Source organism: Mangifera indica, chromosome 12 (assembly GCF_011075055.1).
Source record: "Mangifera indica cultivar Alphonso chromosome 12, CATAS_Mindica_2.1, whole genome shotgun sequence".
Taxonomy (NCBI): domain Eukaryota; kingdom Viridiplantae; phylum Streptophyta; class Magnoliopsida; order Sapindales; family Anacardiaceae; genus Mangifera; species Mangifera indica.
The window spans coordinates 12,826,361-12,882,734 of record NC_058148.1 but is presented as its reverse complement, the minus strand read 5'-3'; the positions used below and the strand labels follow the sequence as shown (position 1 = coordinate 12,882,734).

Here is a 56,374-nt window from a genome sequence, read left to right as displayed (position 1 = left end):
ACGGTTGTCATATTTGGATGATAGTTATCATCCTCTAGATGAGTCTGTATTATTCCTCTGTTGTTATTCAATCGTTCATTGGAGAAAGTGATTGGATTTCAACAAGAAAAAATAAATTTTTCAAAACTTAATTTAACAAAAAAAATATTAGTTTTTCAAACTAAAAAAAGAAAATGAGATATAATTTTAATTATTTTAATATTTTGATAAAGTAATGAATTTATTCTTTAACCCTAACAGAAATTTATGAATATATTCTAATAAATTAAAACTTAGATAGATATTTAAATTTTTTATCTGTTAGGTGTATATACATCATGTCAACAAAACTTGGTGGGGAATTGTTATTTTCCCTTAACAATATTAATCTGTTAAGACATCCTCAACCGCTAATGGTATAGCTTCATTCCTGAGTAGGGATTCCAAACACCAATGACCAAACAGACCAATTACACATTCCATGAATGCAGTGTCGAGAACTTCTTGCACAATCTCTAACCTCACATAACGAGAGAGAAGAGAAGAAATGGGGAGAATCACGTTAATAATTATTCCAGTTCTTCTCTTCTTGTTGTTTACCCTGCAAGACCCTTCCGTTCAGGTACTTAACTGCGCTGTATTTTATATGACAAGTCATCAATTTCTTCAGGTTTGCTTTCGATATCATATTCATTTTTGTTGAATTTTATGTTGCAGGGTCTTGAAGAATCAGCTGTCAGGTGATTCTGCCTTCTTAAATTTTCAATTGAAATATGAAATTTACGCCTTCATACTCGATTGGCTAGATTGACTACTGAAATTATTAACTGGGGTTAATTAGCCGGTAGTAAATCGAATAGTTATTTGTTTTGTGTAGAAATCTTAACCTAGAATCGGGGCAGGTTCTTGAAGTTCATTGTTCAAGAGAACGAAGCAGGGCAGCCTGGGACATTATAGAGGAGGTAATGTTTGTAGGCCTATGAAATTTTTCGTTGAATTCAAATTATTGGTGTGACTAATGACTTTCTTCTTGAATAGTATTTGATGCCGTTTGTAGAGCAAGAAAGGTTTCAAATTTCGAATAAGTGTAGGCTTCATCAGGACAATGATATGTTTAGGGATCAAGAGCAGCACAAGATTCATGTGGATATAAACGAATGGCGGTGTGGATATTGTAGGAAAAGTTTCCGTGCTGAAAAGTTTCTTGATCAACATTTTGACAACAGACACCGCAATCTTCTTAATGTCGTATGTGCTGCTTTTTCCTTGACTTTTGACCAGTGCTAGATTTATTTTGCTGCGACATGGTGGTTTCATTTTGGTTCATTTGATCAAGCCCTAATTATTACTTCGTGCTTATGCTTATGTATTTCTGCAAGACATGTTTTTAAGTAAATTGAACTGCATTATAAGTTTAGATTAATTGAGTAGATAATAGACGCGATTTACAATTGTATTTTAGTTCTAAATATTATTTTAAAAAAATTCTTCATAAGTAGATTAAGTCAGAATATGATTGTCAAATGGAAAATTAAACTAGACTGTAATGTAATTTGGATCTTCTCAATTTTCAAAAAACCTGATTTATTACATACATTGTTGATCATGCTGCAAAATGTCTGTATGTTAAGAGTGCAATTCCTTTATGCTATGTTTTGTGATTTCAGATTAATGAAATTCTGAAAGCAGAATTGTCTGTCCAATGATTCTCAAACATGTTTCCTTTTAAATGATCTAAAAGATGTTGTTGCATAATTGAGTGTAACAGCATCTTAGTGTGATTTCTTTTGGCATAGTAAAATGAAATTTATTATATTAACCTGACAATTTTAAATGAATTCAGAGTCAGAGTAACTGCTTGGCTGATCTATGTGGAGCATTGCATTGTGATTTCGTGTTGAATTCCAAGTCTTCCAAATCCAAGTGCAATCCTGCAGCTGTTGCCAGGAATCGCCACCTTTGTGAGGTTGTGTCTACTACCATAATTCCTTTCATTTTTTATTGCAGTATTTTGTATTCTTTCATTTTAACTTTTTTTTTTTTTTAAATGTAGAGTATTGCCAACAACTGTTTTCCTATTAATCTGGGTCCTTCAGCAAGCCGTCTTCATGGTATTATTGTTTTGTATGGTCTAGAAGATATTTTATGCCCTCTCTATCATTTTACTGACAGCAACAATCTAATTGTGTTACGCTGGATCTTTCACTTATTTAAACAATATGTGTGTTCCTTGGACAGTTACTAATTTATCTTGGTGATTTTCTCATGTACTTGTAGAATTGTTTTTGCATCAATTTTGTGATGCCCACGTTTGCCCAGCAAAAATAAAACCATTTCCTAAAGGAGGCAAGGTAAGATTTCAAAATTTATTGTCTACAGTAGAGCTATGATTTCCAGTAAGAATTAACACTGGTTTTGATACCGTAAATATATTTTAAGACCATAGTACATTTATACATTTGGGTTTTTCCAAAGAAACTACGGGTAAATTCTAATGTTAGTTTGACCTGTGAATTTAAAATTTCTGGCTAATGCTTTCCACATGGGATTTGGTCTGCCTCAAAGAAACTTTAATATTCCATTTAGTTTATCTTGCATGAAAATTAAATTTATGCTTCATTATTAACATTTATCATTCCTTTGTTTCATTTCTTCAGAAGCAAACAAGTATATTCTACCTGGCTATTTCCATTTTGACTTTGATGCTGCTACCCATATTCTATCTTATTGTTTACTTATATCAAAGGTATGAGCTCTGGTTTATATATTTCTCATCCTGGTCAAACCTTTTGTAATAAATTCCACAATTTTTATTTTTTGCCTGCATTGCAGAGAAATAAGGAGGGGAACCCAAGAGCTCAGGCGAATCTCTAAAGTTGGCCGGAAAACAAAACCCTTATAATTGGTACTTTTTCCTTCATATGCGAGGTTGTGTATGGACTCTGATATTGAAATACAATATAGTAGTCCAAGCCACTGTAGCAAAGAGTTTTTTTATACTTTTTCCTTCTACTGAAATGATTTTATTGTTATCATCATCATCATCATCATTATTATTTAATTGAAATGATACATAACACTCATTCCATTTGAAGAAAGTTGGACATTTTAGAGGATAAAAAATGTTAATGGTGGATTACAATGAAAGCAAATTACTCTGTATGGTTAACAATGCTATATATTTCTGCCCTTATATTATGTTCATGATATGTTTTAATGTTACCCATTATAGTGGTACAATAGCCTTTTTGAGGTAGATTGTTATGCTTGAAATTTTAATCCTTTAAATGTATGTTGATATTGGATCTGGATTTTTGTTTATACTTGGCTGCATTAGAGCTTGTGTCAGAACATCATTTATGCCGAATATTTTTTGGTTCCATTTTTCTGATGTTGACGGTATTGTTTGGCTCCATGTTTCTAATGGGTGGTACTCTTGGAATCTATAATTAGGTGAAGAATAGAAAATTGTATCAAGATGTACAATTATGAAGATCTGTGTGTCAACTTGATTCCCATCTATAGATTACCCACAACAACCGCTTGTTATCTGAATGTTCAAAGGAGTATAATTTTTTAGAATTCCAATTGTGAAATTTCCTTCGAATTCTTGGTTTAAACTTTCCTCAATGTTGTAGTAGTTCAGCTTTATAACAAAAAGATGTATACAAAATTATTGTTCTCTTGATCATTTATGACTCTTTCTTTGGCAAATTCCTAGCATGTTTGCATTGTAACAATTATAGAAGTGCTGAATTGAGTTTTGAATACATGATGCACAAGCTGTTCAATTAACTCTTTTCTTTTATTTTCTTCTTTGAGGTATATGTTGTGTTGGGAGAATTGACATTACAGATGCTGGTTGCTTAGTCATTCACATGCCTGTCCTATAACAGATATAGTTACATACAGATATTGTAATAATATATGGCCAATGCCTGGTGCTGGATATCCTTGTACTTTTTATTTAGTTAAACAGAAAATAACTGTCAGATTTATATGTTAAAGATCTCAGTTCAAGCAGAGGCTTACACTGGCCTTTCCTAAGCTCAGATTTAATGGCAACGCTAGCCATGAAATGTTTCCTCATAACATGCTTTTATGAGTTTGTGGCTTGGATTATATGGTTGACCAAATTTATTCTAGGCTTCATTTTATATATAAATCCATCATTGTATTCTAACACCTCTTATGTGCATGTCGCAGGCCCTGGTCGGTGGGTTCTGTACTATTTTTGTCTCGGTTCCTCATGCTCGTCTTGGTTTTCTCTGATATTTGAAGGTCTTGGTCAACCCCCTTCAATCTCCCCCGCTGAACAAAAAAACTTGCCCTCTGAGTCATTATTATACAATACACTTCAAACATATAGAAGGATCAAACCAAAGTTTGAATGTTACCATGAAAATTTTGTTTTTAAAGATGATAGTCTTTTTATATTGATTGACGACTTTTTTGTAATCGTCTTTAAGAATTGTCACTTCTGTGTCTTCATGAGTAAGGGTAGGGCTAATTTTCATTTGTGAAACTTTGTAATCAATTTTGGAGATGTTATTATAAAAAGTATGTCTATTAAGGAAAATATATGTCGGAAAAAACTCCTTTGTCTGCCACTTTATATTGGTTTGAGTGAAGCGAGGATTACCTTGACAAATGTAGAGATCGTCCTCCTCATCAGTTTTGTTGATTTCATAACTCTCTTGAAGAAAATGAACATTTTGTTGACCTGGACTCTTTCTCTCATATTTCTAGCTTCTTCATAACCTTAAGTGGCTCTTCCTTCTTTGGCGCAACCTTCTATTTGAGACAATGATTATCTAGAGTCATTAAAATGGTGATAACTGATAAGAATCGTATCTTTTTCTTCCTTAACTCCCTTTAAGCGAAATGTGTTTGTATAAATTTGGCCTTTACCAGTTAAAAATCTTTATTCTGCAGGGAAATAAATACACAAATACAAGCTGAAAAGGCTAAAGGAAAAGGTGAGGATAATGATTAACAGTGGAAAAACCGTTGGATCAACTGGAACTGGTTGACACCTTGCAAAGACTTTGATAGGCGTATCACTTTGAAACTGAGATAAACAATAAACTGCACAGCATCCATAACTGTATCGATGATATATGGAAGAACGAAAATCTGTATGCAGCCTCTCTTGAATTTAGACTACTCAGACAACACGGTTATTATATGTCTCAACAAGCAGCAGCTGGAAAAGCTAATGAAGGCAAGAGAATAAAAAACTTGGTGAACTGAACTATGAAAGAGAAACAAACCATAACGGACACCACCTTGTCCACCGTGGAAGTCTCTTCGCCATTAACGTCGACCTCAAGATCACTACACGTTTCCATTGCTAATCCAAAGAAATTTAAGAACCCACTTCAGGTTCAACTTGATTTTTGCAGCCAAACAGGTTGAGTGTCTTTAATTTATGCAGCTCAAATAGTTGGGTGTCCGAAAGCGATGAAAAACTTTTACAGAAGAACACAAAAAGGAGAACAAAAATGAAGGGATATAGTATGAGACTGGAAAAGATGATGAAGAGTGGAAAATGACATGTTTAGAAGTCTGAAGCCAGTGTTAACTATTTTTTATTGGATAACTTTTTTCTAATATTATAATTTTTTGTATTGAAAGAACTCACCATTCAATTGCATAAGTTTATCCAATGTGATCTGATTTTGTCAATGCAAATCATCTGGTGCCTGCGTTAAAATAATCGATGCATTCCTTACACAGAAATCAAGTTTTTGCATATATTATTTCTTAATCATGGGGTAATTTTTCACTTGACAAAATTCCCTTAGCTTTTTCTGTTACTAACGGCACCAATTTATGCAGTAGCAAGCTTGACTTCAGAAAAGCTTCTTATAGTGGACGCTAGATCCCGCAACCCGCGTCCAAACTATCTACCAACTTCATCAATAATTTCCTCAAACATTCAGTAATTGCAGTTTAAGGTTGACCTTTCAATAGGAGATCAAATAAATTTCAACATAATTTTAACCATTATGGCAAAGAATGCAGAACATCAGTCAAATACCACTCCACTGTATCAAGAAAGCATAACGGTATGCTACAATGATCTTGATTTTTCAATTTCAGGCATACTTTCTCCTTATAAAGACGAGAAACTAGAGAAGTTATTGATAATTAAAATGGAAAAGTAAAAAGGAAAATGTGGTTCTAAAGAGATGACATACTTCTCCTTAGATGATAGAAATGATCTGACTGGTACTAATCATCCAAGAAAGTAGGAAAATTTTTGGTGTAAACACTCATATCGGTTGAAGGGCAGCAAGACATAATCACAGCTTCCACTTAGTAGAAATCTATTATTGCTCAGAGAATATTAGCACTCGTAAAGCCTATCTTCTTATCATCAAGTGGTGCACAATTAACCATCAAACCATATAGATTTAGTAGCCATTAATCTGAGTCCTTTGGGTTGGACCCATCAGCCGAGAAAAAGGCATTTGAGTTCGGCCAGTAAGGCCCCTTTGCCCAGAATATCGATCATCTAATTTTGGATCTGAGAATGATCTTGAAAATGCTTGAGCAAGCTCTACAGCTGAAGCTACTTTTCCATAGCGCACACCAACTATATCGGTAGATGATGATGGCTTGGGCTGCTCCACTGGTTTGCGCCATGTTTCTGGTGAAGAATGTCTCTCATGCTGTTGCTCTCTTTCAACCCCCCTGTTGTTCCTTCGATTCTCATTTCGCCAATTACGCTTCCGCATATCAACTCTGTCAACATCTATCCGAGGATCCTTTCTCTCAAATTTCCTACCCATCCTCTGATCAAGAGGATTATTTTCAGCTCTTTCACTTTGGTGAATAGGATTAGCAAGCTCAGGAGCTTGTTCAAACTTGGCAATATTATGTTTGCCCCTAGAACATAACAATTAAATAACTTCGTAAGAAATGATTCAATTTTTCAACAGAAGTAATTCAAGTTTTTAGATTGGCCTTTAGATTTAAAATATGGTAGTATAATTGTCCTAACACATTGTTCGTAGAGGATGTAAATACCTATCAGATTGTTGACCCAAATCATGATTGTTGACGGCAAGATTCTCAAGCCCTCGCTCCTTCAGAACCTAAGAAAGTAATTAACAAAGTAATTAAACAAGATTAGTGGCAGAAAAGAATTGAACATGGTAATATTCTGTTAGAGCTCATGTCTGGCAGATTAATGAGAATAACAGATGGCAAACTCACTGCAAAAGACCATGGGACAACCAAGCTGCAAAGTGAAGATATGCAGCAGCAAAGAGGGCTGGACCACCAGGATATTTAAGGAGGGGCATAGCAAGCTGAGAATGTAGAGACATTATGCAAAGAGAAATATGTAGGAGCTGAGGAGAGGGCTGGAGGTTCCTTAGGCAGAAAATAGAAATTAGGTGGGGGAAAAGGAGAGAACCAGCCTCTCAAATACTGGATAAAAGGGAGAACAATATGGTACCGTTCTATTGGGTAGAAGAATGATTTTGAGAAGCAATTTGCATTGAACTTGTCTTAAATATATACTAAAACACTAAAAGATAAGATTTAGGGTTTAGCATCAAATCTGGTTAAGTTGTCATCAGTCAAGGAAGAGAAGAGATTGATAATTCCTATTGTAATTCTAAAGGTTAACTCATTAGGAATAAATTTTCCCTTTTAAAGGAGAATGAAGCAAAAATAATGAGGCTCATCTAGAAAAACATTTAGGAAATCATATTTTAGGAATAAGGTATATCTTGACTAAGCTTACCAGAGGATTTCAAGTTGTATTGGATTACTTCATATTTATCTTCTCATGTATTAACAGACATTATGTTAATGATAACTCCATTTTCACCCAATCACTATTATGTTCTCTAATATTCTCTAATCTCTACTTTTTCTGCTCTATTTTGTATTTTTCTTCTCTTTGTTCTTTCCCTTTCTCATTTTCTTTCTTTCTCATTCCTATCTTACATCAATATCAACAAAGAAATTCAACATTGCAAAGAATCACCTACAGGTTTTATAATTAGTGTACAAATATGTCCACTCACCAGTTCACGAGGACGAGCAGCACCAAACAATGCATTTCTGCATCAAAAACAGATTTATAAGTAGTTGTTCCCAAATATATCCAATTAACTGAGGCAACATAAAGAAACCATTCCAGGGCATATTTTAGCAAATATTAAACAGGAAGCACCATAAAAATCTTTCAAGAAATTCTTGCGGAAAAGTGATTTATAGAAACCAGATCTTAAAAGGACAGAGAGGGGGAGGAGAGGAACAATCTCTATATTAAAGGAAATCAAACATAGAAAAAACAAATTATATACAAAATCATATCAGGGAAACATATATCAGAGGAAATTAAAGTCCATGCTAAAGATTGATATTATCCAAAAGAATTTGGCAGATCAAAACAATAAATAAAAAAATAATTAATGAAACTGTTCACAATACTTTTATAAATTCTAAGCTAAAAATATTATTATCCATGGCACTGTTGCACATCACTTCAATAAAAAAAATGAGCGCCAACATTTACTCTGCATATTTCAGAGAATTTATAAAAAAGTTTAATAAATTTCTATCATCAACTGTAGACAATTTATTTACTCATAAGATGTTTGAATTTGGCAATATCAATCACAGGAAGTATAATCAAGCTTGAACCTGCTGAAATAGGACAAGACTTCGAAGCACTGATTAAACCTATTAAACAGTACACAAAGAACCATCTCAGTCAAAACTATAACATTCTCCTTAACAATTAAGTTTTCCCCAACATTTTCCATGAAGTATATCCGCTCTACTGGCAAAAGTTTCACCCTATATCCTTCAAGAAACCTAACATCATCTATTTTCATTATTCAACCAAGACCATTGGACAGAAAGAGAGAACTAAAGATGTGCAATTTGATTCCTATAAGGTCTTTAAGGACTGTTGAATATGTTTCCAAATTATTTTTTTTATATTATCTATGAAAAGTTTCAAACTCTAAACATCTAGAGCACCAGAAAGGATTTGACTATAAATGAAAATATTCAATCCCCCCACCCCCACCCCCACCCACACACCAGGTTGCTAAAAGTGCACATTAATGTAAGAAATGCAACAGAATCTAAAAAAATTTACCAAGAATCTAAAAGCACAAAAGAAAATCTAACTTCACAGATCTTGAGGGATAAAGACTCTATATACAGTCTTTATTCCTCAAAATCAATACAGTTGGATTTTTAGCTTTCTGGGATGAGAATTCTCTCTCTCCTCTCTCTGTGTATACATATATAGCAGCTCCTTTAGAAGTTCTTGGTAGAAATGAAAAAATGGGCATCATATATGCATAACTGGTAAATTATCCATGGTATATTATTATCCAATATTTACATACATCCATAAATAAACTAAGAAGGAATTAAAAATAAAAACAACAATCACCATCATTTTTTATATAAATGGCACAACTAAGCATTTTCTACTATAAAATACAAAGTATAAATAAGCACATTCCACTGAAAAGTACAAAATTTAAAAAGAAGTTCAGATAATGCAAAAAAGAAACTGTAATAGCCACTGCTAAAGTATATTACAGCAAAGTAAATACAGTTTTAACAAAACAAAAGTGCCAAACAAAAGGGAAAGAACTAGATGTACGGTCTTAGCCCTACATTAAAGCAAATATTCCACTACGAAATACAAGATAACTATTGCAAAAGCAGTAAATGTCAGGAAAGTAATAGACACAATCAGTGTTCAGTTTGTGATACAGTAACCTTTCTCAGCCATCAACTATATGAAGCATACACATGTAACAGAAGCGGGTAAGGAGGGAGAGAGATTAGAAATCCGGATAAAGTCTAGGTGATTCATATCCGAGTACAAATTTTTATTCAAAATTATTATACCCAGGAAAAAATTAAAAATTTATTTTTAAGATTTCTCTCTCTTCACCGTCTTATAACAAAAAATAGATAATGAAAGTAGATTAAAAAAATTTAGAAAACATTACTGACCTTCCCCTTTCACTGCTCTCTTCTAGTTGCGACCGTGGCTTTAAACTTAACTTCGGCCGCTCCACTGCATGGCTCCAAACATCACTACCAGCTAAATCAGGTTTTGTAGGATTCAGGTTTCCATGCGTGCCATTAACAGTTTCATGATGACCATGACCAGATTCACTCAAACAAGGATAGACCTGCAGTCAATGTGACAATATATGTCAAGTAAAGCGAACATAATACAAACCTCATACAAATAAGAAAAGAACCTCATATGATATTTAAAATAAGACCTCCTTAGGACTGGCTACATGTGGTTCTGAATGCTCCAACGGCCTTGTTCTTGGAAGTAACTTCAACTTAGGCCGTTCCGATGCATCTGAATGCAGCACAGGAAGTGATTCAGACCCAACAAATCTGCTATCAGAACGATTGGATTGAACTCTGTCAGTATCCTGCTTATATTTCCTCTCTTTTGCTTCCAAATAAGTAGAAGCACAAGTCCTCACAGAATCCAATTCTTCCTTTCGACCACCCTGTACAGCTGAATCTTCAATATTCAAACCTCTGTCCATTTGCCTGGCCAATGTTGCATCTGAGAATGCCCTCCCACCCACAACATTCACCCTGGTGTAGGCATTATCATCTTGATGCTTAGGATGTAATCCACTATTTGTTTCTGAAAACTTAATAACCTGAACATCTGCTTGATACTGAATCGACTGCTTTGACTGCCATCTACCTGAAGAAACCTTTTCAAGTGCACTTGCCTGAGCCAACTTTAAAACTGCACTTTGCCCAGAACACTCAGATTGCAAGGGTTCAGTAACACCCACTGCCACCTCCTTCCTTGCAGCCCAAGCATTTGGATACACACCAGAAACCAGCTGCTCACTATTGCCTCTTGAATTTGGTGAATTCACACCAACTTGAGTTTGCTCAACTGCTCGACCTGCATAAGAATGCATTGCCCCATTTGAAGCCTGTGACCCCAACCCCAGTCCAGCCCAACCTGACACCCTTCCAGTAGACACAGACTCAAGCTTATGCCCTACACAACGAGGTGGCACACGAAAATTCTCATCACTAACCGTTCTACGTGGAGCTGAAACTCCATCTAATGGTTTTCTCTCATCTTCATCAAAATTACGACCGATATGCACGGCATTAGCAAGAAAGGGAGATTTATCATCAAAACGCCTAGTTGCCGGAGAAGAACTGGGGCGGAGGCGATGATCAGGCCTAACCATAGGGTTACCCCATGATGTGGGTCGATCATAACCAGAACGATCCATAGGCCTAACAATACTGTGTAATAAAATAAATAAATATATAAAAAAAATGAACTAGGGTTTTCTAAGTGAGCAGCAGCAGATCTGGAATGAAACTTATAATGAATTCAATACAGATACGATGTAAAGGTAATAAAATGAAAGAAATAAAAAGAAAATAAGAAAAGGGAATTGGAACTTACACACCAGGAGCCGAAGGGAGAGGAAGATCAGAGGGAATGGAGCCTCCATGAAAGTCTTTGAGAGTCATAGTGTTTCCAGTGAATGCCTTCTTCTTCGACATTTTTTTTTCTCTCTTATGTATAAATTATGTCACGTATGTAATGATAAATTTGTGTGATTGATTTATTATCAAGAATTTAAAAGCAAATTGAATAAAGAGCAGAGAGCGATTGAAAAAGAGAGATAAACAACCCCCAAAAAAAAAAAAAGAAGAAGGGTGGGAGATTGAAGAGATGGATTGGAAAATATGGGGTTGCCGCTTCACCCTCGCTCACCAACAATCTTCTTCTATATTTCTAATACCGTAACTCCAAACACAAGTACATGGTTTAACCTTCTTTATTATTAAAAAAAAAAAAAATCTTTTACCAGATTTTTACATGTATTTATTAAAAATATTTAAGAAATTTAACATTAATTCTTAAGAAATTTAACTTTTTTTTTTTAAATACCAAGTATGATATAATTTAGATATTTATATAAAATTTTTTGTCATAGTAATATAATGAAGACTTTATACCATAGTTTTACTTAGAAAATTTATTCAAAGCCATTCCATTAATTAAATAGAAAAGATTTTTCTTAACTATAATTATAAATTTATATTTAATTTATGTATTACATAAACTCGGATTTGTTTCTTTATAAAATATTTAAAAAAAACATTATCATGGGCAATTTAAATGTCTCCGTAATTGTAACAATACATGTTTTGGCATTGGATTGATTGAGCCTAATTTATTGCAATAGTCATCCCATGTAAATAAGTTTACTGGTAGTGTCTGTAAATGTTATTATTGTTTCTTATTTAGACAATAGATAAGAGAAACTTTGATATATATATATATATATATATCCAATGATAAAACGTCTATATGTGAAAGCAAATACTTAATCAGTACCGAAATATGTAAGTAATATAAGTGAAAATCGGATAAAGACTTGAAAGAAGACCATGAAACAAGCTACTCTTTATTTACCATAGGACTGAGTAAAGAATTTTGGCAAATTACTTGCATATTTCCACAAAGCAAGGCAGAACAGACTTAGGATTTAGTATGTATAATTCCTCAAAATTGCCGGATGAATCCGATGAATCAAACCCTGACTCATAAACTTGCTCATCCTTTAGACTTCCCGCAATGTTATGGATCCTCCCGGCAATCACTCTGCATAATATCACAGCCTTTCTAACAGTTTCGTTTCTTTCTTCAAGTTCAATAGACTCCGTGGCCTTTTCACAAGTTGAAGTGGTAAAAACACCCATTACACCATCATGGGTTTCCATCTTTATAGAGAAGCCATGTTTCAGAATTTGACAAACTCCACATTTGTAAAATGTGCAGAGTCTTGAAGAGCTATTCATGCCGATGGAGCATGCAGCAGTTGTGCCATAGAACCTTAAGAGTTCATTTCCATCTGCTAAGCAACGTGGATGTATCTCCAATGACTTACTCCCTCTGACCTTCACAGTTTCTCTATACTCATTTGGTCTATTGGAACCTTCAGGACCATCTATATGCCCACAAAAATTTCCTCAGGTTTTGTACTAGTTCCGCAAATTGACTCCACCACGTCTGGACTCTCTCTCCATCAACAAGTTCAGTCACTGCACATCATATCGTACATTTTAGGGTTTCATTTAATTTTTGAGGACAAAAAAAAATAACCATCTGACGTCAAAAATAATAAAATTATGTAAATTCAAAAGTATGTATGTATAAGATTCTCCCATGAAAAATCAGTATTTATTTAGGACACAGCTACATTACCAGCGGGCTTGGAAACGTTAAGCGCCTCGACAGCCTCCAACTTTCCCAAACTCTCATGGCATTTTTGGCTTACCGAAGTTGAAGAAGCCCGAAACTCGCCAAGAGTTTGGTTCTCTACACGTTGCTAGCTTCCGTCTTTCAGATTTTTGATAGATCTAGAACCACCAGAATTGCGGTGATTATTTTCGTGAAGGGAGCTAAATTTTGTTTTATTGATTTTGAAATCAGCAACACTCGGCAATGATTTGCACTCGAATCCTCTCTTTACAGAACTCCAAGCTTCATACATTTTAGTTGGCGGCTTCAAGTTCAGAATACCAAACACTTTTGAAACCTAAATAGCCGGCAGATTCAAGGAGAGCCAGTTTTATTCTTATATTTTGTTTCCTCTTTTGTGCACTAGTCATTATGTCTTGGGATTTTTTTCCTTGTTTTGACAAGGTGAAGGAAATTCATGCAATCTCGCTCTCTATCTCTGTGTCAAACTTGGTGGTAAATTAAGGAGATCCTCAAGTAATACTGAAACTAACACCCTCAATTAATTTGTAAATTAAGGAGATGCTCAAGCAAAATCAAGCCAATTTATAATACCAACTTATGGTACCTCCTCTTTGTCATTCATCATCCAAAGGCACGGCCAAAACGTTATTCTGTTATGGAACACTTACCATTCATTGAACAAAATTATTCAATGAGATCTTAATACTATTATTTATCATCAAATGTTATGGAAAAGCAACTTGGAACAAAAGGAATTCAAATGTGATTCTATTTCTTTGTATTTTTGGCTAAGCATCCTCACTCGACACTAAATCTATTCCATTTCCATCCTTCAGCCTATGGCAAATTAAGAACTGAGGATGATTCAGCCTGACTTGGATGCAAAATAATATTTGAGAAATGCTTCATTCCAGTTGCAGCAAATTCAAGCATGCATCACTGTTTTTTATGTTTATGGTGAACAAATGATACAGAATTTTACACACGTTACAAAGTTTAAACAGCAAACATAACCAGCTTTAACAAGATATGCATGTAGCTAAAATTAAAAACCACTCAGAAAGGAAAATATGATGAACCTAAAACAGATGCATGATTTTTACCCAAGTTACGTCCCCTAAGGCACTCCAGATCCATTACTTGAGAATGATCTACAAAAAGGTTAACCTGATATACAGCAGCAACAACGATGTTATCCACACACTAAATCCAGTGTAATCATAAATATTTAAAAAAAAAAAAAACAAGGTTATACCTTTGGGCCATAACACTTGACAAACCACTCAGAGGTTCTAGCATTTGATGCTTCAAACATGGTCTTCTCGATACCTAGACGTCCAATGACCTTTGCAATTATGTCAGTCCGAACAGAATCAGCTTGTTTGCAAACATCATCTGCATCAATCATTATCATGTCTGCCCCAGCTTCTAAGCATCTCTCAGCCCTTCTAATCAAGAGATCAACATCTTCAACAAATTCTATGGAAATAGAGTTAAAGCTCATAGTTAAAAATTATTACTCACAATATTTTTCATCCCCAAATACTGAAGCATGTATCATATCAAACGCTAATCATAGCTGTTTTTGCTTTCAATATCACTCATGCTTGCAATTATCAGTTTCCATAAAGTGCAACTCTAAATATCTGTAGGTTGAGCTGAAGAAGGCAATACAAAGTGAAATGAACATGCATATGGACTAAGTTATAAAAGGACAATGCGATCCTTACTCTATGAAAGCTTGCTTGTATTGATTTATTTGTAATTAAATGACTATGATCTGAAATTTGAAGCTCATTTAATAAAGAAACTGAGGTGGTTATGGCTGTTTAAGTCATGGTTGAATAATAGGATTTCAAATAAATATGGCACACAATCTTTTTAGTATATATTGAAGTACCATAAATCCTATATTGAAACTTCTTTTGGTTTTAAAAATCCCTTGCAAATCAGGATTCTCATAAGCATCATTGACTTAATCTCTACCTTTCAGGCTCACTGCTCTTCTAGTTATCTACAAAGTATGTAACCAAAAGATTAACAGGTAACAGAGGAGTCAAAGCAAGTCTCTGAATGTTGTTGAATCAATTTATTGAAACTTTTTTAAATGCTCACCAATATACAAATTGAAATGTGTGAAATAGGATTTGGACAAGTTGAAAAGACATACATAGCATTTCCCTATATTATACTGCAGCCATCTGATGCTGATCATAATAATGTTTCAATACAAAAAAGTATGAAGAAAAATCAAACTTTAATTACAAATCCAGAATCTGGATGCATGAATAAAGCTCCTACTCCTTCAATGCCAACTAAATTTAAATCTTAAGATGTTTTATCTAAAGACCTCTGCTTGAGTATCTAACTACGCCAGTGAAAACCCCTTTAAGCTTGCACAAGGGTAAGATGTTAAATGCACTGCCATTAACTGTTGAACGCCTATACTAAACACACATCACCACGCCAGAATAAACCTTTATCATCCAAATCATATCATGAAAGTTTTGATGGATCCATTTCCTAGAGCTAGGGCATTTATGACACAGAATAACGGTCCTTGTTCATGACTAATGTTTATTTACCATCATAAAGTATATAATATCTAGATGCTAACCTTCAATTAGATTAACAAATCATCTTAAGAAAAGCACACATAGCACAATATGATGATTTAAGGAAGATTTCTGTAGAGTAACTTATCCATAAAAATCTAGAACCATACCGTTCGATCGGGGTGCAGGGACAACATAAGCCCCAAAAGCTCTATCACGGCCAGTGGGAATGTCAGACTTGTTAAACTTTACTGCAAATAGAGGCTTGACTTTGAGGCCTGCACTCTTAATTAAGCGCACATATCTTAGAAGAGTTTCTTCTGGAACTTCAAGGGATCCCACATTGAGCTCGATCGTGTCAAATCCCACCTGCTTACAATCCTGTATAACATGACATTCACATTAGTATTCGCATTACAATAAAACATTTCCACAACTGAATGATATATTCTTAACGCAGACTCTACCTCAATGTATTGTTTGAAAGCTGATGGACCTCCACGAAACAAATGTTCAGCCCAATCACCAGTACTCACATACACATCATGCTTGTGAGCCATCTCAATCATGTCTTTGATAACAGATTTCGATATGAGACTATGCGATCCCCCAGCCAACTTCACCCCATCAACAAAATGCCCCATCGACTCAAATATATCCTGCCATCAACAAAATTAATCTGTATTAAATGAACTTCCATTTACAAACTCCCATGTCATCAATTCCTAAATGATAAACAATCTGTTGAATGAGTTGAAAACAAAGAAAAAGAAAACCTCAAGGACGTTTTGTGTGGGGATAGTGTAATGGGGAGTTCTAATCTCTGTGACACCGAATCTCCGAGGTTTGTCGGGTCTGTCCTCCTCCTCCTCGAAGTTCTTCCATCGATAATACAGCGACATTTGATCTTTCGTTTGGTACAAAACTACAATCAGAGAAATTGCTTGCTAAAATCTTTCCTTCCCTTCTCCTTCGTTCAATGATGATGGTGCGTTCTAGAGAACTGTTTAGCCGCTTCTAGAAATGTTTTCTTCTAATTTGACATGGGCTATCTTTACACGTGTCAAATAGTAAACTCCATAAAATAATATCTTATAGGCCGAATTACTATTAACCAGCTATGGTTTGTTGAACTATATCTTCCACCTTTTGAGTTTAAAAACTCTGTTTCTCCTCCCATTATCTGGTTAATAATTTTTGAGAACATAAAAATTAAAAATTTGTAATTAAAAAGAAAAACTGAAATTTGAATTGGTTTTAAATTAAAGAGTTAGGGTTCAATAGTTTGGAAATTGATTGTTGCAAAATAAGAAAAAAGAATTATAATTTTGACCCATTACTATTACAAATCATACCCACAATTGCAAACAACTTCAAACATAACCATAGCTTTTAAAAAAATTTAAAAAATAAAAAGAGCTACAACCATCATGCCTTGGAGATCTCTTCAAGCCCACCTCTCTTCTTCTTCTTCTCCAAATTTTTTTTTTTTTCAAAACAAAGCGCTAAAATGATAACTAATGCTTGAGATCAATGGATGGACACAAGTTTGAGACAAAGAAAAATTTTTATTGATATATGCCTCTAGCATTGAATGTGGGGGTTTGAATTTCAAAATTGAGTTGTTACAAAAGAACATTGTGATGGTTGTTGGTTATTTTTAATCAGTCATGTTTACTTAAATTTTTTTTATAAAGTTGTGACAAATACAAAAATTGCTTTCCTTCACAATTGCAACCCCACCTTTCTCCAAAGAACTATCATAGTAAATCTTGACATCCTCCACCTTCCTCGACCATAATTTATCCCCCACCAAATTGCACCATATATTCCCCATTTTCCAAATCTTTCTCTTTATGTGATGTCAACAACAAAATAAGCAAATATTCTAATTTGTATTAGTTAAAAAGATATTTTATTTGATAATCTAAAAAGGAGAGACAAAATTAGAGGAAAAAAGGTGTTTAAGATTTAGAGAAAATAAACAATCTATTGAAGGTGAGATTGAAGCTTAGAGATGAAGAAAAATTAAGGATTAAGGAGTGTGTAGAGTTGTGTTGAGATGAAGATTGAAGAAGCAAAGGGAAGAATTGTGATTGGGTTGTGGAGATGGTGGGGTAGAGAAATAGAGAAAAAGAAAAAAGAAAAGAAGAGAAATGAGAATAAGAAAAACTAATGGTGAGAAAAAAAAAAGAGTAAACTATTAAAAGGTATGATAACATATTTTATTGATAGTACGGGATAAGTGGAAAAAAAAGAAGAATTTCAAACTTAAAGGTGGGAAACGTTAATTCAACAAACCTTGCGTGGAAAATGAGTATTCAGCCTATTTTATAATGCCAATGTGCGCCCATTTTATATGGACATCCTTGAACATAACACTGTATTTATATGAAATATCAATAATTATTTTCATTTCTATAACGATGAGAATTCTTTTATCAGCTCAATTTCTAACTAATTTTGGATTAGTTTTATCATAGTGCTTAAGAAATTAGCTACAAAAATAATTTACTAAAAATAAAAGGAATTAAAATACAATTATAAATCTGTTATAGTTATATTTTTTTTCTTCATTGATATGAAAGATAATTTATTTATTTTTACTAAAATGTCTCCTGTTTAATGGGCCTAACATTTGTGTTCATACAGATTTGACCCATCGCGTCCAATTCCATAAAATAAAAAATCTTTAATTGAAATTAAAATGAGTGTTTTATTTATAATTAAAAAAAAAAACTAGCCACTTATAATGATCTGTCTGGAATATTTATTCTTCCAGAAAACTTACTTATGTGACCTAGAGGATTCTCTCTGTACTATAATTTCAAGTTCCACTAGAAATTCAGCAACTTTATTTATGGTAATATATTTAATTACCAAAAAATAATAATAATAACCTTTATTTATGGTATTGACTGCCTTGAAATGAAAATGTTCATTTGTTTGTTCATTCATGTAGGCTTAGATATTCAACAACTGATATGAACATTTTCTTTTATGTTGTTGATACTTTACTTTCCTTGTGCCCCATGAGAGGAATCGTACTTTGAAAAGAAAAGGAAGAAGAATAAAGACATGATCAGCTTTTTTTCACTGCTAATCTGTCTCACATTTGTTGTTAATCTGGTTTCTACTTTATTCTTATTCTCCTCTTCATAAAGAAACAGGTTCCACTATAAGTTTACCTTCTCCTGTCTGTCTTCCACCCTCTTCATATCATCTCCACAATAATGGCGGCCACTCAAAAAAACATGGGCTTCTTGGTTTGTTTACTTATCATGGCTTTGGATGTCACTGCTGGGATTCTTGGGATTGAAGCTGAAATAGCTGAAAACAAGGCAAGTTTATATGAAGATTATGATTTTGACATTTGGGTTATATTGTAATGGTAGCTTTAATTGGTTTGTTGAACAGGTGAAACATGTACGGGTGTTGATTTTTGAGTGCAGAGAATCAAGCCACAAAGCTTTCAGGCTAGGATTGGCAGCAGTTGTGCTGCTAAGCTTTGCACATGTTATAGCTAATTTACTTGGTGGGTGCATTTGCTTTGGGTCTAAAGCTGAAATGAATAATGCATCTCCTAACAAGCAATTAGCTGTGGCTTCTCTCATCTTCTCATGGTATAATCTGTCTCCTTTGATTTCTCAAACAAAAAGAATCCAAATGCTGATTCATGTTGAATGTCAGGATTACACTTGCAGCTGCATTCTCAATGCTGATCATAGGAACTCTGTCCAATGCCAGACCAAAGAAATCTTGCGGATTGACCCACCATCGCCTGTTCTCCATCGGTGGAATTGTTTGTTTCATCCATGGACTCTTCACGGTTGCTTATTATGTATCTGCTGCAGCCACAGCTCGAGAGAAAAACCAAGATCTGCAGGACATACTTAAAACATTGCATCTTTCTTTGCCCTTCAGATTTCCGTTAATTTTTCATTTTGTCAAGCGATCTTATTAGGAACATTACTTAAGTTAAAAATTTCTGAAATCAATCATTAAGGTTGTTGAAGCCTGATTTGGTTATTAGGTTTGTTGATATGTTCGATTGATTTGTTCTAGTGCTATACATAACCTGATTTGGTTTCCCTGAGAGTATTCCATAAGCTAATTTGCATATCTCATATTGGTTTTACTGCAAGTCATCCTATCCAGAGCATGCCAAAAAAGTTGAGCTTCTTGGATACTGGAAGTCATTTCCCATCCAAAAGATATTGGAAGGGATATGGTAACTTCTTCTAACAAGGTATCAAAAGCTTTGAGAAATTATGAATTTGGTCCAAAGCAGGTTGAAAACCACCACTAATACACAAGGGAACACAAATGACTAACTTAAACACAAACACAATAAAAGAAACTTCAAGTTGTTCTTATTCCTTTGTGATTCCAATTATAAATTTATACCTTATACATCTATACAAGTTATTTCTCAATTAACATGATAAAAAAGGCACTAGGAAGACATAGGAAATGAATATCACAAAGTCATTATTTCTCCTGCAGAAGAACCAACAGCAATGTATGAAAAATTGGACATGGGATACAGGAAAAAGAATGAAAGAGTGGCAAACAAAGCAATTCGTTGCAAGTACCTCCACAACACAACTAACACAAAAATCAAACACCTATCGAATATTACCTACTAAAATATTTGCAGAGGCCCATGCCAATACAAGAATAATGAAATCAGTCAGTCCAACTTAACTAAGACAATTAATAAATACGTATAATGGGGATCAAATAGCCTCAGTTTAGATCAAAACCATCAAGAGATGATATTAACCTTCATACACTAGCCATCCTAAGAAGATTCACTAGCAACATGTAAAACAATAAGCAATTATATCAGGAGAGAACAACCAAAACTTTAAAAAGAGGCATCAACTATTTCAAAAAGGTAAGTTGCAGATAATTAAACTCAAATGAGCAATTCAAAAACAATTAACATATAAGGCTATAGGAAGTTTAAACTACTCTACACTCAAGAGAATGATATAATCACAAATACCACATAAGTCCACAATTAGTCAAAACTAAACAAAAACATCAATACCTTAATAGTCATTCTCAAAACAGCCACAAAAGGCATAAATCATACCTCGAAACAACTAACAACCTATCGACCTGATGATTTCATGGCCTCCAACATTAACTTAGTTTGCTCCTTAATTAAATCATTCCGCTCCACAAACAACTGCAACTGAGCAATCTGCAACTTCTTCCACCTTTCCTCCAATTCCTCCTTTTTGGCTCCTCCAATCATATCTAAACCCTGGCTGATTACAAACTCCTCCAAACCAGCCATCCCAACACTCTTATTAAACAAAAGCTTCAGTTTTGAATCGCTCAAGTTACCTTCTTTGTCATTATCAATCTCCATCTTCTCCCCTTCCTTACCTCCATCATTCAACTCGGCTTTTAAAATAGGCAAGGACTTACTATTCCCTCTCTGGGTTTGATTCTTTCTTGCTTTCCCATCCGACTTTGCAGCTGATTCAAGAACTCCACTAGTATCTTCACTTCCCCATAGCTTTTTAGACAATTCATACGCTTGTCGTTCGTGCAGTTTCGAAAAAGTCCGATCTTCACCTTTCTTTTCTCTGCCAAGATTGTTCTCATACTTCTTCTTCAATCTCCTAATCTTGTCCATCACTTGAGCTCTGGTAACATCCACATGAAGCGATTTTTTGATAAAATCATGAAAAGCATTCATATCTTGATTTGGGTTCATCCCTTTTTTTGCAGTGAAGTCAATCATCCCCTTCAGCACAGCAATTTCATCCTCCTCGCTCCAGAGTCTTTGAAACAACTGCTTCTTTGTATCATCTCCAGGCTTCTTCTGATCCTCATCGACCGGATCAGCATCTGTTTCATTCTTCTTTTCCCGTTTGGAGTCCATCGGACTCTCCTCCGTCTCACTGGGGCGTTTTGCCGAAGCTTTCGACCTGGGTTTAGTCCTTGCCGCTTTTGGCGTTTCTTCCATGGGTTTGGTGGCAACAGGCTTCGGAGTTGATTCCGGGTCGGGTTCAGATTCGGACTCAGACTCCGATCCGGAATCTTCTTCAGAGCTAAGAGACTTTTTCTGCGGGGTGGAAGCAACGGAGTGAGTTGGTTTTGGAGAAGACAAAGTCATATGATCATCATCAGAAGAAGAGAGTTCATCAGAAGAGCTCTCTTCGTCATCATCGGAGGAAGCAGCGGGAGGCTTCTCCATGGGGTTTGGCTTCCTGGGGGCCATTATTATGACGAGAGATTTGAGAGGGATGGAATTGAGTCAGAAGAGAAGGGCTAGGGTTCGTGCTTGCTGATGTTTATAGGCAAACCCAAAAGCCCACACGGTGGATTAGATATTTTCTGTCCTCACCCTTTCTCCAGTGTGAGACATGATTAGACCCATTTTTCATAAACTTGGCCCATTTATCAATTTCATTTTTATGAAATTATAACATTTTCGAAATTATTACTTATTAAATTATATGTATATATGATGTTAATTTTAGTTCATATTGTTTATTTTAAACAATAATATAATTATGATTTTCAGCATTAAGATTAAAATTTTATTTTTTTAATAAGAAAACCTTATTTAATTTGAACAATTTTTTTAGAGTTAAATCGATTGTATCAAATAAGTAAAATTTTAAATTTAGTAAACTCTCAAATTTAGTGATCGATCTTATATTAACTAAACAAAATAAATCAAAAATTTAATATTGATGTTATTGATAAATCTCAAACCCATGATCTCACATTTGAAGGTTATCATCCTTTACCAATCAAACTATATATATAACACAACTAACAACTATGATACCTTTTGACAATTGGAGATAGAGACGATGACGAAGAGAACTCATGTTTTTATATTTCAAAAGGGATGTATAGATTGAAGTTGTCTTTTAGTAATGGCTATAGTTTTTGCATGAAAAGTGGAGGGGTTTGTCAAGTAATGACACTTGAGCAGTGGTTCAAATTAAGAGAGACTAACCTCAAAGAACTTGTCATGGAGAGAAATTACGATGGAAATGGTTTGGTTTTGGTTGCGTTTTGTAAAGGAAAGAGTGTAAGGCTCGAAAAAACAGCGAGTGATATGTGTCAAATTATAATGGTAATATGGTAATTGTGGTGTATTGAATTTGGTTTGATAGGAAAAAGAGGAAGAGATTTCGTTGGATAAGAGAAGGAAGATAAGAGCCGAAAGAATGGCGGCCACGAATACTGGACGCACGCAACAGGAGTTTGCGGTGGTTAATAAGCAAGATTATTCAGCTGCAACTGATATTGGCAGCACTGAGGGTTCAGAGAGTGGAAATGTAGAGTTCACAAAAGAAGAAACTGAAGCCCTGTTGAATGAGAAGCCCAAAGCAAAGAAGTTTGATCTTAAGGTTTGTTTAACATCAATTGTGACTGTGGGTAGGCTTATTTTTATTTGTTTTTATTTTTTAAAATTTTTGTTGTGATGAATTTGTAGGCCAAAATGGAGCAAATGACTGAGAACAACAAAAGGCTCAGGCTTTCTGTCAATGATTTTTGAAAGTTGAAAATCATTTTGTGGAAAAGGAAAATATTCGAAGAGAACTTGAATTTGGAGAGAAAAAAAAAATACTTTGATATTGGTATATATGCTTTTTAATGAGTGAAACTACGTGCAATTATAATTGACAACAACTTGGATACTAATGATAATATCTTCGTGTGATTTAGTGTTATTACTAATTCAAAATCACACATATAGATACATGATTTACAAGCTTGAAAAAGCACAGCAAGACATTGCAGCTGCCAACCAGAGGGTAATGCAAATTTAGTAATCCAGTATCTCTTATTTAGTTTTTCAATTTTGTTTCTATTACTTTACATGTACATGATGTATACTTTATACCGATTCTGCAGGCTTCCTCCCTTGATGATATCTACAAACGCTTGCAAGTGTACAACCAGAGTCTACAACTTTACAATGTTAAACTGCAAAAAGATCTTGAAACGGCCAATGAATCACTCAAAAAAGCAGAGAAGGACAAGTTGACCATTGTGGAAAACCTAAGTACTTTTAAGGGGTCGAGATAATTCATTGCAAGATCAGCTCACCTTGTCCAGAGTAAGTATTACACTGTGATTTCCTTTATTTCTATAGCCTATGAAGTTCCTTGAGCTAGATTATTTGTTTATAAAATATCTTATATTTGAGTCGTGTGGATTTCCTACTGTTTACAGTGGGCCTAGATTTTTGCAATAATAAGGGTATAGGAGAGGTTAATGAATTTTTTTTACTCTGGAAATTAGAAAAGGATTAATTTTTCTGGCTAAATAATTGAAGGGAACTGTATTCCTGAGAAGTTTTTTAATGCACTCATAGTCTAGCCTCATTTGGACTGATGTGCCTGTTGAAAGGTCTGTCTGCTTGTTTCAACTTGGATGAATGTTCATCTCTTAGCTGTTTATGTGTTTCCTCTTTTAGCTGTTTGTGTGTTTATGTATAGTTTTTTTTTTTTTAAATCAGCTTGCATACTAAATGTTCTATGAGAATGCAATATGTTTAAGGATGTTTCAGATATGAATTAAAAATGTGAAAAGATAAAGAGGTGTTGGAATTCATCTGAATGGTTGGATCGTTGACAATTTTTTAGACTTGTCTCATATTTTTTAATGTTCTAGACTTCTCAAGATGAGGCTGTAAATCAGAAAGAGTCATTAGTTAATGAAGTCAAATGCCTTCGTATGGTGAGGTATGGTTGGAGAATTACAACAAATAAGAGAGGATAATAATCGCCAAGCAGTGCAGGTGTAGACCTTAAATGCTGAGATAGTGAAGTATCAAGAAAGTACTGAAAAATCTTTAGCAGAGTTGGGCTGCTTGACAACACAATCGAAATCCCTGGAGGTTAGTTAAGTTTTTTTTTCTCGGTTAAGTAGGTTAGTTAAATTTTCTCTTACCCATAACTTAATTTTGATCTGTTAGTTTTAAAATGTATTTATTTTTTATTGCAGGAGGCATGTTCTTCCCAAAGGGAACATATACGAATTTTGGAGCTTCAGCTATCTGCTGCGAATGAAAAATTCAAGGCAACACTAGTAATATTTGTGTTTGGGAAGTTGAATCATCTGTCTAAATTTATTTTTGCTTCTTGATTATTTGTTTCATTACATATGAAGTTGTCAACTTTAGTAAACTTTTATGTTTTCATTAAAGGGCTCAGTTGTCAGCTTTGGAAACACAAACGCAGTTTGAAGATCAAAAGAGAACTACACATGAACTACAACATCAGTTGGCAGATGCTGAACATCAACTTATTGAAGCAGAGATATTAAGAAAAAAATTGCATAATACAATTCTGGTTAGTACTTTCCTCCACCATATCTACATCAGTATATTTGTAACATAACACTAAGTTATGTATTGTTGTAGGAACTTATAAGGAATATTCGGGTATTCTGTCTAGTTCATCCTTTCCTGCCTGATGATGGTGTTGGAACAGATGCCTCAGTCATTTCTTATCCTACATCAGTGGAAGGTCTTGGTCAGGACATTGACGTGATACAAAGTGGTAAGGATGTGCTATTTGTTTCTCTTCAGCCTCTGAAGATTAATTTAGTTTAACTTGAAGAGGAGAATTCTTCTAAAGTAATCATTTCATCTCTTAATCAATGCTTTTCTTATTGTCAACAGGGAAAAAGATTCCTTTTACATTTGACAAAGCGTTCAATCATGATGCTTTTCAGCAAGATGTTTTCGTTCAAATATCACAGTTGATACAAAGTGCCCTTGATGGCTATAAGGTAATTATGTTATATTTACCTATGTTCTTAGCAATATCAGTAGCATGGCCTAGGTTGGATTGAAGCATCTACATAAATTTAGAACTTTCTCTAATTATAAAATGTTCATCTTAATTGCTGAGGAGGGTCACTTGTGTTATGAATTTCTTGGTTTAACATCAAATATAGCATGTGCATTTGCCATATTTTCAATTACCAAGAACTTCATTTTCAATTTTTAGTTTTAAAGACTATATGTGAGGTAGGAAATTGAAGGCTACTTCTTTATTGTTTGTCTTGATATCAATAACAAATTGCTAAAAGTATTTGTAAGTTGAATTTTGGTAGGTCTACATATTTGCTTATGGGCAAACAGGTTCCCGTCTAAAAGATATTGAAAGGGATATGATAATTTCTTCCAACAAGGTATGACAAGCTTTGAGAAGTTATGAATTCGGTCTAAAGCAGGGTTAAAAACCAGCACGAACAAACAAGGGAACACTAACTTAAACACAAACACAATAGAAGTAAATTCTTCTTCTTCCTTTGTGATTCTCAGTTATAAATTAATACCTTATACATGTATACAAGTTATTTCTCAACTAACATGATAAGAAAAAGGCACTAGAAAACGACGGAAATGAGAATCACTAAGTCATATTTTCTCATGCTGAAGAACCAACAGCAATGTATGGACAATTGGACATGGGATACAGGAAAAAGAATGGAAGAGTGGCAAACAAAGCAATTCACTGCAAGTACCTCCACAACACAACTAATACAAAAATCAAACACCTATGAATATTACTTACTAAAGTTTTTGCAGGGCCCATGCCAATACAAGAGTAATGAAATCAGTCAGTGCAACTTAACTAAAACAATTAATAAATACGTATAATGGCGATCCAATAGCCTCAATATAGATCAAAACCATCAAGAGATGATATTAACCTTCATATACTAGCCATACTAAGAAGATTCACTAGCAACATGTAAAACAATAAGCAATTATATCAGGCAAGAACAACCAAAACTTTAAAAAAAGGCATCAACTATTTCAAAAAGGTAAGTTGCAGATAATTAAACTCAAATGAGCAATTCAAAAACATTAAACATATGAGGCTATAGTAAGTTTAAACTACTCCACATTCAAGAGAATGATATAATCACAAATACCACACAAGTCCACAATTAATCAAAACTAAACAAAAACATCAATACCTTAATAGTTATTCTCAAAACAGCCACAAAAAGCATAAATCATACCTCAAAACAACTAATAACCTATCAACCTGATGATTTCATGGCCTCCAACATTAACTTAGTTTGCTCCTTAATTAAATCATTCCGCTCCACAAACAACTGCAACTGAGCAATCTGCAACTGCTTCCACCTTTCCTCCAATTCCTCCTTTTTGGCTCCTCCAATCATATCTAAACCCTGGTTGATTACAAACTCCTCCAAGCCAGCCATCCCAACACTCTCATTAAACAAAAGCTTCACTTTTGCATTGCTCAAGTTACCTTCTTTGTCATTATCAATCTCCATCTTCTCCCCTTCCTTACCTCCATCATTCAACTCGGCTTTTAAAATAGGCAAGGACTTACTATTCCCTCTCTGGGTTTGATTCTTTCTTGCTTTCCCATTCGACTTTGCAGCTGATTCAAGAACTCCACTAGTATCTTCACTTCCCCATAGCTTTTTAGACAATTCATAAGCTTGTCGTTCGTGCAGTTTCGAAAAAGTCCGATCTTCACCTTTCTTTTCTCTGCCAAGATTGTTCTCATACTTCTTCTTCAATCTCCTAATCTTGTCCATCACTTGAGATCTTGTAACATCCACATGAAGCGATTTTTTGATAAAATCATGAAAAGCATTCATATCTTGATTTGGGTCCACCCCTTTTTTTGTGGTGAAGTCAATCATCCCCTTCAACACAGCAATTTCATCCTCCTCGCTCCAGAGTCTTTGAAACAACTGCTTCTTTGTATCCTCTCCAGGCTTCTTCTGATCCTCATCAACCGGATCAGCATCTGTTTCATTCTTCTTCGTCCGTTTGGAGTCCTTCGGAGTCTCCTCCGTCTCATTAGGGCGTTTTGCCGGAGCTTTCGACCTGGGTTTAGTAGTTGAGGCTTTTGGGGTTTCTTCCATGGGTTTGGTGGCAACAGGCTTCGGAGTTGAGTCCGGGTCGGATTCGGATTCGGACTCTGATTCGGATCCGGAATCTTCTTCAGAGCTAAGAGACTTCTTCTGCGGTGCGGAAGCAACAGAGTGACTTGGTTTTGGAGAAGACAAAGTCACATGATCATCGTCAGAAGAAGTGAGTTCATCAGAAGAGCTCTCTTCCCCATCATCGGAGGAAGCAGCTGGAGGTTGTTCCATGGGGTTTGACTTCCTGGGTGCCATTGTTATAACTTGAGTTTTGAGAGGAATGGAATTGGTTCAGAAGACACAGCCTAGGGCTAGTGCTTGATGAGGTTTATATGTAAACACAAAAGCCCGCACGGTGGATTAGATATTTTCTGTCCTCTCCATGATTAGACCCATTCTTGCTAAACTTAGGCCCATCTATCAATTCCTTTGTCCTTTCATTTTTATGAAATTATAAGGTTTTCAAAATTATTAAATTTGAAAATAATGTCTCCATACAAAATCAAAATAGGATCATCATTTATAAAAAAAAAAAAACCTCTGACGATTTTAATTTTAATTCATTGTTTATTTTAAAATATATCTAAGTCTTTTTTATTTACATGAAAACAAAGATAATTGAAAATTTAAACAATAATATAATCATAATTTTTATTTTAGAGATTTTTTTTTTTAATAAGAAAACATTATTTTTAGTTGAAACACTTCTATAGGTTTAATCCAATATCCCAAAAAAGTAAAACCGTGAATTCAATAAACTTCTAAATTTAGTGATCAATCTCACATTAATTAAAAATAAGTCAAAATTTTAATTTTGATATTATTAGTAGATGTCAAACCTATGATCTCACATTTAAAGAATTATTTTTCTTTGTTATTCAAACTATATATATGACACAATTGTCAACTAAGATTCCTTTTGATAGTTGAAGATGGAGATGATGATGAGGAGAACTCATGTTTTTTTATTTTAAAAGGGATCACAGAGATTGAAGTTGCCTTTTAATATGACTAGGAGTTTTTGGGTGAAAAGTGAAGGGGTTTGCAAAAAAATGACACTTGAGTGGTGGGTCAAATTAGGAGAGAGTGGCCTCAAAGAAATTGTCATAGAGAGAAATTATTGTGGAGATTTGGTTTTGGCTGCGTTTTGTAAAGGAAAGAGTAGTGTAAGGCCCGAAAAAACAGCGAGAGATACATTGTGTCAAATTATAATGGTAATATGGTAATTGTAGTGTATGCAATGTGTCAAAAGTCCACTTTTTATTTATAAATTTTGGTTTTAAGTGTAAACATATGATTTGTGTACTATTGAAGAAAAATTTAAGCTGAACATGGGGTGGAAAATGTCACTTTTGAAATTGTTGGATACGGCCAATGGTGAATAATTGTCTGTCAAAGCCCATATGGTTGATGGAGGTAAAATGTTGGCCAAAGCCAGTGAGCCATTGGTTTGAGGTCAATATTAATCAATTGTAGAGCATTAATGTCACATTGATCCAATTAAGTCTATGTTGATTTGTTGAAACACGATGAAATCATTAGATTTCGACTGAAGTTATTTAGAACTACTAATACTTAATAAATTAGTTTTTTTCTTAAATTTATTTAAAAGCTCTGAAAATAATTTGATTTTAAAAAATTACTTTAGATTATTATAAAATTCTTTTATAAATATGATTATTTTATAATCAACTTAAATACTTTTATTATATTTGATATGTGTTATTTTATGATTAAAATTTTATTTTTATTTAAAATTTAAAATATATATATTAAATATATATTTAAAATAATTATCTATGATATTATTATTATTTTTTAAGGAGCGTGAAGAAAAAGCAAGTCGGACAAAAATATATGGGCTTAACAGCCGAACCCAATCAAGCCCAAAAGAGTGGGGCCGCATTCCACATCTGATTTCAAATGAATTTGAATTTGAATTTTTCACTGGCGCTTCTCGTCTCAAACCAAACCCCATACTCCCTCTTTCATCCCCCAACCCTAACGTTCGAAACATTTTGAAAAAATAAGCTCCACCAGTTTGAATAATCTTTTGCTTCTTTTGCATTATCTACTGTGGATTCCGTAAATCAACTGCGCTGATTGAAGTACCACTCAGATTCTGAGTTTTTGATCGATTTGCTCAGTTATGGCGTCTCGGAATCAGAACAGACCTCCACGGAGTCCAACTGTTGTAAGAATTCTAACATTGCAAATTCAGTTTTCTAATGAATCTTTAGGTTAATTTGGTTTCGAATCCAAAATTACTGTTTCTATTAAATTTACATTTTAAGTGGTTAATTATTTTGAATTTGGTTTGATAGAAAAAAGAGGACGAAATCTCGTTGGACAAGAGAAGGAAGATAAGAGCCGAAAGAATGGCTGCCACGAATACTGGACGCACGCGACAAGCGTTTACAGTGGTTAATAAGCAAGATTCTTCAGCTGCAACTGATATGGGAAGCACTGAGGGTTCAGAGAGCGGGAATGTAGAGTTCACAAAAGAAGAAGCTGAAGCCCTGTTGAATGAGAAGCCCAAAGCTAAGAAGTTTGATCTTAAGGTTTGTTTAATATCAATTGCCGGTAGGCTTATTTTTATTTATTTTTATTTAAGTTTTTTTTTTTGTGATGAATTTGTAGGCCAAAATGGAGCAAATGACTGAGCACAACAAAAGGCTCAGGCTTTGTGTCAGATGGTTTTTGAAAGTTGATGAAAATCATGTTGTGGAGAAGGAAAATATTCGAAAAGAACTTGAATCTGCAGAAAAAAAATATTCTGTTACTGGTATATATGTTTTTTAATAAGTGAAACTACGTACAATTATAATTAGCAACAACTTGGATACTAATGATGATATCATCGTGTGATTTAGTGTTAACTTATTATTGATTCAAAATCACACACATGGATATAAATCATCATTATTACCCAAATTGATATTCAATTTTATTGTTTTTTAATTTGTATTAAACAGTAATATTGCAGTTTTTTACGTGGCCGAGGTAGTGGTTTCAATGTATATTTTTCCTGGGTTTCAGAAATGGAGATGAAAAATAGGGAGGCTGAGTTCAATGCAACTATTTGGGAGTTGAGGAAAGAAAATGCCTCTTTACAAGAGAGAGTTGCAAAAGAAGAATTTGAAAAGCTAGTAAGATCTTTATTTATAGATTTGTATTGTTATGGATTCTTTTTTCTATTTCTTTACAATGTTTTAATTTAATCTTTTTATTTATTTTGGTTAATAATAAGGATGCAATTGAAAATCATAGAAGGGAAAATGAAACTAGGGTTGCTGCGGAAAAGTTACAAACTTCTCTCTCAGAGCAGCTTGAAAAGGCTCAGCAGGACATTGCAGCTGCCAACCAGAGGGTAATGCAAATTTAGTATTCCAGTATCTCTTATTTAGTTTTTCAATTTTGCTGCTATTACTTTACATGTACATGATGTGTACTTTATACCGATTCTGCAGGCTTCCTCCCTTGATGATATGTACAAACGCTTGCAAGAGTACAACCAGAGTCTACAGCTTTACAATGCTAAACTGCAAAAAGATCTTGAAACGGCCAATGAATCACTCAAAAAAGTAGAGAAGGATAAGTTGACCATTGTGGAAAACCTAAGTGCTTTAAGGGGGCACTATAATTCATTGCAAGATCAACTGACTTTGTCCAGAGTAAGTATTACACTGTGATTTCCTTTATTTCTGTAGCCTACGAAGTTCCTTGAGCTAGATTATTTTTTTATAAAATTTCTTATATTTGAGTAGTGTGGATTTCCCACTGTTTATAGTGGGCCTAGATTTTTGCAATAATGAGGGTAGAGGAGAGGTTAATGAATTTCTTTACACTGGAAATTAAAAAGGGATTAATTTTTCTGGCTGAATAATTGAAGGGAACTGTATTCCTGAGAAGTTTTTTAATGCACTCATAGTCTAGCCTCATTTGGACTGATGTGCCTGTTGAAAGGTCTGTTTGCTTGTTTCAACTTGGAGAAATGTTCATCTTTTAGCTGTTTGTGTGTCTATGTATAGTTTTTTTCAATCAGCTTGCATACTAAATGTTCTATTGGAATGCAATATGTTTAAGGATGTTTCAGATATGAATTAAAAATGTGAAAAGATAAAGAGGTATCGGAATTCATCTGAATGGTTGGGTTGTTGATAATTTTTTAGACTTATCCCATATTTTTTAATGTTCTAGACTGCTCAAGATGAGGCTGTAAATCAGAAAGAGTCATTAGTTAATGAAGTCAAGTGCCTTCGGGGAGAATTACAACAAGTAAGAGAGGATCGTGATCGCCAAGCAGTGCAGGTGCAGACCTTAAATGCTGAAATAGTGAAGTATCAAGAAAGTACTGGAAAATCTTTAAAAGAGTTGGACTGCTTGACAACAAAGTCAAAATCCCTAGAGGTTAGTTAAATTTTTTTTTTGGTAAGTAGGTTAGTTAAATATTCTCCTCCCATAATTTAATTTTGATTTCTCAGCTTTATGAAGTATTGGTTTTTGGTTACAGGAAGCATGTTCTTCACAAAGGGAACAGATAGGAATTTTGGAGCTGCAGCTATCTGCTGCGAATGAAAAATTCAAGGTAACACTAGTAATATTTGAGTTTGGGAAGTTGAATAATCTCTCCAACTTTTTTTTTGCTGGTTGATTATTTCTTCCATTACATATCAAGTTGTTAACTTTAGTAAACTTTTATGTTTTTGTTAGAGGGCTGATTTGTCAGCTTTGGAAACACAAACGCAATTTGAAGATCAAAAGAGAACCATACATGAACTACAACATAATTTGGCAGATGCTGAACATCAACTTATTGAAGCAGAGATATTAAGAAAAAAATTGCATAATACAATTCTGGTTAGCACTTTCCTCCACCATTATCTGCATTGGTATATTTGTAACAGAACACTAAGTTATGTATTGTTGTAGGAACTTAAAGGGAATATTCGGGTGTTCTGTCGAGTTCGTCCTTTACTGCCTGAGGATGGTGTTGGAACAGATGCCTCAGTCATCTCTTATCCTACATCTGTGGAAGGTCTTGGCCGGGGCATTGATGTGATACAAAGTGGTAAGGATGTGCTGTTTGTTTCTCTTCAGCCTCTTAAGTTTAATTTAGTTTAACTTGATGAGGAGAATTCTTCCAAAGTATTCATTTCATCTTTTAATCAATGCTTATCTTGTTGTCAACAGGGAAAAAGATTCCTTTTACATTTGACAAAGTGTTCAATCATGATGCTTCTCAGAAAGAAGTTTTTGTTGAAATATCACAGTTGATACAAAGTGCCCTTGATGGCTATAAGGTAATTATGTTATATTTACCTATGTTCTTAGGAATATCAGTAGCATGGCCTGGGTTGGATTGAAGCATCTAACATAAATTTAGAACTTTCTCTAATTATAAAATTTTCATCTTAATTGCTGAGGAGGGTCACTTGTGTTATGAGTTTCTTTGTTAAACATCAAATATAGCATGTGCATTTGCCATGTTTTTAATTAAGAAGAACCGAATTTTGAATTTTTGTTCTAAATACTAAATATGAGGTAGGAAATTGAAGGCTACTTCTTTATGGTTTGTCTTGATATCAATAACAAATTGCTAAAAGCATTTGTATGTTGAATTTTGGTAGGTCTGCATATTTGCTTATGGGCAAACAGGTTCAGGTAAAACATATACCATGATGGGTAGACCAGAAACTTCTGAACAAAAAGGATTGATTCCACGTTCACTGGAACAGATATTTCAAACTAGTCAGATACTTTCAGCACAGGGTTGGAAATATAAAATGCAGGTAATCACTCTCCTTAATCAAGAATATCTTGTTTACAAGCAGTGATTGAATGCTAACCATATCTTGTAAATTCAAGGCCTCAATTTTGGAAATCTACAATGAGACTATCCGAGATCTATTGGCAGTTAACAAAACCAACGGTTTAGATTTGGCACGTGTTGAAAATGGAGTTCCTGGAAAGCAATACACAATTCGGCATGATGCGAATGGAAACACACATGTCAGTGACCTCACCATTGTTGATGTTGGCAGTATTTCAGAGATTTCCTCACTTTTACGGCAGGCTGCACAAAGCAGGTATGTGCTGTTGCAAATTTTTATTTAGTCTTTGAAGTGTAATGCCATTTTTAGACCATGTTTTTGTGATTTAACTGTTAAATTTTGCTGTTGTATAAGTTAATTTACAACGTGACTCACATTAAATAGTTAGATTTGTAAAATTCTTAGAGGTGTAGAGTATTGAAACTTATGAAGTATTTACTTCATCCTTCATTGTTTGTATTTTAGGTCTGTGGGCAAGACACAAATGAATGAGTACTCATCTAGAAGTCATTTTGTATTTACATTAAGGATTTCTGGGATAAATGAGGTATGTTTATAGTATGCTATAATAATTTGTGTATACTACACTTAAATATATATATATTTTTTCGCTGATTTAAATTTTTGTTTCGTTAGACAACTGAACAACAAGTTCAGGGTGTCTTAAACCTCATTGACCTTGCTGGAAGTGAGCGACTTTCAAGGAGTGGAGCTACAGATGACCGTCTAAAGGAAACTCAGGTTTCTGAAATATTTCAATTGTTAAGTTTATTATTTGCTTACAAGCTTTAAAGCATTTGATCTAATTTTGTTTTGATTTTCAATGTTCTTCAGGCAATAAATAAAAGTTTATCATCTTTAAGTGATGTTATATTTGCATTGGCGAGGAAGGAAGATCATGTTCCATTTAGGAACTCCAAGTTGACATACCTTCTTCAGGTGCTATATACTTTTTGAACAATGTTGGATATTGAATAAATAGAATAAATTTGTTAACTTCATTTAAATTACGTACAGCCTTGTCTAGGTGGGGACTCAAAAACCTTAATGTTTGTTAACATCTCCCCTGATCCTTCGTCAATGGGTGAATCGCTTTGTTCTCTGCGATTTGCCGCTAGAGTGAACGCCTGCGAAATTGGGGTTCCCAGGCGCCAAACGGCCTTGCGACCTGCTGCTGATGCTCGCTTGAGTTGCGGTTGAATGTAATCTATTTTGCTAGCTACATTTGTAGTTTAATTAACTGTTTTTTACAAAAGGAGGTTGATGTTTGTGATTAGAGTGTGCAATGCATTGGGTCGATATCATTAATTTCAACCAATGTGTGGTAAATTTGGTAGAGCTACCATTAAATGTTGTATGATAAAGTTCATCTGGTGATGAACCCAATCTGAAATTGATTGTTGTTAAATATATTATTGAATTGATATAGATTAGAAAGTTGGGTGGTAATGTTTATTGCTTCATTTTACAATATGTGGTTCTTTTATGAAACTGTAGTGAATTTTCATGATTGATTTGGTTCGGAAAGGAACATCTTATTGGAAAGCAACTCAGATTACGATTCTGTGGGTGCCCATAGTTTATCATGCTGGAATACATTTCCAGCGGCTGGAATGATCTAGAATGTGTAAGCAGTTGCCTTGCATGATTGAATGGGTCTTTTGGTAAATTTATCTTGGATTATATGTAAAATTCTTGGATTAGTGTCTTTATAGTATTTTATTTCCGTGATGGCTAAAGCTGTTTAATTTATTAATCCTTTGGAATTCAAATGAAATGGAAGTTAAATTCATTATTCCAAAAAGTCTAAAGCTAACAGACGAATGTTAAATAAGTTAGACAAATGAATTCCTTTATAAAAGCGCTAGAAGTATAAACAGGATTGTGGAACCCAGGCAGATAAGTATAACAGGATCTATTACATATCCACTAGATTTTCCTCCAATCTAGACTTCTTCCACAAGGTAAACTTTGAAAGAAACTTGCTTTTCTTGTGTGTGTATGTATATCTCGTTCCAGGACAGTCAATACCCATAAGGAATTCAATAAGAAATAGAAGAAAGATATGGAAGGACAGGATGAGCAACCCAAGTCTAGAGTTGTCAAAGTTGACTCAGTTGAGTCCTGGGATTTGTATGTTTCCCGAGCCAACAATCAAGCCTGCCCTGTAAGTTGCATTCTGTCCTTTTTTCGAAATTTTTACATGGAATCTTTTAATAAGAGTCTGTTTGTGAAATTTTGTTAAGAATTGCAGGCGTTTTGATGTTTTGGTGGTGTTGTTTGTGTTATAGATTGTTGTGCACTTTACTGCTTCATGGTGCATTCCTTCTGTGGCTATGAATTCCTTTTTCGAAGAAGCGGCGGCAGCTTATCCAGACGTTCTGTTTCTCTGTGTTGATGTCGATGATGTTAAGGTATATACACAAAGCGTTTTCTATTTTAGTTGTTGTGTTTGATATTATTTATTGTGCTTTAAAATTATTAATGTTGATGCAGATCTAAAATATCAACCCTCAGTACAATTGGAATACAGAATATTTGTTGTGTATTGGGTAAATATCATGCATCATACAATTCAAAATATTATTATTTGATTTTTGAAATATACTTGTTGCAGACTTTTCTATACATGCAGATATGGGTTGCCATCTATGGTTTAGGTAAATGCCAGCTAGATGACAACAACAGTATATCTAGTCGAAGATCAGGATCACCAACTCATAATATTAGTTCATCTTTTTCTGATAGGAATTTAGTTTCTGCAAACTACTAAGATTGAGAGTATTTTAGTAAATTTATCAATACATATTTGTAAAGCACAATAAGAATTATGTTGATTATTAAATTATTCTTTTACTTAACATAAGCTGAAAAGACTACGTCACTTATTCCAGAATGACCCATGACCTGATCTAATTAGAATGATAAAAGTTAGTCATATGTATGACATAGCAGCTATTTTTAGTGTACAATTCTCATTATATTGGGTAGAGTTTTGGTGTTGTGATTGTTATAACTTGTTATATCAAATAGTGTGTTGATACTGGTGTGGTTCAAGCTTCTTGTGCTTGACTTGTACAAAATGATATACATTTTGATACCTTTCATGAGAATTTTGGTGCAATACAATTATGATGCTGCATTTGTCAGAAGCAGGCATCTTTGTGATGCATTGTTGTTACATATTGGGGCTGAAAGTTTTTACTAAATATGTATGTGTTGCATGTCAATATGCTGTATGCTTCATTTTAGTGTTCCTTCAAGAAAGTTTTTTTTTTTTAATAATTTTTGGTGCCCTAAGATACTTTAACTGAAATTTTCAGCTTGCAGAATATTGGGTTTTGTTGCATAATTTGTGGCTACTTTCATATTTATGAATTATAATCTCCTGGCTGATCATGTTCTCCTGGATTGACTTTTTTTTTTTCAAATTTTTAGAGAATCCGTGTTTCATCTAGTCACTATAATCATATATAATAAAGAGAGGTTCTAAATTATTATGTGAATTTTGACGGCTGCGTTGTCAGGCTGTGGCATCTAAAATGGAGGTGAAGGCGATGCCAACATTTGTGCTGATGAAGGAAGGTGCTGTGGTTGACAGGTTGGTGGGTGCAAATCCAGAAGAGATAAGGAAAAGGATTGATAGTTTTGTCCAGTCCATTCGGGTATATGTAGCCTAGTTGGTGGTGGTGTCTTATTGCCATGGTGAATTCTGTAATAAACAACTCTTCTACTTTTTTGATGCTTACAACTGTCATCTATAATGTTTGATTATGAGTTGCTGTGTTTGATATTCTGAATTCTGGTTTTATTCTTGTTACTCATCTAATGTGATTTGGCTGCAATAGTTCCACATACACATGGAAAGTTGTTGGATTTTGCAAAAACCGGAACCTTGAAGTCAACAATGGCACCTATCAGTGGTGAGTGCTGTAGCCATGGCTTTCGATTCACGTGCTAGGGGGTCCGTGAATGAACTAAATTGGGACGTTTGATTTGGTCCCACTCACACCAAACATGATCTCTCCCACATCTTGATATCATATTTGACCAATCACCCATTTGTCATTTCACACGCCACTTTCCCCTTCTAACTTTTGTCTCCATTCATGTTCTCTCATGGCCAAAAGGCTTATTCCCACCCATGGTTGGATGCTTTTCCAAAGCTTCAATTATTAAGTTTTGAAAACTTAAAATCCCTTGTTAATTCAAGGTTTAAAGGATTATTTTATCTTTTATTATCATTTATTGTCAAAATGTGAAAACTTTGTTATAATTGTTTCTTGTCTTTTTCTTCTTGAAGTAGTATAACTTTTCTGGTATCTTTAAACTTTGTGGGATCTATTTTAAGTCTATTAAATAAATGATTTAGCCTTCAAAGCTCTCAAAACTTTTGTTTATATAAAGAGAAAGAATGGTGAAAAAGAGATTAGTGAGTAAGATTTACGAAAGATAAAAGTGTGGTCACAGGTTTTTTTATTATGAGTTAGATGAGAGAGAAAGAAAGTGTTTTTAATTGCTAAAATCTCTTACTAAATTCTTATTTTACCGAATAAAGGCTAAAATAGTCATTAAAAATCTTAAACTAACCGAAACGGCTAATTTTAACACTGATGGATGGAATTTCAAGTTTTTAAAACTTACAGCTGGGACTTCGGCCTTCTCTCATTTTAATTAGTATAATCTCATGATTCTCATCCACTGTGACTTTACAGGCTAAGCTCCATTTCACTTAAATCCGTTTTTCGCAACCTGTGGCTAGATTTGGGCGAATGGGGTCTCCTCCTGGGCCCCTAATGCTTGGTCTTAAATGGGGCTCCGGCCCTAGGAGATATGACTGACTTGGGCCCTGCCTCCATATGCAAGGCCCAACCTAATACTTGGTTCATACTCTATGCCAATTTTAATTCTCGTCTCCAAATAGTGTCATTTAACTAAATATATTTTTTTATTATTTAAATAGTTGTTAGAGAAAATAGTTTAATGGAGGAAAAAATTTACAATGAGGAGCATCTGTTTTATAGTGTCAGACTTCGCCCGTGAGTGTTTTTGGTGGAGTTGCAGCTTTATACAATAATGTTAAGAAGACAGTTTATTCCTGCTTATAAAACTTGCCTCTTGTGATTCACAGTACCACCCAATACTCAAACCCAGTTATTATTATTATTATTATTATTATTTTTGACGATGGATTCCTGTAAAACCAGAACTCAATTTCTTTTCAGACCTCACACTTTTTTTGGCCATCTGTGTCACATTAAGCCAATTTATGCAAAAGAAACGCAACTTGAAGATACCCTTCAAGTTAATCAGTTTCTGAACATATACAAAAATGGAGGAGTAATGGAGATTCCAAATGAGAAGTGACGGCTTTTACTGTTATAACAGGAGTTTTATGTTTCGTAGCTTCGTCTATATCAAGTGCAAGGGGGTTTGTTGGCGGTGACCTTTTTATACCAACATTAATCATAGTGGCTGGTTTAGAACTTAAAACTGCCACCAGTTTCTCAGCTTCTATGGTCACAGGAGTTGGTATAATTTCTTTTTTATTTTCCAAAGTTTGTCTGCTACTGTTCTCTGAATTTCAACTTTGATCTATTTGTTTCGTGAATAAGTTTAACAGATCTATGAGAAAAATTGTTCATAATCTGCAGTCAATCCGTGTGTATGTAACTCGAGAAAATGTATGCAGGGTATTATAGCAATGGAGCCTTGTGGAGTGGGATACTGGATTATTTCCTCACTCCAAATTCCTGTTTCTATGGCTTTTACGGAATGGATCCCCTGCAGAAAAGACTGCAGACATAATAAAGTTCCAGACCATCAGGTTTATAACTTGAGAAGTTTGTTGTCGAATGTAAGGCAATACTTTCGTAAAATTTCAACTTATCTGTGAAGGACATAGAAGATCTAACTGGCAGTGGACCATTGGACAAGCTTATGTTCCCGTTCATGGCACTTATTGCTGGGATCTTGAGGGGACTTTTCGAAATTGGAGGTGGTATGCTTATAAGCCCACTTCTTCTTCATGTTGGGACAACACCTAAGGTAATTTATGCTTGTATTTGTAGCTTGTCGACACGATTCATCATCTTATGCAGAATTCAATCTGAGCTATCATTTTATTTTGTCTTAGGTAACAGCAGCGACTTGTTTTCTTTTCATCTACCATGTCAGCATTCCAGTACTTGCTACTGGGCATGCAAAATGCAGACAGTGCTCTCATCTAAACATCGATTCGCACTTTTCTGATTCAGATTTCCAATGTACCAAACCATTTCTAAAATTCTTGAAAGTAGACCAAGCAAGGGAAACAGCAAACAAAATCGCAACAAGGGCTCTTTGCTACTGGGCATGCAGCACTCAGGCAATGCTCTCATCTTTGTCATCATTTGTTTTGTTGGATTAGTTCTTCGATTGTTGGTGGTACAGATATCTATACAGAAACTTGGAAGGGCGTCATTGATCGCATTTTCTGTCAGTATAATTATGGCTTAAGTGCCGTTTTGACGACCGGCTTTGGAGCTTTTGGAGAGACAACACATCTGCATTGAAGCTGAGAAACTTGTGACAGTTTTAAGTTCTAAACCAGTCACTATAATTAATACTGGTATAAAAAGGCCACCGCCACCAAGCCCCCTGCACTTTTTGATATAGACGGAGCTATGAAACATAAAACTCCTACTATAACAATAGAAGCCGTCACTTCCGACTTGGAATCTTGATTACTCATCCATTTTTGTATTATGTTCAGAAACTGATTAACTTGAAGGTTGCGTTTCTTTTGCATAGATTGGCTTAATGTAACACAGATGCGAGAAAAAGTGTGAGGTATGAAAAGAAATTGTGAGTTTTGGTGTTACATGAATCCATTGTCAAAAAAAGGAAAAAAAAAAAAAAACTGGGCTTGAGTTGTGGATGGTACTGTGAATCACAAGACAAGTTTCATAAAAGGAAGAAACAAAAGAAGGGAAGCAGGAATAAACTGTCTTCTCAACTTTAATTGTTTAACACTGCAACCTCACCAAAAAACACACATGCAAAGTCTGAGATAAAATAATCCGAAAGCCCCTAAAAGTTCGTATTGCAGAATCTGGCAGTCCAAATTGTCCCCTCAACGAGGAGTACCATGTCATAAGCAATACAAAATTGCAAGTTTATCATTGCTTCACGTATGAACTTATTGTATTGTTTATCTGTATTCTCTTCTTCTAATTATTTAAAAGAATTTTTTTAGCTTTAAATTTTTTTATTTGCTATATCAATAATCTAAAATTTTATTTTATGAATAGCGATGGTGGGGTATATAATATAATGTATATATTATAAGATGTTAACTCTGTCAAAATTAAAAAACTAGAATGATGACATTAACGAAAATTATGGGATAAGAAAAAAAATAATCTTGATATTTGATATTTAGGATTGGCAAATATTTATTGCTGTTTCAACCCAAAACCCATTTCTGGCAATATCAAAGTTTTTGTGTTGTGTTGCTTTCTGATTCTCTCTTTTTCTAGTGGCGGTGGTAGTGGAAGATAAAGTAACGTCCCTCTTATACAATATTCTTTCTCTTTTTATTTTTCAGGCCATCTTATAATTGAACTCTCAACTAAACCCATTTACTCGTTTCTTTACCATCATCTTTATTGCCTTACTATTCCTGGACCCCTAGCGTCTCATTGTCTCTTATTCTCTCAGGTAATGAAAAAAGTTACGGTTTTTGTTGATCATTTTATCATTTTGGTCTTGTCTTCTTGATATTGTTGATATTGGTCTCTGGTTAGTATGGTTTAACTTTATTTAACATCTTTGTTATCAGGATTATGAGTTTGTTGTGTGGCCTAAGTAATGAGCTTAAATCTTAATGCATGTTTTCTTGTTTGTTGTGTGGCCTAAGTAACGAGCTCAAATCTAAACATCCGTGGAGACGCATGGTTATCAATCATATCAACCCAATCATATAAAGTGTCCAACGTCTCATATATCAAATACTGCAATATAATCATTAATGATTAAAATAAATTAATTTGTATTTTTTCCGATTAATATATATAATTAATAAATTTATACTTACCTAAAATGCGAAAGAAAATCCGTAAAAGTTATATTTATACATTTCAGACATCCATCCAGAGCAGACTTTGTCACTTGCTTGCAACATCGACTCGTACGTCATCTGTCACACGATAACGACCTAGAGATAGGAATTAAACTCATCCAGATGATCAACCAACTGTAAGTATTTGATAGATATTTTTTTTTGTTGATCATTTCCTAATAACACCATATGAAGACAGTACAGTAAGGCCATCTTGACGACGTCGATGTTGTCATCTCCCCTTAGCCTGACAGAAAAAACACGCTCTATATCATGATACAACACCTTCAAACAAGCCCGAAAGTATGTATCTCTGATCCTATGTTCGAAGGAGCGGGAAATATACGATAAAATAGCAGTGAGCTGACTAAATGATAGCCCTGTCATCAAAGAAAACTCAAACAGACTGAATCTCACATCAACCTCGTTAACCGTAAACCATAACTCATCTCTGATGAAAGGCCAATGTAGTTGTCACAAAACCAGAAGAAATACATAAACCAACACTTTGGAAAATTTGGTATTAGATAGACGAAGAAAATGCCCAAAACATGTCTTCTCAAACAGTCGAAGTTGATCCGAGGTTAGTGTAGACGTAATCTTGAACAATGCGATACACTGTGCATGTCATATAACCTCTGTCTGGAAGTATCTGGACTCATCGGGATTCGTAGTTTGCCTTCAATATGTTTCCTTTTACGAGAGGTATCATGCAAAAGATTTTAAAAATTTGTAAGACATTCACAAAAAACAGATATATAAACAAATATAAAAATGACAAATAAAAAAAATAGAAAAATAAAAAATAAAAAAACAATCAAAACAAAAATATCAAATTCCATATGTTAAAATACCCTAGAATATCAACAACCAAAAAATTATTCGAAAATCTGAAAAATAGGAGTCCATTATCCTAAAATGGCGAAAATAAAAAAAACAAAACTGAAATTCGAATTCTATATGTTGAAATACCTTGGAATGTCAATAATCAAAAAATCATTCGAAAATCTAAAAATACGAGTCGATATATTCAAAAACAATTAAAAAATAGAATTAAAATTCGAATTTTACACGTTGAAATACCCTAGAATGTCAATAATCAAAAACTCATTCAAAAATATAAAAAATACGAGTTGATATATCATAAAATAATGAAAATCGAAAAAACGAAATTGAAACTCGAATTATATACATTAAAATACTATAGAATGTTGATAATCGAAAAATCGTTTGAAAATCTAAAAAATACGAGTCGATAAATTCTAAAACGGTGAATATAAAAAAAAACGAAACTAAACTCGAATTCTATACGTTAAAATATTATAGAATGTCAACAATCGAAAAATTATTTGAAAATCTAAAAAATATGAGTCGATATATCCTAAAACGATGAAAATAAAAAAAATGAAACTAAAACTCAAATTCTATACGTTAAAATACCATAGAATGTCAACAATAAAAAAATCATTCAGAAATATGAAAAATACAAGTCGATATATCCTAAAATAGTAAAAATCAAAAAAACGAAACTGAAATTCAAATTCTATACGTTAAAATATCATAAAATGTCAAGAATCAAAAAACCGTTCAAAAATCTGAAAAGTATGAGTCGATATATTTTAAGACGATAAAAATCGAAAAAACGAAATTCAAATTCAAATTTTATACGTTGAAATACCTTAAAATGTTAACAATAAAAAAATCATTCAAAAATCTAAAAAATACGAATTGATATATCCTAAAACAACAAAAATCGAAAAAACAAAATTCAAATTTAAATTCTATGTTTTGAAATACCCTAAAATGTCAACAATAAAAAAATCATTCGAAAATTTGAAAAATACAAGTCGATATATTATAAAATGACAAAAATCGAACAAACGAAACTGAAATTCGAATTTTATATGTTAAAATACCCTAGAGTGTTAACAATCAAAAAATCATTCAAAAATTTGAAAATACGAATCGATATATTCTATAAACAAAAAAAATCAAAATATCGATAAGAAATTTCGTTATTACATCATAAAATATGCCTAAAAAGGCTCAAAAATAAAAAAACCAAATGTGAAATTCAAAAACTATATCTCGAAAAACTCTAAAATAGAAAAAACGGATATAAAATTCGAAAACTACATGTCAAAAAACCGTAGATGTAAAAATTATCAATTTACCCCTATAAAAATTTATATTATAACAGGTTCAATATTTATCTTTGCCCCCTCAATAATTGTCTAATCTATTATAGCCCCTACAGTATAAAAAAAATCAATTTCCCTCCAACCCACGTTTTTCAACCGATTGTTTCATATAAAATTTCCATAAGCCCCCAGTGGACTACCCTATATTCCCTCGGTCCCTAGAAGTTTGAAAAAGCTAACTTTCCCTTCAACCCACGATCGATCTCTCTTGCTTGTGGGAGAATTCATTCAGTCTATGGATTCTACTATTCCCACGGACCGAGTGCCAATGGCTTCTAACCCATTTTTTGACCAAAAAATCATTGTTTCTACCTTCAATTTCAACACAAATAAATCTACAAAACCTATAACACAAAACCCTTCAAGAAATTCGAAGAAAACAACCAAAAATCAAAACATTTTATGTATTGTTTAAAATTTTCCTCAAATCTCGATAATATGAATAATAAGTTAATTCAAACAAAAGTAGAGAAGATGTACTAACCTTCTTTGTCATTTTTGATCACCGAAAAATACGAAAATCAATGAAAATCTCTTCACCTGTGGAACGCCAATGGGAAAAGCAAAATTATTTGAATTGGCACAGTAAAACCATTGGAAAATAACATGGTTTAAATGAAAAATTCTTGGTGAATATATAGGAGCAATTTGGTCGTTTTACACAAAAGGATATTTTTGTTTAACCCTAATTATTTTAGATAATTTCGCTTAGAACCCCTTAATTTAAGGTATTCAATATAATTTCTCTTTTCATATTTTCAAGTGTATACTCTCTCTGAACATCAAAAGCTTCAAAGCTGGTCATTAAATTAACACCTAAAATCATAACCATACTGATTGAAAACACGGTCGACGAAACCTTCTAAAATTTTGTATAAATCCTTTTATCATCAGCAATCCAAGAACTGATCCAACAAAACAAAAGATGGCAAAGATAAGAGCACTGTCTACGTTCTGCATACCCAGTAATATGTTAAACTTATTCATAAAACAAATAAATAAAAGTTGAAATTCAGAGAACAGTAGCAGACATAACTTTGGAAAATAATTATTCATGGCAAAGTCAAACTTCTTTAAGTGATAAACATATTTCCTTTTGAATATTCTGAAGCTGAAAATCCAATTGATGAATTAGCTTATGTGGGGGTAAGAGATTTGAGCAGAAAAAATAAAGATTCTTGAGGTAGGCCCTCTTACTTTCTCAATATAAAGTGCCTTTAATTAGCCTTAGGATACACTCCTAAGATGATTCCACATAATCCTTGTTCAAATTAATCGCTATTTTTCCAAAGTGTTAATCAGAAAGAACATTAAACAACATAAGTTTCAGCCATTTCAGTACTTGAAATTAGTTTCAAAAAATATAAACAGGCACATATATCTACTAGGTTAAAATTAATTTGATAAAAGAAATTATACCTGTTCATGGCCACGAAGAACATCGAGAAAGAATGAAGAAGATAGAGAAGAATAAAGAAAACCAGATTATAACCAAAATAATCAGTTTCATCGAAGGAAACTTCACTTTGTTACCCTCACATCGATTCACATTTTCTGATTTAGGTTTTCAATGCATCAAATCAATTTTAATGATCATGAAAGTAGACCAAGCAAGAAAAACTGCAAACAAAAAGCCCTTATTGAAACAACAAACAACTTTATACTGTAGGCTTTATAAATGGATACCTGTTGATTGGACAGAGAAATCAGGGTCACCATTCTTCTTCTCCCGAAGACAGGTGATTTCACCATCGGTAGAAGGGAAGCAAAATCGAAATACAAAATAAAACCATTTCAGATTCAATTAAAAAGAGAGAGAGAAAGAACCCACTTTCTAGACAGAGCAGTTGAAACCATGCTGCCATGGAAGGATAAGAGGGTTCAGATGTTCATATATAGAGATGGCGCAAGCACAAAGCATTGATTGGTGGGGTTAAAGTCTACTTAAGACCCCACCATCTGTCATCCCCACTTGCCTCTGTCTACTTGTTTCGCAAGGGGTCTACAAACTTCCAAGACTGATATGTCATAGTCTGTCTCCTTTTCAAAGAAGGTTTTGCTTTTCGTATTCCCAAGTGCTTTAGGTGTCCACCTTCCTTCTTCTATATGTTGGATTTTATTATCACTTTTAAAAGGTCAAAAGACTTATTCCCCACCAAGTAAGAGTGAAACCCGTTTTATTTTTTAACTTTAAAAAATTTAAATACATACTCATCAAACAATTTTGATTAAAAATTTTAATTAGAGTTAAGATAAAACTATCATTTAACCAAAAATTAAACTTTTATCATATTTTTCTTTCTTAAATTAAAAATCTCACAATTTCTTCTTCAAATTTTTTTTTTTTAAATTTAAAAAGTGACAATTTTCTCCTATGATTTTTTTTCTCTTTTCTCCGACAATAATCTACTGTCTCCAACTATCAGTTGTCTTCCCTTCCACCTTATCTCTCCATCCCGACCTCTCTCTCCCTCCTCTTCAACCACAGATCAATGAAAATCATAAATCTAGACGAAGAGTCACTTATTGACGCTTTGTTCGGACAACGAAGACGTTGTTTGGATTTGTCCAATCCATATGATGTTGTGACTAAGGGAGAGATGATCGGACTTTTCTCTACGGATAAGGGTTGAAAGCACCATTGCCAATGGTCGAAGTGGGGAGGAAGAAAACTCTAAGTTTGGGGGGGGGGGGGGGGGGGGGGGGGGGGGGGGGGGGGGGGGAGAATGCTACTTGTCAAAGTTTAAAAATTTTAGGTAGGGATGAAGTTGTTAATTTTTAAAATTTAGAGAAGAAATATAATAAATTTTATGTTTTTTAAATTTTTTTATTAAATAACAGTTTTGTTCTTAATTTTAACTGAGTTTTTTAATAAAATTTTGCTTATAGGTAAATGTTTGAATTTTCAAAAGTTTGAGAGATCACTTTTAGAATTTCACCGTACCTTGGGTGGAAACAAGTCTTTCGGCCTTTTAGAAGCTCAAATTTAATTATTATTATCGTGTTGATGTTGTTCACCACAGGATAAAAATAAATCTTTCTCAATGAGTTGTGTGTGGATCAACATATACTATATACATGTAGGAGCAGTGTCATTCAAAACATATATCTTAATTCTTGAAAAAATCTGAGATAGAATTTGTTTTTTCTTTTTTTAAGTAAATGTATAATTAAAAAGAAACGCTAAAACAACGAGACTAAGCTCCTATTATCCTACTACCTTCACAAAAGCAAGATGAAGGATAATACGGTAGAACTTTTCTACCTAAATAGGTCAACAACAATAATTTAGGGATTTATACAAACGTAGTCGAGTCTGAATATTTTTTAATTCGAATTTGATTCGAATAAAAGATAGTTTGGATCGAATTTATCCAACTAAAGTTAATAGTATTTTGAGTTTGATACAAATAAAAAATTGTCTGAATCAAGTTTAACTCAAGTTTAAGACTAAAATATGTGACTTAAATTTATGATTTATTGATAAAACGATATCATTTTAATTAATAATGGACAAAACGATATTGTTTTGATAATTGTTTGACATAACTCAAATTAAATTATGAATCAAATTCAAATCGAATCAAATTATCTATCCGACTCACAAATCGTATTGAGTTGAACTCGCTCTAACTCGTGCATATCAAACATGCTTAATAAAATAAACATCAAGCGTGAGGAACTCACGCATCTTCTTCCCACATCCGTTTTCTGGAAAAAAAAACAAAAATATCCATCAGACATTCAGATTTTCAGCAAAGGTTTCCGCATTCTTCCTTGTTTTATCAACAAGGTCATCAAGCAATCTCAGCAACCTGGGAAATTTCTCTATTTCCTTGATCATCATTGTGCATTGTGTTAATACTTTTTGCAGCAAGAAGTTTAAATCTTAAACAAACAAAAACCCCAGAGCTTTCTGTTTCTTCTTACCTACAAGTAAATGAACCTCTTTCTAAATTTGATTATCTACAACTTTGTACCGTAGGCTTTATAAATATATAGAACATGATTTTGCAACCTGAAATTTCAGCTAGTGTCCATATATTTATATAGTCTATAGTACAAAGTTGTATTTAACAGGGTAGTTTGAACCCCATATATTTCCTAGATGTGTAATCTCTCCAAACATCAAAAGCTCCAAAGCTGGTCATCAAAATAGCACTTAACGCCATAACTATACTGACTGAAAATATGATCAGTGAAGCCCTCCCAGATTTCTGTATAAATCTCTGTACCACCAGTAAACCAAGAACTGATCCAACAAAACAAATGATGGCAAAGATGAGGGCGCTGCCTACGTGCTGCATGCCCAGTAGCAAGTACTGGAATGCTGACATGGTAGACGAGAAGAAAACCATGAACGAACAAGTCGCCGCTGTTACCTAAGACAAAATAAAATGATATATCAGACTGAATTCTGCATAAGAAGATTAATCGTGTCGAAAAGCTACAAGCATAAATTACCTCAGGTGCTATCCCAACATGAAGAAGAAGTGGGCTTATGAGCATACCACCTCCAATTCCAAAAAGTCCCCCCAAGATCCCAGCAATAAGTGCCATTAATGGGAACATAAGCTTGTTTGACGGTCCACTGCTAGTTAAATCTTCAATGTCCTTCACAGATAAGTTTAAATTTTACTTAAGTATTGCCTTAATGTAAGGTGATCAGCAACGAACTTCTTAAATTATGAACCTGATGGTCTGGAACTTTATTTTGGCTCCAGTCTTTTCTGCAGAGGATCCATCCCGTGAAAGCCATAGAAACAGGAATTTGGAGTGAGGAAATTATCCAATATCCCACTCCACAAGGCTTCACTTTTATAATACCCTGCATACATTTTCTCGAGTTACATAGACACAGACTGACTGTTGATTATAAACAATTTATCTCATAGATCTGTTAAACTTATTCATGAAACAGAGTGCACAGTAGCTGACAAGACTTTGGAAAATGATAGTTCAAGGTGAAAGTCAAACTACTTTAAGTGATAAACTTGTTTCCTTTTGCATATTCTGAAGCTGGGAATCCTATGGATGAATTTGCTTCTGTGGGGTTACAGATTGGAGCAGAAAAAAACTAGATTCTTGAGGTAGGCCCTCTCATTTTCTCTATATGAAGTTCCTTTAATTAACCTTAAGACACACTCGAAAAAACGATTCCATATAATCATTGTTCCAATTCAACTACTATCTTTGCAAAGTGTAAATCAGAAAGAACATTAAACACCATAAGTTTCAGCCATTTCAGTACTTGAAATAAGTTTCAAAAAAAAAAAAATGGCACAGTTATCGAATAGTTGAAAATTAAATTATAAAAAGAAAATACACCTGTCTGTAACGATTGCCACGAAGAAGATACAGAAAGAAGAAAGAAAGCCAGATCATAATCAAGACACCCAGTTTCATCCATGGAAATTTCACTTTGATATTGTTAATTTTTTCCTTGTTCAACAAGGGCTCTTTGCATATTTCATCATAACTCTCATCCTTCAACCCTCCACATCGATTTACACTTTCTGATTCAGATTTCCAATGCACCAAGCCATTTCTGAAAGTCTTATAGGTAGACCAAGCAAGGAAAACAGCAAACAAAAGAGTAACCAGCCACTCTGGGCAAACCTGATTCCAAATCACTCCAATACTCACTCCAAGTAGCATGCATGGCTCAGATAGAAGAGCTATATCATAATCAGTCAAATTCTTACCACCAAACTTTGAACTTATAGTTAACATATTGTACATAACGTTTGCAATTGAACCTCCAGTGACCATAAAAGCTGAGAAACTTGTGGCAGTTTTAAGTTCCAAACCAGCCACTATGGTTAATATTGATATAAAAAGACCACCGCCACCAATCCCCCCTGCACTTGATATAGACGAAGCTATAAAACATAAAACTCCTGCTATAACTGTAGAAGTTCTTACTTCCGATTTGAAATCTCGATCACTCCTCCATTTTTGTATTTTGTTCAAAAACTGATTAACTTGAAGGCTATCTTCGAGCTGGGTTTCTTTTGCGTGGGATTGGCTTAATGTGACAAAGATGACAAAAAATAGTGTGAGGCATGCAAAGAAATTGTGAGTTTTGGCTTTACAGGAATCCATAGCTAAAAGAACAAACTAGGTTTGAGTTGTGGATGATACTGTGAATCACAAGACAAGATTTTTATAGACAAAACTTTTGTTTGATGGGGAAGGATCCCAGAATTTCAAAGGTGAAATAAACAAAAGGGACCATCAACTAAAGGTGTCCCTAGCGTAGCAGGAATAAATTAAAATAGAGCTGTGTTTATATCAATTATCCATGTGAATTTAATTTGCTGCTTAATCTTTGAAAAAACTATCGGCACAAATTTATACACAAACAATAACATATCATCACATATCATTATTTATAGTATATTTCATAGGTTTTGTATAAGATTTTTGTTTGGCGATGTGGATAAGTTATTATTATTATCATTACAATTATTTCTTTTTTAAGCTTACGAAGAAAATATCTCTTGAATCACAAAAGAGGCATTAAATCTAACTACAATTATTTTGTTAAAAGAAAATTTGCAAAATAGAAAAGTATACCTGTTTGAAAACAGAGTCTATATTTAATATGTATTTATGTATATATATGAATAATATATAGGGTTTCTTGGAGGTTAAGAGATAGAAGGATTGTGATTCTTTTAATTTCCTATGTTTATCTCCTTGTAAGGATCATCTTCACCACCAATTTGTCTTTTTAATTTTCCGTGTAAAACGATGAAGCTGCTTTTTATATTGCTTTCAGGGATACTCTTGAGGAAGGTGTTGTGTCTTTTATATCTTTATTAAATAAAGCATTTCAGAAAAATATTTATTTAAAAATTTATGACATAGGCAGTAAATTGGTGAAGACAAAAAATTCAATTGTATTGGATACAACTTGTGTCTTTTCTAATCCTTTCACGTTATTATCGAGTTGAAAGCACTTTTGGGTTTGGCCCACAATGGTTGCAATTCTACAAATTGAATAATTTTTATAAGGCCAAATAACTATGTCCCACCCAAACTTTTACGAATTAATTTATCCCACCCTCTAAGTTTAAAGAATTTAATTTTTAATCCATCTATCAAAGTTAAATGCTAGTTTTTACCGTACACATGTAATAGTACTAACAGAGGACATTTTATTCCTAATTTTATTTGGGTTAAACACACTTTATAGATTATGTGAATATAATTAAGATCTCAAATTAATTCTGACTTTAAGAAACCTTATTCTTTCAAATATTTTGAATTTTGATTAGTGTATTGGAAGATTTCTTTAATAAAAATTAGTTGCTAAATGATAAAAAATTATTTCTTGTTAATTAATTGATTTAGTGAAATGATGATTTAGCCGAAAAATGAGACCATTTTTCTATTGTCGAGCATGAAAAACCTACAAGGTGTAATTGCATCTACTTCCGCTTTATCACAAGTTATGGAGTGCAATATTTTCAACAGAGCATATTTTTTTGGAATCCTTGGAATGTTGGCTAAATTTTCCCCAATGTTTATATGCAATAAATGGTTTAAAATTCCATGAGCTAAAAAAATTAGATAAAAGAGTACCGAATCCTAACTTAAATTAAAATGTGTAAAATACGGTGTGGACTGAGTTAAAAGAATCCGAAAGGCCCTGGAAGTTTCCTACTGCAAATTCTCTTCTCAACATTAATTGCATAAACTGCAACCCCAAGAAAAAAAAAAAATACACTCACATGCAAATTCTCATGTGACTAAGTCTTTAATTTAAAATCCCTTAATCATTTAATACCCATAGATGCGATTGGTCACCCTACTCTTCTATTTCCAGGAAGCTGCTCCTAGAAGGCCCATTTCAACTTCACTCACACTATCTAGGATATAGCTCGGTAATTGAAACCTCATTTTGTGATAATGTTGTGCCTTCAATTCGGTGTCGATTTAAGTTATTTGACCGAGACTGCTCAAAAGATGACGATGTCGTCTGTGATTCTGTTGTAGTATGCATATAGAATCCAGGTTTTTTAGGCGCTGGGAGATTGAGAGAGTCGCTGTTAAGCATAGAAACAACTGAACCTATGCTTGGTCTGTCAGAGACACTTTCCTGAACACATAACAAGGCAATGTGGATGCATTTCATCATTTCAGTTTTTGGATTATCCCTCATAGCAGGATCTATTAGATTTACAGCTGACCTTTCGTTCCAGCTTTTCCATGCCTGTAAAATTATATTAAAATTCATCTAATTAGACGCTTAGAGCTCACACAGAGTTGGAGCTAAATTGTTTTTATACTCACATAGGTTAGAAGGTCGTCCGATTCATTTTGGATTTCAAAACCACTTCTCTTCTGACCGCTTACGATTTCTAAAATCAGAATGCCAAAGCTGTAAATGTCCGATTTAACTGAGAATCGCCCATGCTTTATATACTCTGGAGCCATATACCCACTGCATATAATCAGAAATTTCCACCTTTTTGTCACAACAATTTCCACTGTATGTAAATGGTTAAGCTTAATTTTTATATACTTACAAGGTCCCCACGACTTGATTTGCGTCACCTTGACTCTGATCCATTTCAAACAATTTTGCCATACCAAAATCAGAAATTTTCGGATTCATATCTGAGTCTAACAAAATATTACTTAATTTGAGATCACGGTGAATAATTCGAAGTCTTGAGTCTTCATGGAGATAAAGTAGCCCTCAAGAAATGCCTCCTATGATCTTGTAACGCATTTCCCAGTTCATATTTTCACGGTTGATTGGATCTGCAATTTCAAACATCAAGGGATTTGAAATTGAAAACATCAAAAGCATCCTGAATTACCAGTTCAAGCACAATCTTACCAAATATGAAGCGATTGAGACTTGAATTAGGCACAAATTCATAAACGAGAATCCTTTCATTTCGTTCCAAGCAGAAGCCAAGGAGCCTAACCAGATTTCTATGCTGAAGTTTGGCAACTAGTAGGACCTCGTTCTTAAATTCCAGTTCTCCTTGTTTAGAATGTGAGGACAGTCTCTTAGCAGCTACTTGTTGTCCGTTGGAAAGCATGCCCTGGTATATCAAGAAAATTTTTGACAGCTTTCCTTCAAGAGAGCTTTAGGTTTAACACCTTTTTACAGTGAAATTACTCACCTTGTATACCGTTCCAAATCCACCTTGTCCAAGCTTATTATCATCAGAGAAGTTATTTGTGGCAATCCTTATGGTGCTGAAGTCGAACTGTAAGGACGACGCTGCATCTTTTATATCTTCCACATCTTTAAGGGATCAAGTAGTAATTAGACAACAATAATTTAGTCCTACTTGTAACAATCTTCGTCATATACAGAAGAACAGAGCTGGAGTCTTCTGAATCATTAGAACAAAAACAAAATGAACTTACTTTGATCTTTCTTCTCCGATTTCCTCCATCTTATAAAGATGATGATGCCTACGATTAGTATCAACGATATAGCAACCGAAACAACTACAATAATGATGAAATTATTGTTCTTCTTTCCTGCAGCATCCAAGAACTTTGTTCAGATCAAAACTTGTTGAGTGACTAAAGTTAGATATCTCATGGGTACTCAAGTCTTGAAAACTTGATCAAGAAATCGAAAATTGTAAAGGTAGAGTGAGTTGTGGTACCGGGTGGTGGTGTTGAAGAGGGGACTGGAGGTTCTACAATTGAAGACTTGTAGAATTCGCTTATCTCGTATCTGAAATTACAGCTTGGGGTTATTACTCTTCCCCCTTGGCTTGTTTCACAACAATTTGGCATAAGTTTATTGGCATCATTGAGGCACTCATTGCATTTACTTTCGGTTAAGTCAGGAGTGCACTGAACAAGTCCATATAATGTTAAACTTCCTGAAACTACTTGTTTTCCAGTAGCATACTTGTCAGGAACCCGAGCTGCAGCTTCACTTGTTAGCCTCTGCAACAATCTGTGCCGCGTTTGATTGAACTGTTCCACATTTTGTGTGATGTTACTTTCCGCATGCACAAAAAAAAAAGGAGCATTTTCCATTACGCCAATCATGTCATATTGTGCATAACGTAACATACAATTAGTATAAATTCCATCATCATATCCGAAGAGTGCCATGCCCAACTTGGGACAGAGAAGTGTCGGGTTCCGAGTGGCGAAAGTTACACAATCTCGACGACTTTCCAGATCCATGTCTGGTCTACAAGTTGCCCTTGCATAAACTTTGTCAGAATTTTCCCCATAAGAGGAATAGTAAAATCCATTGTATAGGGGGGTGGTGTTGGGGAGGGAATCTAAAAGGATCTTGAGGTTTACTCGGTAAGCCAAAGTGGTGTTGTCATTTATACTGTTGACATAACAGTCATTGTACAGAATTTCTGGCTCAGCAGCAATGTAAGATAAAAATAGTAGAAGAAATACAGAGAAAGAAAAAAAAGGCAATATAGAAGACAAAGCCATGAGTTTATTTTCTGAAGCGTGTATGAATATAGGGTTATTATCAGATACCTTCCTGTTTCCCATACCCTCCCTCTTTTTTCAGCTTTCACACAGCTAAGACAGCCTCCAGCAACAAAAAGATATAGAACATGAATGTTGAAATTTGAGGGGAGGTTTTTAAGAATTTCTGATACTTGGGGAGGCATTTGGAAAACCTGATACCTCAGAGGAGGAATGTGATCATAACCTTGAATTTATTATGTAGGGACTGAACATGATTTCTGTTAAGTTTCCATGCAGAGGTGTCAAATAATTTAAAACACTGAGCATGAATGCTGACTACTAGTCACGTACTGTGAAATTTCTATGTGGAAATTGGATTTGGACTAGTCAATACTTAAACTCTAAAACACGCTAAGTTGAAAGAGTAAAAAAGAATTATAATTTAATGAGAGAAAGAAAATTATATTATGTTTCAGCTATTTGTGATAAGGCTTAGTGTCTCATAGTATGCATTGATAATGATATAAACTGAACACATCCAACCTCCAATTTTGACCCAAAAATAAAAAGAGACAAAAGATGCTGCATCGTTTTCTACAATCCAAGCGCAAATTGTAAAGAGAGGCCACCACGATGAAAACCAATAACAATCACATGGCTTCTGGAATTGTCTTTGGAAATTAAGCTACCCTACTTTGGTGTCTTATTGGTAGTCTTCTTTGTGGAAATGCAAAGAAGAATATAGAGGTTAGTAGATTTTATCCCTCTTCCAAAGGAGAATCATCACACGGTTCTAATGTCGTTTCAAAATTTTAATATTTTTGTTACATAATTATCAGTATTTTACGATACACGATACGTATTCTACGATACAATATGATACATATGAAAAACAATATGTAACATAAAGTGTATTGAATTAATACGGTATAATGGATGTATCATACGATACGATACATATTACTGATGCATTTTTTAAAGAAAATGATGATATAATAAGGGTGTATATGAGAAATCATATATTTTTTAGAATATTTGTGATATTTTATAAAATGATGACGTGTCAATTAAATTTTTTTATTAATTATTTTATTATTTAAAAAATGTATTATACGATACGATACTTAATACATGATATAAAAAATTAAGTTTTTAATACATAATATAATATACAATTCAACTACTATGCTTCATTATACTAATCGAATGAATACTCATGTCTTCATTAATTATCCAAATAAGCAATGAGTCATGTATCCTTTAACTAAAGGAAAAATCTTCGTTGTAATTAGATGAGAAGAAATATAAGATAACCATAAGGACGATAATATAGAAATACAAAAAGTTTTATGTCAAGAAGTTATAAATACATGTTTGAAAAGGTAAATATTTTGCCTTCAACAAGAAGATGTTTATGCTAGTGAGTTAATATGTACCCACAAGTTAAAAAATATAGTAACTCTAACACAAAACTTTGAATAAAAATTTTATTTCTCTTAAAACTTTAATGTAATGATCGATATATATATGTTTGTCAAATATTTATAATTTTTCTTATTTGGAAACAACTTTTCCACATAAAAAATTATAACTTAATTATATTATAAAATTTATTCTTATTTAAAACTGACCCAATTTGGGACCAAAACAAGTAAAACAATAAAGAGGTTTTACTCTTTAATTTTGAATCACTTACAAAATTGCCTTGATCTCTAAAGCATTCGATCAGCTGTATTTTGTTTTACTTCATACCCAAATTAGTACAATAAATTTTAAGCATAAATAAGGCTATCAAATTCATGTGTGAACATAATTGTTTGTTAGAAAATAGACGGCTTTTTTAGCACGTGAATTATTTTGCTTTGTTAATTTCATGTAGATGCTAACGTTTTACATGCTGTAAATCAAATTGAGACAGCTTCTTTCTTTACTAAAAGAAAATTCCTGAAGTAGATGACAAATATTGCAGAAGCAACAACGGAACTGCAATATGGACAACAGTTTGAGACAGGTTACTCAGCTTTCCAGCAAATACCATAAATACAATTTCATTAGCTAGATTAATGCAGAACAATTTATCTATGGCT

At 33.8% G+C, this 56,374-nt stretch overlaps 12 protein-coding genes, 1 long non-coding RNA gene and 1 pseudogene across 18 annotated transcripts; 5 read left to right on the top strand and 9 right to left on the bottom strand.

Moving 5' to 3' along the window:
• The first annotated feature begins 431 nt into the window (after window positions 1-431).
• On the top strand, window positions 432-4,558 carry LOC123192636. Of its 3 annotated transcripts, none has more exons than XM_044605262.1 (10): window positions 432-601; window positions 697-719; window positions 857-941; window positions 1,018-1,227; window positions 1,823-1,945; window positions 2,033-2,090; window positions 2,257-2,330; window positions 2,637-2,725; window positions 2,812-2,884; window positions 3,802-4,026. In XM_044605262.1, the coding sequence occupies exons 1-9, from the start codon at window positions 527-529 to the stop codon at window positions 2,879-2,881; spliced, it is 807 nt and encodes a 268-aa protein (XP_044461197.1). In that variant the 5' UTR covers window positions 432-526; the 3' UTR covers window positions 2,882-2,884; window positions 3,802-4,026. The 3 variants fall into 3 exon arrangements, with proteins under 3 accessions (XP_044461197.1, XP_044461199.1, XP_044461196.1); XM_044605264.1 differs by lacking the exon at window positions 3,802-4,026 and adding an exon at window positions 3,433-3,749; XM_044605261.1 differs by lacking the exon at window positions 3,802-4,026 and adding an exon at window positions 4,186-4,558 and having other exon boundaries at window positions 434-601.
• Window positions 4,559-5,964: 1,406 nt separating this feature from the next.
• On the bottom strand, window positions 5,965-11,797 carry LOC123192635. 2 transcript variants are annotated; one of them, XM_044605259.1, is made up of 6 exons: window positions 11,447-11,797; window positions 10,266-11,280; window positions 9,988-10,169; window positions 8,025-8,061; window positions 7,015-7,082; window positions 5,965-6,873 (listed from the first exon to the last, which is right to left on the bottom strand). In XM_044605259.1, the coding sequence occupies exons 1-6, from the start codon at window positions 11,545-11,547 to the stop codon at window positions 6,399-6,401; spliced, it is 1,878 nt and encodes a 625-aa protein (XP_044461194.1). In that variant the 5' UTR covers window positions 11,548-11,797; the 3' UTR covers window positions 5,965-6,398. The 2 variants fall into 2 exon arrangements, with proteins under 2 accessions (XP_044461194.1, XP_044461195.1); XM_044605260.1 differs by having other exon boundaries at window positions 10,266-11,023.
• A 698-nt stretch (window positions 11,798-12,495) lies between these two features.
• On the bottom strand, window positions 12,496-13,933 carry LOC123192082. The gene is made up of 2 exons (XM_044604547.1): window positions 13,927-13,933; window positions 12,496-13,001 (listed from the first exon to the last, which is right to left on the bottom strand). Exons 1-2 carry the CDS (start codon window positions 13,931-13,933, stop codon window positions 12,496-12,498), a joined length of 513 nt encoding a protein of 170 aa, XP_044460482.1.
• Window positions 13,934-14,172: 239 nt separating this feature from the next.
• LOC123193604 (protein HEAT-STRESS-ASSOCIATED 32) lies at window positions 14,173-16,838 on the bottom strand. The gene is made up of 5 exons (XM_044606655.1): window positions 16,590-16,838; window positions 16,281-16,472; window positions 15,984-16,194; window positions 14,514-14,737; window positions 14,173-14,425 (listed from the first exon to the last, which is right to left on the bottom strand). Exons 1-5 carry the CDS (start codon window positions 16,713-16,715, stop codon window positions 14,315-14,317), a joined length of 864 nt encoding a protein of 287 aa, XP_044462590.1. The 5' UTR covers window positions 16,716-16,838; the 3' UTR covers window positions 14,173-14,314.
• Window positions 16,839-18,864: 2,026 nt separating this feature from the next.
• Window positions 18,865-19,909, top strand: LOC123193182. The gene is made up of 3 exons (XM_044605980.1): window positions 18,865-19,154; window positions 19,231-19,436; window positions 19,504-19,909. The coding sequence occupies exons 1-3, from the start codon at window positions 19,047-19,049 to the stop codon at window positions 19,775-19,777; spliced, it is 588 nt and encodes a 195-aa protein (XP_044461915.1). The 5' UTR covers window positions 18,865-19,046; the 3' UTR covers window positions 19,778-19,909.
• A 255-nt stretch (window positions 19,910-20,164) lies between these two features.
• Window positions 20,165-22,108, bottom strand: LOC123193181 (probable transcription factor At1g11510). The gene is made up of 2 exons (XM_044605979.1): window positions 20,915-22,108; window positions 20,165-20,313 (listed from the first exon to the last, which is right to left on the bottom strand). Exon 1 carries the CDS (start codon window positions 22,052-22,054, stop codon window positions 20,933-20,935), a length of 1,122 nt encoding a protein of 373 aa, XP_044461914.1. The 5' UTR covers window positions 22,055-22,108; the 3' UTR covers window positions 20,165-20,313; window positions 20,915-20,932.
• A 653-nt stretch (window positions 22,109-22,761) lies between these two features.
• Window positions 22,762-25,684, top strand: LOC123193429 (annotated as a pseudogene).
• On the top strand, window positions 25,483-37,357 carry LOC123193427 (kinesin-like protein KIN-14C). 2 transcript variants are annotated; one of them, XM_044606423.1, is made up of 21 exons: window positions 25,483-25,593; window positions 29,547-29,917; window positions 30,048-30,284; window positions 30,364-30,508; window positions 30,763-30,872; window positions 30,974-31,093; window positions 31,194-31,397; window positions 31,924-32,133; window positions 32,237-32,311; window positions 32,437-32,583; window positions 32,656-32,794; window positions 32,917-33,026; window positions 33,354-33,515; window positions 33,592-33,812; window positions 34,023-34,104; window positions 34,194-34,298; window positions 34,392-34,496; window positions 34,575-35,724; window positions 35,849-35,971; window positions 36,054-36,109; window positions 37,085-37,357. In XM_044606423.1, the coding sequence occupies exons 2-18, from the start codon at window positions 29,873-29,875 to the stop codon at window positions 34,755-34,757; spliced, it is 2,400 nt and encodes a 799-aa protein (XP_044462358.1). In that variant the 5' UTR covers window positions 25,483-25,593; window positions 29,547-29,872; the 3' UTR covers window positions 34,758-35,724; window positions 35,849-35,971; window positions 36,054-36,109; window positions 37,085-37,357. The 2 variants fall into 2 exon arrangements, with proteins under 2 accessions (XP_044462358.1, XP_044462357.1); XM_044606422.1 differs by having other exon boundaries at window positions 25,484-25,593; window positions 29,871-29,917.
• On the bottom strand, window positions 26,696-28,041 carry LOC123193428 (probable transcription factor At1g11510). Its single transcript, XM_044606424.1, has one exon. The coding sequence runs from the start codon at window positions 27,976-27,978 to the stop codon at window positions 26,860-26,862; it is 1,119 nt and encodes a 372-aa protein (XP_044462359.1). The 5' UTR covers window positions 27,979-28,041; the 3' UTR covers window positions 26,696-26,859.
• LOC123193431 (thioredoxin-like protein CXXS1) lies at window positions 35,376-37,357 on the top strand. The gene is made up of 3 exons (XM_044606425.1): window positions 35,376-35,724; window positions 35,849-35,971; window positions 37,085-37,357. Exons 1-3 carry the CDS (start codon window positions 35,623-35,625, stop codon window positions 37,235-37,237), a joined length of 378 nt encoding a protein of 125 aa, XP_044462360.1. The 5' UTR covers window positions 35,376-35,622; the 3' UTR covers window positions 37,238-37,357.
• Window positions 37,358-41,652: 4,295 nt separating this feature from the next.
• On the bottom strand, window positions 41,653-45,832 carry LOC123192269. The gene is made up of 2 exons (XR_006496845.1): window positions 44,344-45,832; window positions 41,653-42,351 (listed from the first exon to the last, which is right to left on the bottom strand). It is a non-coding gene; the product is annotated as an uncharacterized LOC123192269 (long non-coding RNA).
• Window positions 45,833-47,447: 1,615 nt separating this feature from the next.
• LOC123192633 (sulfite exporter TauE/SafE family protein 2-like) lies at window positions 47,448-50,063 on the bottom strand. The gene is made up of 4 exons (XM_044605258.1): window positions 49,188-50,063; window positions 48,553-48,687; window positions 48,324-48,473; window positions 47,448-48,241 (listed from the first exon to the last, which is right to left on the bottom strand). The coding sequence occupies exons 1-4, from the start codon at window positions 49,962-49,964 to the stop codon at window positions 47,933-47,935; spliced, it is 1,371 nt and encodes a 456-aa protein (XP_044461193.1). The 5' UTR covers window positions 49,965-50,063; the 3' UTR covers window positions 47,448-47,932.
• Window positions 50,064-51,528: 1,465 nt separating this feature from the next.
• On the bottom strand, window positions 51,529-54,549 carry LOC123192257 (cysteine-rich receptor-like protein kinase 25). 2 transcript variants are annotated; one of them, XM_044604738.1, is made up of 7 exons: window positions 53,504-54,549; window positions 53,256-53,372; window positions 53,006-53,130; window positions 52,714-52,924; window positions 52,397-52,634; window positions 52,161-52,311; window positions 51,529-52,080 (listed from the first exon to the last, which is right to left on the bottom strand). In XM_044604738.1, exons 1-5 carry the CDS (start codon window positions 54,366-54,368, stop codon window positions 52,570-52,572), a joined length of 1,383 nt encoding a protein of 460 aa, XP_044460673.1. In that variant the 5' UTR covers window positions 54,369-54,549; the 3' UTR covers window positions 51,529-52,080; window positions 52,161-52,311; window positions 52,397-52,569. The 2 variants fall into 2 exon arrangements, with proteins under 2 accessions (XP_044460673.1, XP_044460672.1); XM_044604737.1 differs by having other exon boundaries at window positions 52,161-52,924.
• LOC123192081 (cysteine-rich receptor-like protein kinase 8) lies at window positions 51,733-52,485 on the bottom strand. The gene is made up of 3 exons (XM_044604546.1): window positions 52,397-52,485; window positions 52,161-52,311; window positions 51,733-52,080 (listed from the first exon to the last, which is right to left on the bottom strand). Exons 1-3 carry the CDS (start codon window positions 52,483-52,485, stop codon window positions 51,733-51,735), a joined length of 588 nt encoding a protein of 195 aa, XP_044460481.1.
• Window positions 54,550-56,374: the final 1,825 nt, after the last annotated feature.

Coding starts and splice junctions, on each gene's coding strand:
- LOC123193181 (XM_044605979.1), bottom strand. CDS start 22,054: ATGGCCCCCAGGAAGCCAAACCCCATGGAGAAGCCTCCCGCTGCTTCC.
- LOC123192633 (XM_044605258.1), bottom strand. CDS start 49,964: ATGGATTCCTGTAAAGCCAAAACTCACAATTTCTTTGCATGCCTCACA. Junction 48,474..48,552: donor ATAAAGTTCCAGACCATCAG/GTTCATAATTTA, acceptor TTATCTGTGAAG/GACATTGAAGATTTAACTAG. Junction 48,242..48,323: donor ATGTTGGGATAGCACCTGAG/GTAATTTATGCT, acceptor ATTTTGTCTTAG/GTAACAGCGGCGACTTGTTC.
- LOC123193604 (XM_044606655.1), bottom strand. CDS start 16,715: ATGTCGCTGTATTATCGATGGAAGAACTTCGAGGAGGAGGAGGACAGA. Junction 16,473..16,589: donor CCACACAAAACGTCCTTGAG/GTTTTCTTTTTC, acceptor TGTTGATGGCAG/GATATATTTGAGTCGATGGG. Junction 14,426..14,513: donor TCAAGTGTTATGGCCCAAAG/GTATAACCTTGT, acceptor GCTGTATATCAG/GTTAACCTTTTTGTAGATCA.
- LOC123193427 (XM_044606423.1), top strand. CDS start 29,873: ATGGCGTCTCGGAATCAGAACAGACCTCCACGGAGTCCAACTGTT. Junction 30,509..30,762: donor AAAAAAATATTCTGTTACTG/GTATATATGTTT, acceptor CCTGGGTTTCAG/AAATGGAGATGAAAAATAGG. Junction 34,105..34,193: donor GGATTTCTGGGATAAATGAG/GTATGTTTATAG, acceptor TTGTTTCGTTAG/ACAACTGAACAACAAGTTCA.
- LOC123192257 (XM_044604737.1), bottom strand. CDS start 54,368: ATGGGAAACAGGAAGGTATCTGATAATAACCCTATATTCATACACGCT. Junction 53,373..53,503: donor CTCTTCAACACCACCACCCG/GTACCACAACTC, acceptor TGGATGCTGCAG/GAAAGAAGAACAATAATTTC. Junction 53,131..53,255: donor ATCGGAGAAGAAAGATCAAA/GTAAGTTCATTT, acceptor GATCCCTTAAAG/ATGTGGAAGATATAAAAGAT.
- LOC123193182 (XM_044605980.1), top strand. CDS start 19,047: ATGGCGGCCACTCAAAAAAACATGGGCTTCTTGGTTTGTTTACTTATC. Junction 19,155..19,230: donor CTGAAATAGCTGAAAACAAG/GCAAGTTTATAT, acceptor TTTGTTGAACAG/GTGAAACATGTACGGGTGTT. Junction 19,437..19,503: donor GCTTCTCTCATCTTCTCATG/GTATAATCTGTC, acceptor GTTGAATGTCAG/GATTACACTTGCAGCTGCAT.
- LOC123192636 (XM_044605261.1), top strand. CDS start 527: ATGGGGAGAATCACGTTAATAATTATTCCAGTTCTTCTCTTCTTGTTG. Junction 602..696: donor TGCAAGACCCTTCCGTTCAG/GTACTTAACTGC, acceptor TTTATGTTGCAG/GGTCTTGAAGAATCAGCTGT. Junction 2,091..2,256: donor TTCAGCAAGCCGTCTTCATG/GTATTATTGTTT, acceptor ATGTACTTGTAG/AATTGTTTTTGCATCAATTT.
- LOC123192635 (XM_044605259.1), bottom strand. CDS start 11,547: ATGTCGAAGAAGAAGGCATTCACTGGAAACACTATGACTCTCAAAGAC. Junction 8,062..9,987: donor GAGAGCAGTGAAAGGGGAAG/GTCAGTAATGTT, acceptor TTTTTGATGCAG/AAATGCATTGTTTGGTGCTG. Junction 6,874..7,014: donor TTGGGTCAACAATCTGATAG/GTATTTACATCC, acceptor GTTATGTTCTAG/GGGCAAACATAATATTGCCA.
- LOC123193431 (XM_044606425.1), top strand. CDS start 35,623: ATGGAAGGACAGGATGAGCAACCCAAGTCTAGAGTTGTCAAAGTTGAC. Junction 35,725..35,848: donor CCAACAATCAAGCCTGCCCT/GTAAGTTGCATT, acceptor TTTGTGTTATAG/ATTGTTGTGCACTTTACTGC. Junction 35,972..37,084: donor TTGATGTCGATGATGTTAAG/GTATATACACAA, acceptor CTGCGTTGTCAG/GCTGTGGCATCTAAAATGGA.
- LOC123192081 (XM_044604546.1), bottom strand. CDS start 52,485: ATGAATCCGAAAATTTCTGATTTTGGTATGGCAAAATTGTTTGAAATG. Junction 52,312..52,396: donor AATCAAGTCGTGGGGACCTT/GTAAGTATATAA, acceptor GATTATATGCAG/TGGGTATATGGCTCCAGAGT. Junction 52,081..52,160: donor CGGACGACCTTCTAACCTAT/GTGAGTATAAAA, acceptor ATAATTTTACAG/GCATGGAAAAGCTGGAACGA.
- LOC123193428 (XM_044606424.1), bottom strand. CDS start 27,978: ATGGCACCCAGGAAGTCAAACCCCATGGAACAACCTCCAGCTGCTTCC.